Here is a 72,089-nt window from a genome sequence, read left to right as displayed (position 1 = left end):
TGAGATGACTTGGAAGTTTGAAGTGTGTTTAGGGCAATTCAGCACCCTTAGACCAGGTGTCTGCCATATGTCTGAAAACTAAAGAGAGCTATGGCAACAGGATGGAGGGATTTGTGTGGGAAGCAAATATACTTTCTCTGATTGCAGAAGTGACAGAAAGATGGCTACATTCTTACTGACCTGAACTTGAAGAGTTTATTGTCATAATACTAAATATGTTAAATATCATCCATCTAACATTTCTAAGTATCATGTTTGCTATAACGCTGGAAATTGAAGATTTATGTTACTTTATAGATATGTAGCTTACTAATATCTTGCTTGAAACGCATCAAACTGGTTCATATTTAATATGGTTTGCCTTTTCTTTTACCAAAAAATTATTTAATGTAGTGTACCCTCCCTCTTATTGTTGGTGTCTTTATCCTAGAAAGCAGAAAAAATTAAAACAATAAACATTGCATGTTCCAAAGCTTGAGAAATCTTATACAATGATTTATTCATGGTTCCTAATATATAACTTCTGATTTCTTGATAATATACTACTTAGAGAACTGAAACTATTAACTGAAAGACTTAAAACAGTATAAAATTGTAACCAGAAAATTAATTTTATTGGCTTTTTAAAATTTTTGTCTGTGTTGGGTCCTCGTTGCTGCATGCGGGCTTTCTCTAGCTTCTGCAAGCGAGGGCTACTCTTCACTGCGGTGCGGGGATTTCTCATTGCAGTGGCTTCTCTTCTTGCTGAGCATGGGCAGGTTAGCTGTGGCACGTGGGCTCAGTAGTTGTGGCTCGCGGGCTTAGTTGCTCCGCGGCATGTGGGATCTTCCCGAATCAGGGCTCGAACCCGTGGTCCCCTGCATTGGCAGGCGGATCCTTAATCACTGCGCCACCAGGGAAGCCCTTATTGGCTTATTTTATAATTGTTCATATATCAGAAACATTCTTCTCAGTAACAAGAGACAAGGGACTATACATAAAAAATATAGCCATTAAGTAAGAACTCTTAAACTTGAGTTGTGGATATTATTCTCTTGTCATCACCTGTTTAGTTTGTGACCTAGATAAATGCTAGTTGCATTAATGATTTAAAGAAGGAAATAATCTATTCTATTAAATATCTTCCCTGTCCTTGAATACTTGTACAGAACAAGGTAGTTTATAATAACAGTTAAATATCAGATGTATATGATCACTAAATCATTTAGTTTTCATTAATATTAAGATATATCAATTTGTAAATGATAGCAGAGATGCTTAACCCAAGTCTTTAAGAGCTCATTTATTTTTGATCCATTTTTAGGTATAAATTGAAACTTCTAATAATAATAAAAACTGCTTTTGAAAACAAACAAGCAAACAAAACTATCCAAAAGGAAACACAGAGTGAAAAATACCAAAAAATGTAAAGACCATTAATGAACTGTGTGACCATTTCAAATGGCCTAATTGGAGTCCATAAAGGAGGGAGAGGGCAGAAAAAAATATTTGAAAAAAAATAGCAAAAAACTTTCCAAACTTTATGAAAACTATAAACCCACAGATCCCAAAAGCTCAATGAACCCCAATTAGAAGAAACAACACCATAAGGAACACCGTAATGAAAGAGCTCAAAACATGTGGCAAAGAGAAAAACTTAAAAGCAACCAGAGGAAAAAAGGCATTTTGGAGGTTTGGCAGACTGCAGGAGAGGAGTGAACGCCTGTGGTTCTACTAAGTTTGGTAATCTGGAAGAAAATAAGTGAACTGGAGACATTAAGAGGCAATGCTCCCAGAGATAGCCTCATCCACCAGAGGGCAAACAGCAGAAGCAAGAAAAACTACAATCCTGCAACCTGTAGAACAAAAGCCACATTCACAGAAAGATAGACAAGATGAAAAGGCAGAGGGCTATGTACCAGATGAAGGAACAAGATAAAACCCCAGAAAAACAACTAAATAAAGTGGAGATACGCAACCTTCCAGAAAAAGAATTCAGAATAATGATAGTGAAGATGATCCAGGACCTCGGAAAAAGAATGGAGGCAAAGATCGAGAAGATGCAAGAAATGTTTAGCAAAGACCTAGAAGAATTAAAGAACAAACAGAGATGAACAATAAAATGACTGAAATGAAAAATACACTAGAAGGAATCAATAGCAGAATAACTGGGGCAGAAGAACGGATAAGTGACCTGGAAGACAGAATGGTGGAATTCACTGCTGCACAACAGAATAAAGAAAAAAGAATGAAAAGAAATGAAGACAGCCTAGGAGACCTCTGGGACAACATTAAACACAACAACATTCGCATTATAGGGGTCCCAGAAGGAGAAGAGAGAGAGAGAAAGGACCAGAGAAAATATCTGAAGAGATTATAGTCAAAAACTTCCCTAACATGTGAAAGGAAATAGCCACCCAAGTCCAGGAAGCGCAGAGAGTCCCATACAGGATAAACCCAAGGAGAAACATGCCGAAACACATAGTAATCAAATTGGCAAAAATTAAAGACAAATTATTGAAAGCAGCAAGGGAAAAACGACAAATAACATACAAGGGAACTCCCATAAGGTTAACAGCTGATTTCTCAGCAGAAACTCTACAAGCCAGAAGCAAGTGGCATGATATACTTAATGTGATGAAAGGGAAGAACCTCTAACCAAGATTACTCTACCCGGCAAGGATCTCATTCAGATTCAATGGAGAAATCAAAAGCTTCACAGACAAGCAAAAGCTAACAGAATTCAGCACGACCAAACCAGCTCTACAACAAAATTTCTCTAAGTGGGAAACACAAGACAAGAAAAGGACCTACAAAAACAAACCCAAAACAATTAAGAAAATGGTAAAAGGAACATACATATTGATAATTACCTTAAACGTGAATGGACTAAATGCTCCAACCAAAAGATACAGGCTCACTGAATGGATACAAAAACAAGACCCATATATATGCTGTTTACAAGAGACCCACTTCAGACCTAGGGTGGGTCTGAAGACTGAAAGTGAGGGGATGGAAAAAGATATTCCATGCAAATGGAAATCAAAAAAAGCTTGGGTAGCAATACTCAGATCAGATAAAATAGACTTTAAAAAAAAGAATGTTACAAGAGACAAGGAAGGATACTACATAATGATCAAGGGATCAATCCAAGAAGAAGGTATAACAATTATAAATATATATGCACCCAACATAGGAGCACCTTAATACATACGGCAACTGCTAACAGCTATAAAAGAGGAAACCGACAGTAACACAATAATAGTGGGGGACGACGTTAACACCTCACTTACACCAATGGACAGATCACCCAAAAGGAAAATTAATAATGAAACATAAGCTTTAAATGATGCAATAAACCACACAGATTTAATTGATATTTATAGGACAGTCCATCCAAAAACAGCAGATTACACTTTCTTCTCAAGTGCCCACAGAACATTCTCCAGGATAGATCACATCTTGGGTCACAAATCAAGTCTCAGTAAATTTAAGAAAATTGAAATCATATCAAGCATCTTTTCTGACCACAACGCTATGAGATTAGAAATGAATTACAGGTAAAAAACCATAAAAAACACAAACACATGGAGGCTAAACAATACGTTACTAAATAACCAAGATATCACTGAAGAAACCAAAGAGGAAATCAAAAAATACCAAGACAAATGACAATGAAAACACGATGATCCAATACCTGTGGGATGCAGCAAAAGCAGTTCTAAGAAGAAAGTTTATAGCAATACAATCCTATCTCAAGAAACAACAAACATCTCAAATAAACAACCTAACCTTATACCTAACAGAACTAGAGAAAGAAGAACAAACAAAACCCAAAGTTAGTAGAAGGAAAGAAATCATAAAGATCGGAGCAGTAATAAATGAAATAGAAACAAAGAAGACAGTAGCAAAGATCAATAAAACTAAAAGCTGGTTCTTTGAGAAGATAAACAAAATTGATAAACCATTAGCCAAACTCATCAAGAAAAAGAGGGAGAGGACTCAAATTAATAGTTAGAGACGAAAAAGGAGAAGTTACAACAGACCCTGAAGAAATACAAAGCATCCTAAGAGACTACTACAAGCAACTCTATGCCAATAAAATGGACAACCTGGAGGAAACGGACAAGTTCTTAGAAAGGTATAACATTCCAAAACTGAACCAGGAAGAAACATAAAATATGCACAGACCAGTCACCAGGATTGAAATTGAAACTGTGATTAAAAATCTTCCAACAAACAAAAGCCCAGGACCAGATGGCTTCACAGGTGAATTCTATCAAACATTTAGAGAAGAGCTAACACCCATCCTTCTCAAACTCATCCAAAAGTTTGCAGAGGAAGGAACACTCTCAAACTCATTCTATGCGGCCACCATCATCCTGATACCAAAACCAGAGAAAGATACTACAAAAAAAGAAAATTACAGACCAATATCACTGATGAATATGGATTCAAAAATCCTCAACAAAATACTAGCAAACAGAATCCAACAACACATTAAATGGATCAGACACCATTACCAAGTGGGACTTATCCCAGGAATGTAAGGATTCTTTAATATACGTAAATCAATCAATGTGATACACCATATTAACAAATTGAAGAAGAAAAACCATATGATCATCTCAATAGATGCAGAAAAAGCTTTTGATAATATTCAACACCCATTTATGATAAAAACTCTCCAGAAAGTGGGCACAGAGGGAACCTACCTCAACGTAATAAAGGCCATATACAACAAACCAACAGCAAACATCATTATCAGTGGTGAAAAACTGAAAGCATTTCCTCTAAGATCAGGAACAAGACAAGGATGTCCACTCTCACCATATTATTCAACACAGTTTTGGAAGTCCTAGCCACAGCAATTAGGGAAGAAAAAGAAATACAAATTGGAAAAGAAGACATAAAACTGTCACTGTTTGCAGATGACATGATACTATACATAGAAAATCCTAAAGACGCCACCAGAAAACTACTAGAACTAATCAATGAATTTGGTAAAGTTGCAGGATACAAAATTAATGCACAGAAATCTCTGGCATTCCTATACACCAACAACAAAAAATCAGAAACAGAAATTAAGGAAACACTCCCATTTACCATTGCAACAAAAAGAATAAAATACCTAGGAATAAAACTACCTAGGGAGACAAAAGACCTGTATGCAGAAAACTATAAGACACTGCTGAAAGAAATGAAAGATTAGATACCAACAGATGGAGAGATATACCATGTTTTGGATTGGAAGAATCAATATTGTGAAAATGACTATACTACCCAAAGCAATCTACAGATTCAATGCAATGCCTATCAAATTACCAATGGCATTTTTTACAGAACTAGAACAAAAAAATCTTAAAATTCGTATGGAGACACAAAAGAGCCCGAATAGCCAAAGCAGTCTTGTGGGAAAAAAACAGAGCTGGAGGAAGCACACTCCCGGACTTCAGACTATACTACAAAGCTACAGTAATCAAGAGACAGTATGGTACTGGCACAAAATCAGAAATATAGATCAATGGAACAGGATAGAAAGCCCAGAGATAAACCCACGCACCTATGGTCAATTAATCTATGACAAAAGAGGCAAGGATATACAGTGGAGAAAAGACAGTCTCTTCAGTAAGTGGTGCTGGGAAAACTGGACAGATATATGTAAAAGAATGAAATTAGAACACTTCCTAACACCATACACAAAAATAAACTCAAAATGGATTAGAGACCTAAATATAAGACCAGACACTATAAAACTCTTAGAGGAAAACAGAGGAAGAACACACTTTGACATAAATCACAGCAAGATCTTTTTTGATCCACCTCCTAGAGAAATGGAAATTAAAAAAAAAAGAAACAAATGGGACCTAATGAAACTCTAAGCTTTTGCAAAGCAAAGCAAACTACAAACAAGACAAAAAGACAACCCTCAGAATGGGAGAAAATACTTATAAACGAATCAACGGACAAAGGATTAATCTCCAAAATATATAAACAGCTCATGATGCTCAATATTAAAAAAAACCCAATCCAAAAATGGGCAGAAGACCTAAATAGACATGTCTCCAAAGAACACATACAGATGACCACGAAGCACATGAAAAGCTGCTCAGCATCACCAATTATTAGAGAAATGCAAATCAAAACTACAATGAGGTTATCACCTCACACCAGTCAGAATGGGCATCATCAGAAAATCTACCAACAACAAATGCTGGAGAGAGTGTGGAGAAAAGGGAACCCTCTTGCACTGTTGGTGGGAATGTAAATTGATATAGCCACTATGGAGAACAGTATGGAGGTTCCTTAAAAAACTAAAAATAGAATTACCATATGATCCAGCAATCCCACTATTGGGCATATACCCAGAGAAAACCGTAATTCAAAAAGACACATGCACCCCAATGTTCATTGCAGCACTATCTACAATAGCCAGGTCACGGAAGTAACCTAAATGCCCATCAATGGACAAATGGATAGAGAAGATGTCATACATATATACAATGGAATATTACTCAGCAATGAAAAGGAATGAAACTGGGTCATTTGTAGAGATGTGGATGGACCTAGAGACTGTCATACAGAGTGAAGTAAGTCAGAAAGAGAAAAACAAATATCATATAGTAATGCATATGTGTGGAATCTAGAAAAATGGTACAGATGAATCGGTTTGCAAGGCAGAAATAGAGACACAGATGTAGAGAACAAATGTATGGACACCAACGGAGGAAAGCGGCGGTGTGGGTGATGGTGGTGGGATGAATTGGGAGATTAGGATCGACATATATACACTACTATATGAAATAGATAACTTATAAGAACCAAAGGTGAAATAAGTTCAGATGTAAAAAAGCAGAAAGAACTCATCACCAGTAGATCCCCCAGTAAAAGAAATGTTAAATGATGTCCTTCAGAAGAAAAGTGATACCAGATGGAAATCTGGATGTATACAAAGAAATGAAGAGCTTTGGAAGTGATAACTCCATGGGTAAATATGTAAGATTTAAAAAAATCATTTAAATCTCTTTATAAGATATGTGACTTAAAAACAAGAACAGTGTTTTGTGTAGTTTCCAACATATATAAAAACAAAACGAATAAAGATCCAGAGGGGAGAAATGGAAGAACACTACTGTGTGATTCTTATACCGTAAGTGAAATGGTATAATATCACCCAAAGGTAGAATATGACAGGTTAAAGATGTATAACTATAAAATCTAAAACAACAAAACACAGCTATAGTTAATAAACAAAAGTGAGAAAATAAAATCATAACAATGCTCAATTAATATTAACTTTATGTCTAATTTACCACTTTTTCCATTTATGAATCATATTTTTGATTTGATATCTAAGAACTTTTTATCATAAATCCCCATAGATTTTTCCCTGTTTTTTCCTAGAAGTTTTATGTATTACATTTAAGATCATGATAAAATTGGAAACATGAAGCCAATTTAAGAGATAACATTAAGTGTACCAACATTTGCATTGTAAGGGTCCCAGGAGAAGAGAGAGAGAAGGGGATTCAAAATGTATTTAATGAAATTATGGCTGAAAATTTCCCAAACCTGAAGAAGGAAACAGATATCTATACAGGAAGCACAGAGGGTCCCAAACAAGACGAACCCGAACAGACCCACACCAAGACATATCACAGTTAAAATGGCAAAAGTTAAAGATAACTAAAGAGGTCTTGGGACTTCCCTGGTGGTCCAGTGGTTAAGACTCCGGGCTTCCACTGCAGGGGGCATGGGTTGGATCCCTGGTCGGGGAAAATCCTGCATGCTGCATGGCGGAAGTTCTATAGGCAGCAAAAGAAAAACAAAATCATATACAAGGGAATCCCCATAAGGCTATCAGCTGGTTTCTCTGCAGACACTTTGCAGGCCAGTAGGGAGTGGCATGATATGTTCAAAGTGTTGAAAGGGAAAAACCTACAACCTAGGATACTGTACCCAGCAAGATTACCATTTATAAAAGAAAAAGAGATAAAGAACAAGACAAGCAAAAACTAAAAGATTTCATCAATGCTAAACCTACCCTGAAAGAAACATTAAAGGGTCTTCTCTAAGTGGATAAGAAGAATGTATAGGAAAGGGAAAATCCCACTAGGAAAGGCAAATATATAGTAAGGACTGAGAATCAACCACTTAAGCCAGTATGAACATATAAAGACAAAAAATGGTAAAAGCACCTATAACTAAAATAAACAGTTAAGGGATAAGCATGAAGATATAAAACAGGACATCAAAAACACAAAATGTGGGGAGGGGAGTAAAAAAAATGTAGACCTTTTAGAATGTTTTTGAACTTAAATGACTACTGGTTTAAAATTAGTAGATATAGGACTTCCCTGGTGGCGCAGTGGTTAAGAATCCACCTGCCAATGAAGGGGACACAGGTTCGAGCCCTAGTCTGGGAAGATCCCACATGCCGTAGAGCAACTAAGCCTGTGCACCACAACTACTGAGTGTGTGCTACAGAGCCCGCGAGCCACAACTACTGAGCCCACGTGCCACAACTACTGATGCCCGCGCGCCTAGAGCCCATGCTCTGCAACAAGAGAAGCCACCACAATGAGAAGCCCGCGCACCGCAACGAAGAGTAGCCCCCACTCGCCACAACTAGAGAGAGCCCACACAGAGCAACGAAGACCCAACACAGCCAAAAAATAAAATAAAATAAAATAAAAAATTAGTATATATAATTATAGACCAACACATGAACCCCATGGTAACCACAAATAAAAAACCAACAACAGATACACAAAAACTAAAAAGATAGGTACACAAGCAAACTACTAAGGAAAATCATCAAACCACAAGGGAAGAAACAAAAAGAAGAAATGAACAGAGAAGAACTAACAAAAACAACTGGAAGTCAAGTGATAAACTGGCAGTAAGTACACAACTATCAATAATTACTTTAAATGGCAATGGACTAAATGCTCCAATCAAAAGACAGAGGGTGGTTGATTTGATAAAAAAAAACAATACACTTGAATATGTTGCCTACAAGAGACTCACACCATAAACAAAAATTAACACAAAATGTATTAAAGCCTAAATGTAAGACCTGAAACCATAAAACTCCTAGTAGAGAACATAGGCAGAACAGTCTTTGACATAAATTGTAGCAATATTTTTTTAGATCTGTCTCCAAAGGCAAAAGAAATAAAAGCAAATATAAACAAACGGGACCTAATTAAACTTAAAATCTTTTGCAGAGCAAAGGAAACCATCAACTAAAGGAAAAGACGACCTATGGACTGGGAGAAAGTATTTGCAAATGATATGACCGACAAGTGATTAATATCCAAAATATACATAAACAACTCATACAATATCAAAAAAAAAAACAGTAAAAAATGGGCAGAAGACCTGAATAGACATTTTTCCAAAGAAGACATACAGATGGCTAACAGGAACATGAAAAGATGCTCAACATCGCCATTAGAGAAGTGCAAATCAAAACAGTGAGATATCACCTCACACCTGTCAAAATGACTATCATCAATCAGTCTACAAATAACAATTGCTGGTGAGAATGTGAAGAAAAGGGAATCCTTCTACACTGTTGGTGGGAATGTAAAGTGGTACAGCCACAATTGAAAACAGTATGGAGGTTCCTCAGAAGACTAAAAATAGAACTACCATATGATTCAGCAATTCCACTCCTGAGTATATATCCAGAAAAAACGAAAACACTAATTCAAAAAGATACATGCACCCCAGTGTTCACAGCAGCATTATTTACAATGGTCAAAATATGAAAGCAACCCAAGTGTCCATCAACAGACAATTGGATTAAGAAGATGTGGTATATATATACAATGAAATATTACTCAGCCATAAGAATGAAATTCTGACATTTGCAGCAACATGGATGGACCTAGAGATTAGTATGCTTAGTGCAATAAGTCAGAGAAAGACAAATACTTAAATGTAGAGTTAAAAAAGTAGTACAATGAATGTACATAGCAAAACGAAAACAGAAAAAGATAGAGAACAAACTTGTGGTTACCAGTGGGGAGAGGGAATGGAGGACAGGCAAGTTGGAGTATGGGATTAAGAGATACAAACTATTATGTATAAACTACATAAGCGACAAGGGTATATTGTATAGCACAGAGAATTATAGCCATTGTCTTATAATTTTAATGGAGTATAATGTGTAAAAATACTGAATCACTATGCTGTACACCAAAACTAATATAATATTGTAAATCAACTATACTTCAATATACACATAAGAAAATAAAGCTTCCAAGAAAAAAATATTCTTAAGACCTTGTGGTAGGGAAATACTTTTTCAACGAGATACAAAAAAGTTCTAAACATCAAGGAAAAGATTGATAAATTTGACTAAATTAAGAAATTCTGTACATAAAAAGTCATCTATAAGAGTGTAAAAAGTGGGACTTCCCTGGTGGCACAGTGGTTAAGAATCCGCCTGCCAATGCAGGGGATACGGGTCTGAACCCTGGTCCAGGAAGATCCCACATGCCACAAAGCAACTAAGCCCATGCGCCACAACTACTGAGCCTGCGCTCTAGAGCCCGAGAGCCACAACTACTGAGCCCATGTGCCACAACTTCTGCAGCCTGCATGCCTAGAGCCTGTGCTCCACAACAAAGAGAAGCCACCGCAATGAGAAGCCTGCACACAGCAACAAAGAGTAGCCCGGCCCCTGCTCGCCACAACTGGAGAAAGCCTGCGCACAGCAACGAAGACCCAACGCAGCCAAAAAATAAATTTATTTTTTTAAAAGTGTAAAAAGTCAAGCTACAGTGTATCATACAATTGTCTCTCGTCATATGCAGTTATTGAGTACATGAAATGTGACTAATCCAAATTCAGATGGGCTGGAGGTGTAAAATACAGTCTGGGTTTTGAAGACTTCATATAAAATGTAAAATCTCTCTAATAATTTTTATATTGATTTCATGTTGAAACAAAAATACTTTGGCTATGATGGCTGTGATGATTAACTTCATGTGTCAACTTGACCAGGTCACAGTGTACCCAGATATTTGGTCAAACACTATTTCAGGTGTTGTCTCTGAGGGTGTTTTTGGATGAGATTAATATTTGAATTGGTAGACTGAGTAAAGCAGATCGCCCTTCCTAATGTGGGTGGGCCTCATCCAATCATAGGCTTGAATAGAACAAAAAGGCTGACCCTCCCATGAGTGAGTGGGAATTTCCTCCTGCCTGACTGCTGTGGTGAGACATCAGTCTTTTTCTGCCTTTGAACTCCAACTGAAACAGCTCTTCTTATTTCTCCAGTCTGCTGGTTTTTTGGACTGGAACTACACCATTGGCTCTACTGACTGCAGATCATGGGACTTCTCAATCTTCATTACTGTGTGAGCCAGTTCCTTATGATAAACCTCTCCCTCTCTCTCCACACACACACACACACACACACTCACTACTTGTTCTATGTCTCTGGAGAACCTTAATAGATTGGGTTAAATAAAATATATTAAAATTATTTTCACTTGTTTATTTTTGACTTTTTTAAAATGGCTACTAGAAAATTTAAAATTACACGTGGCTCACATTATATTTCTATTGGCCACTGATGATCTAACATATATAAGGAACTTCTGTAAAAAAAGAAACAAATTTATATCCCCCAAGTGCTTTAGATATTGGAATTACCTGATACAGGATACAAAGTTACTAGTGTAAGAAAAATATTTAATTAAAAGAAAGAACCACAAAAATGAGCAAGCAACAGCAGATTATCAAAATGACTAGGCAGATTTATATAAGAAGCAAATAAGACTTTTAGAAATAAAAATATAAACTGTTGAAGTTAAAAGTTTGGTGAATGAATTAAAGAGAAGATTGGGCTCTGAAGACAATTAGTTTATTGGAAAACAGTTCTAAAGAAATTACCAAGAATGCAGCCTTAGGGATGGAAAATATGATGGAGATAGAGGATAAAATAAGAAACTCTACATGTCTGACTTAGTTCCAAGGGGAGAAAAGAGAAAGAATGGAGGAGAGGCAATATTTGAAAAACAAAATAATGGTTGAGGGCTTCCCTGGTGGCGCAGTGGTTAAGAATCTGCCTGCCAATGCAGGGGACATGGGTTTGATCCTTGGTCTAGGAAGATCCCACATGCCGTGGAGCAACTAAGCCCACGTGCCACAACTACTGAGCCTGTGCTCTAGAGCCCACAAGCCACAACTACTGAGCCCATGTGCCACAACTACTGAAGCCCAAGCACCTAGAGCCCATGCTGAACAACAAGAGAAGCCACTGCAGTGAGAAGCCCGCACACTGCAACGAAGAGTAGCCCCGGCTACCCGCAACTAGAGGAATCCCACGCACAGCAACGAAGACCCAACACAGCCAAAAATAAAATAAATAATAAAAATAAATACATTAAAAAAACAGTAAAAAAAAAAGATGTTATGGAACCAGCTTTTAACTTGGAGGAAGGGACAAGAAAACAAAAAAAGAAAAAGAAAATAAAGTGGAGGGAGGGGACATGAGCCAAGGAAATGTAGCTCTAGAGGGAGTGTGGCCCTGTGAACACCTTGATTTCAGCCCAGTAAAGCTGATTTCTGACTTCTGGCCTCTAGAAATGTGAGAGAATTAATTTCTGTTGTTTTAAGCCACTACATTTGTGGTAATTTGTTACAGCAGCCACAGGAACCTAATGCACCTACTATGGCTAGAAACTTCCCTAAGTGTTTGAGATACATCAATGAACAAAACAAAGGTCTCTGCCCTAATGGAGCTTAAACTTTACACTAGCGGAGTAAACAGACAATATGCCGTAAGTATTGTTAACAAGTAAATTGCATAGTATGTAAAAGGTAACAAATGATATGTAAAAAAGGAAAAAGAGCAGGGTGAGTGTGGAATTGGTAGTGTGTGTGGTGGCGTTGGTGGGCAAGTTGAAATTTTAAATAGAATGGCTATGGTAAGCTTCACTGAGAAGGTGGTGTTTGAGCAAAGACTAATGTTTTAATTTGTGGTGTTCATTTTTAAAAGAGGACAAAACTAAAACACTGAACAACAACACTGTGTTAAGTTGGGGGAGAGGTGATCAGTATTAAAGTGTTTTAACATCTTTATATTAATTGGGAGGAAAATTTAGATATTTTTGACTTTGTTAAGCATATATGCTAACATATCAAGGGTAATCAGTAAAAGAAAAGAAATAGAATATATAACTTCCAAATAAGTAGTGGGGAAAATGGAATAAAAAAATAAACAAAACTCAATATATATTTTTTAAAGCTGAGAAAGAAGAAAAAGCAAAGAAAATTAGAAGAGATATAGAGCAACCAGTAAGATGTTAGAAACAAATGCAAATGGATATAATCTTCCAGTTAAAGGACAGAAATTGTCTTCAACTATACCTCAATAAAAAAATAAATGTGTATTATGAAAAAAATGACAGAAACTGTCAGATTAGGGGAAAGATGAGAAAATCCATCTAATATGGAAGAGACACACCTAAAATATAAGAAAAGGCTGTTAAGCAATGAAGAGATATACCAAGCAAATACTAGACAAAAGTCAGGGTAGTTATTTTAAGACAAAATATTAAAACTGACTCAAGAAATAGAAAATCTGAAAAAAACTATTAAAAGATTGAATCAATAATCAAAAAATTCCCCATAAAAGAAAGCCCAGGACCAGATAGCTTCATGAATTCTAGTAAGTATTTAAAGAATTAACACCAATCCTTCTCAACTTAAATCTAGACTAGTTTCATACTGACTTTATGAAACTACTTGATTCTGAGGATTTGGATGAAACAATGTTTCTACTTGTGCTTGATTTTTCTAAAATAGAACATTTAAGAATAAATACTCACCTTGAGGATTCCTGGGAATCATCTGTTACCATACCTTCCCCTCCACATTCCTACAGCATTACTATCAAACCACCACAAAAATTAAAGAGAAACTTAAAAAATAACAAAATTGACAACTGTGAATTCATTAAAGAAATCATTAGGAAGAAGATGTTAAGTTCTGTGGTTTTATAATATTCTTACAATATTTGAATTTTAAAGATCTTCTCCAGAAACTTTTTTTAAATAAAAGTTTTATTGGAGAAAAATAGAACCACCACGTACACAGGGAAAAGAGCACAAAAATTCAACTGATACAGAACTGAAAGTCACAATTATCCAATGTTGTTTGCGATTACTTTTCAATTTCTTAAACAGCTCCCCTCAATTTGTTTAATAGTCTCACCAATTTTTTCAGCTGAAATAGCATCAAGTTTTCAAAAAATTAAGAGCCTCAGGGAAGGGACCAGCTTTCAAGATAACAAAGGTAACACCAAGAGTCTCCTAATGGTACCAATTCTACCTAAAAATTCCTTAAGAGTAATTATCGAGTCTGGTGGAACAGTCTACGTATCTCACAGACCATCAGGGATGAGTTAGAACACTGACTTAGATGGTCCAGTATGGAGAGAGGGCAAAAAAATAGCTGCATTTCCTTGTCAGATAAGCTCAGTTAAGGAAACCAGGGAGGCTCTAAGAAAATACAGGCAGGGCTTCCCTGGTGGCGCAGTGGTTGAGAGTCCGCCTGCCGATGCAGGGGACACGGGTTCGTGCCCCGGTCCGGGAAGATCCCACATGCCGCGGAGCGGCTGGGCCCGTGAGCCATGGCCGCTGAGCCTGCGCGTCCGGAGCCTGTGCTCCGCAACGGGAGAGGCCACAACAGTGAGAGCCCACGTACCGAAAAAAAAAAAAAAAAGAAAGAAAGAAAAGAAAATACAGGCAATGGCTGCTCAAAAATAGTTAGGAAGGCATTCTAAATACCACATACTGTGGACAACAGTGTGTAAGTTTGATGTAGTTATAAAGAAAACAGGCAACTTTAAAAAGAATAGCTGGTCACAGGTCTTTGAGAACTCAAGAAAACAATCAATAGCAAACACAAGAGCCAAAAGTCTCAGTTGAGGGTTAGGACCTAGGTATTCTTCTTAATGGTTCCAAATAGTCAAGGAAATACACTGCTGCAAAAAAGCATTGAAGCAGGCTTCCCTGGTGGCGCAGTGGTTGAGAGTCCGCCTGCCGATGCAGGGGACGCAGGTTCGTGCCCCGGTCCGGGAGGGTCCCGCATGCCGCAGAGTGGCTGGGCCTGTGGGCCATGGCCGCTGAGCCTGCGCGTCCGGAGCCTGTGCTCCGCGACGGGAGAGGCCATGGCGGTGAAAAAGCATTAAAGCAGTTCTGATTTTTTTAAAAATCAAAACAAAATTTCTGCTTTTCCTCCAAGATCAATTCCCTTCAAAGCTTCAAGGAAAAACAAACAAGGAAGCAAAACAGAACCCCAAATCCCAAAACAAAAAACCACTGATGGTAAAAGAGAAGACTTTTACTCACATTATCAATTTGAAAAACAATACTTCTGCTATTTTCTATGTATGAACAATCCTAGGACATTCCCCTGAAAGGTAGGTGTCCAGTGGCTATGAGAACTCTTTATCTTCAAGCAATTTTGAAAGGAATAAGATCAGCATAATACAGAATTTGAAATTCCCAACTAGGGGGTGTATGGGGGAAATGAGGAAGGATCTAGTTCTATCTAGGGCTTTAGGAAGTTAAAATAAGGATGAAAGGAAATGCTTATATGCCAACAAAAAGGAGAGTTGAGGTGCTTCCAAAAAAAAAAACTTTGGTAGAGAAAATAGGAATGCTAAATCCCAGGAAGCCTGTAACAATCTACAATTGGTCCAAGTTAAAGACAAAACTGTCCAAACAACATTAAAGTCTAAAGGAAGTTGAAAACTAGTTTATGAATTTTTGCTCTTGTAAAAAGTTACACAACACGTGGGTTTTGGTCTCTTTTGCGATGTTCATATTATATTCATTTTTAATATGAAGAAAGAGTTGGATTTTTCTCTCCTACCATGTTCTTCTAGTACAACTGACCAGCAATTTTCTATTTCAGCTATTTTTATAAGTACCTGTTAATCAGCACAGTAAACTCAGGGCTGAACCATATACACACATCCCATGGGAACATTTTAGGATGTGTGTATACAAGACTATGTAAGCAACTGTCCCTCTGCTTGAAAACTTGTTTCTAAATAAAATTTTTAAAAACATCCCTTTCAGTGTAACAGAACATTACTTAGTAAAATATCAATAGCTATGACAACTTATTTTTCTCTTCAAGGGAAATCACAAAACAGGTGAACAACCAAGTCCAGGGTGGTTTTTCTATTTGATAAATACATCCAGAACTCTGTACAGTAAATAAAGTTTGCATGCAGTTTAAGTATCTTTAAATGACATTTTAAGCAAATAAACCTTTTGCTTCATAATTAATGGTGTATAAGAACCCCCCTCCTCTTTTTTTTAATATCCATAGGGACCTCTTCCCCAGTTCCAAATAGGAATCATGAAGACCAGGTACTTTCTTAAGAGTTTTCTGCACATCATACTAAATAACATGCAAAGAGTTCAACAACATTCTTCTTAAAGGTAAGTATTACTCTTTAAATGGGCATGTTAACCACTGAAAAGTCACTCAACTATTTCCATTACACTGCTTCATTTGGTCATTGGTAGTATAAAAGAAGTCAAATAATAACAGGTTAGTTTATCCACTGGTTACTGTTTATGACACCAAATGCTCCAAGGCCAACATTTTATGCAATATAATTGTACTGGTTTGGATTTTCTTTATCTCTTTCCATGTAGTCCCGGTCAATTAAGGATTCTATTCTCTTCTTAAGATCAGCAGGCTGTAAGAGAAGGCAAATTTTCAGTGCAAAGCTCATAATCACTAGCTCAAGCCCATTTACCAATACCCCAAAAGAACAGTTTTGGCTCATTGATTTAATGCATTTAATCTCCTTAATATTTTTTAATTTTTATTTTTTAAATCTCCTTGATTTTTTAAAGAGGAAAGTATAATGAAAATAAACCAGGTTAAAAGATGTTTTTACACTATACATACATTGTCACATCTTATATTATTTATTTACCTGTTTATCTATTTATCTACCTATCTATCTATCTATATCTATCTATCTGGCTGTGCTGGGTCTTAGTTGCGGCAGCATGAGGGGTCTTTGTTGCTGAGTGCAGGATCTTTAGTTGTGGCATGTGGGATCTAGTTCCGTCACCAGGGATTGAACCCAGGCCCCCTGCACTGGGAGCGGGGAGTCTTAGCCACTGGACCACCAGGGAAGTCCCCTGTCATACTGTTATACAATACTTTACTTTTCTATTTTAAAGAGGTCTTCTAAGAACCAGCTATTCTCTGCACAAATACAAAAGACTACCATAACTTCACAAAAGGAACACAGTATAGTTTAAGGAAACAGAATGCTATTTAGTTTTGCCAAGATAGTTTGAGAAAATAAGTAGACCCTAAATTTGGACAAAAGCTGGTTCTCAAAGTCAGGTTGCATATTTATAAATTAAATAAAAAATGTACTATGGAAATCACTATTTACAAGAATACTACAACAAATGGTTTGATAAGTGAAGTATCATCTAATTCAGATCTTCGTATTTCAGGTTTAAGGTTTAACTGTTACCTGCTATAAATGATTTGAATTTTTGAATCCTATTTGTTGAAAAATCATTGAGAAAGATTATAGCTTATTCTCATGATTGCATTCTTAGCTCTTGGGTAACAAAATTCCACTGTCTTTTGTATCTAGCCTATAAAGACAATATAATCTTGCTTGCTAACAGTTTTTTAGATTGTGTAAAATGGCTACTTGATCAAGAAAGGTAAAAAGGGAAAGTAGTTTGATGGGGCAGCCAAAATTTCACCAAAGTTTGAATTCCAAGATTTGAAAATCAAAATGACTTTCTCTTAATTATGGTGAAAGACCTAGAATATCAGCACAATATTTATTACAGTGATCCTCTACCTTCCCTAGCTAGCTAGCATTAGTGATCTCTCTGGCTAGAGGTGAAATGATTGTTAAGGCAGAACATGAGGGTGAGTGTGTGGTAATGAGAAGGCAGTATTAGGTTTGGAGGAGAGAGAAAGCCTACCTTATTAGCAGTGACAGCTAATGAACACTTACGTGCCAGGCCCAGTGCTAAGTTTTACATATATTATCTCATTTAAGCTCCACAATAATCCTAAGAGATAAGTACTATTATCATCTCCATTTTACAAAAGAGGAAACAAGCTCAAGAGGTGAAATAACTTACCTAGGCCCAAAGCTCATGAGAACCCTAACAGCCAAGAGTCTATCCAAACTTTACGAAGTGTTTATCATCATAAGAGTTTGGGAATCTTCTAAAACATGAGATACAGTCCAGTACAACACCACATTGTCTAAGGCGCTTTATTACTGGGCATTTATAATGGAACATGTCCATGTGACGACTAATTTGTTTGCCAGAACTATCGCTAAGCTTTAAAAAAGATGCCTAATGATTACTAGTTATCTGTATAGTTTTTAATGGACACTTACACAAGCTAACTAAATAGATTTAACTTAATTAAAATAACCAAATCTGTCAAATAGCTAGGTATTTCAAGGAGAAAAAGGAAACAAAAATAACAAAGAAGCTCAAAAAAATAACGTGAATAAACTTGAAAATTTCAAAGACTCACTTAGCAGCTAAACTTTCAGGTATAGGAGCTTTTATAAATTGTTTTCCCCTTTTGTCACAGATGCCCACATATGCCAACAAAGGTTTTTCTGGAATCATATATATGAGCATAAGAAATGAAAACTTTTGTCCCTCCAAATGGTCTTGAGGTTTTATTCTATGTTTGTAAGACTTGTGTCTGAAAAATCTAATTTTTATATATAATAAACTCAATATTTTTTATATATAAGCAGCTCAATAATAAAATACAGAAGTACCTACCTTTACTGGAAATTTCAACTGGTTGTACACTTCTGAAACAAGGAGATTGTGGCTAAGTGTCTTTCTCATCTTCATAATTCGAACAATTGCGGCATCAATTTGATACTGTCTGTCTTGAAATACTCTTTCTGTGGTGCTTGCTTGTTCCTCAACCTAACAAAAAAGTTTTAAACTTAGGAACTGTACCTGAAATGAAACTTGATTACTTATACAAATTGTACATTTTAGGGACATGACACAGTTAATGCTTTAAATATGCTGAACTATCAAAAGAAACCTTATAAATACTGACAAGGACAGAAAAAACCCTACAAACATAACTCCTATCTGGCCTAATGTCCTGTATCAATGAAGTAACACCAATATTAGTTAATAGAAAAATACCATCTTTGAGCTGCTTTTCTAGAAAGAGAAACAGCTGATGCAGAATTTATCATTTTCTTTTACTCTCTTCTCAAAATCTTAATGTGTCACAAGAGGTTATTGACCAGATTTCTGTACGACATTAGCTTATCTGTAAAAGTGACCGATTCTGACATCTGACTCAAAGTATGATGCTAACCAGCTAAGCTAACCAGCAGTCAAACTTTTTTTTTAACATTTTATTTTATTGTATTTTATTTTTTTGGCTGCCTTGCATTTTCGTTGCTGTGCAGGCTTTCTGTAGTTGTGGCGAACGGGGGCTGCTCTTTGTTGTGGTGTGTGGGCTTCTCATTGCAGTGGCTTCTCGTTGCAGAGCATGGGCTCTAGGAGCGCAGGCTTCAGTAGTTGCGGCTCGCGGGCTCTACAGCACAGGCTCAGTAGTTGTGGTGCGCAGGCTTAGTTGCTCCGCGGCATGTGGGATCTTCCCGGACCAGGGATCGAACCCGTGTCCCCTGCATTGGCAAGCGGATTCTTAACCACTGTGCCACCAGGGAAGTCCCAAATTATTTTTCATTTTTATTTTGTAATATATAAATCAGAAACGCACAGTTTAAAAAAAGTCAGTTAACCAATTCTAATGCTAAAGCAAGAATGTTCCTCTTTAGCACCTAAATTAAAAGAGTAGTTTGGGCTTTTCTTTTTTGTTGCCTCATCACTCGGCATGCGGGATCTTTATTCCCCTGATCGAACCTGTGCCCTCTGCAGTGGAAGCGCAGAGTCTTAACCACTGGATTGCCAGGGAAGTCCCTAGTTTCGGCTTTTTGCAGTTAGTTTCTTTCTGATACAGCACACGTTTTAAAATAACACAGTAATCTAAGGGAATATCACGCCTTTGATGTGAATGTTAACGAGACGGGAACTTGTTTGCGACCCTGACTTCTATCCCTATTATAAAACTTTTTCTCAAGTACTGCATTAAACCTTGTTGGAATTGAAACCAACTGGTTTCAGGAAATGCTGCAGTTGTTGGTTTCCTTAATAAAAATCTCTTACAAATTCAAATGGTAAAAACAAACAAAATATTCACTGTTGATCAAAGAAACACTAACTAAACCTTCCAATTTTTCACCAAGCAAGCTGGCAAAGATTAAAAAAAGAAAATATAATCTTTAGTGCTGGCAAGGGCACAGTAAGACAGGCACTCACATTAGACAGTGTAAATTGGTCCAATCTTTCTAGAACACAAAATGGCATAACGTATTCAGACTCTTAAAATGTTCACACTCTTTAACCCAAAAAATCTACTTCCATGGTAAATTCGTAAGGAAAGGATCAGAGAGATTAAGATTTAGGTACAGAGATGTATCTTGCTGTTTTATTTACAATACTAAGAAGTTATGAATTTAAGTGCCCAACAATGGACATTGGTTGAATAAATTATTATAGCTGTGTAAAAGAATATTGTGTGGCCATGTGCCATTTTATAAAGATGCTTAATGGCATGGAAAAATTCTAAAGACTTGGGGCTTCCCTGGTAGCACAGTGGTTAAGAATCTGCCTGCCAATGCAGGGGACACAGGTTCGAGCCCTGGTCTGGGAAGATCCCACATGCCGCGGAGCAACTAAGCCCACGCGCCACAACTACTGAGCCTGTGCTCTAGAGCCCGCGAGCCACAACTACTGAGCCTGTGTGCTACAACTACTGAATCTCGCATGCCTAGAGCCCGTGCTCCGCAACAAGAGAAGCCACCGCAATGAGAAGTCTGTGCACCGCAACGAAGAGTAGCCCCCATTCACTGCAACTAGAGAATGCCTGCGAGCAGCAACGAAGATCCAATGCAGCCTAAAATAAATAAAATAAATAAATTTTAAAAATTCTAAAGTCTTAATTTAAACACACAAAAAGCAGGATATAAAACTATCAGGCCCAATTGTGTACACCCCCGCCCCCTCAAAATCTGCAAAATCAAATACTGAAATACACTGAGCTAGATATAGGCATAGATAATGTTAATGTTAGTGGTAGTATTCTAGGCTAAAACCTTCTTTATAAATATTTATTATGAACATATATAATTCCAGTACATTAGAATGAGGAGAATGCAAAAGAAATACCGTTTCTTTCATCTGAATTTGATTGATCTTTATCCTGAAAAGTTTGTGCTTGAAATCATCGTTACAAATGAACTTGTCACCATCTTCAATATCTTTACCCTTTGGATTTTTCGCCAGAACTCTAGCTTTGCCACAAGCCAATGACTGCAGTGTTCTTCTTAACTCCCCATCCTCTGAAGAAGAAAGACTGGCTTAGTTATTTGTTACTAACTCATCAACACGCACAGCTACATTCAACCTCAATCTAGCTTCTACCCCACCCGTCTAATAAAACTGTTTCCTTTTTTCCCCAAGATCATGAACAACTTCCTCTTTGTCCTATCCAATGGCTTTTTTCCTGGTCGTCCTCTAAAGGCTTCAGTTATCATTCCGAGTGAATAACCACCACATCTTCAGAAATGACATCTCATTTTCCCCAGTCCTACATTTAAAGGATACCTCCAGCTGGCTCTTTTACTATCATCAATTTTAGTATGTCCAACGTTTTATTCATCATCTTCCCCATAAAACTGTTTTCTTTCCAATTGTTAGTTATGAATCTACCAACCTCCTCTGTTGAGAAACCCTGGAATCATCTTTTAACTCTTCCCTCTCCTGCATCCTCCACATATCTAGTAGTTGCTTCCTTAGAGATGCTTCGTCTCTTCTCATTGGCCTCATTCTAGTCTAAGCTCGTTATCACTTTACGCCTGAATTACCCCATTAGCTTCTGGACTGGAATCTCTTCATCCTTCAAGCTGCCCTACTATCTACTGATTATAGGCAAGCTGCCCAAATAAGTCACTTCCAATATGTCACACACTTGAGATCCTACAATGTATGTTTCACTTGCTAGATCTGTAAGGCTCTCCACAGCTTACCTATCTAACTTTGTATCTCACTACTCCATGCTGCAGTTAAACTTTTTATGACTCCTGCCCACACTGTGCTGATTCCTTCCTCCACGCCTTTTCTCATGGTATTTCCTCTTGCAAAATATGCCTTCTCCCTAACTTAAATCTGAAGGCCCAGCCCAAGTCCTACCTCCTTCATGAAGGCTTTCCCAATTGTGCCAGTCCAGAGTTATCTCTTGCTTCACTGAACTCCTAACACACTCTGTCAGCACCACAGATTGGTACTTATTGGTTGTGAAATTGTCATTTCTCCCTTTCCCCATGGTTGTAAGTGCTGAGGAGGGGGATTATCCCTTTATAGTCCCCCAGAGCTCTTAACCAAGTGGAGTGCACATAGTGGACACCGAAGAATGCATGCTAATCAAACGATTCAACACAAACCTATTCCGGTAGCCTGCTTGATCTCTTCTAAACTGAACTCTTCTCCCTCATTAAACATTAGCAGCACCAGTGTTTGAAAAAGAGAGACCTGGAGTTCCTTTTTACCCTGTTGGAGAAACAACAGTGTTTAGCCATCATTTTTTTAAAAACTGCATGAAAATTAATCAAATAACTAATCTCTTACTGGAAAAGCATTTTTCAATTAGTGGATTTAGAAACTCGGATTAACATTATCCAGAAAGGCCAGTATGTTCAGTGTAGGGTTTAGGTGTGATCCTACCTAAAACAGGAGGAAGGATTGGGTGACCTTTCTACAGGTCTTTTTTTAAGCCTTATAATTAAAACAACAAAGTAATGAAAATGAATAACTCGGTTTTATGTGTCATTACAGATATTTATCATGAGCAACAAGAAATCACTATTTCAATGCATTTTCAACTCTTCTGATTCAGATTAGTCATGAAAAGCTGTAGGATTTTTTTGAAATTGATATAAGAACTGTTCCCCTTAACGCCCACTCTATTCTCTAGCTCCCAGCAACAAGAAAAGAAGTTTCCTGTCAAGAAGTGCCAGCGTGGAGGCTTCCCTGGTGGCGCAGTGGTTGAGAATCCGCCTGCCAATGCCGGAGACACGGGTTCGAGCCCTGATCTGGGAAGATCCCACATGCCGCGGAGCAACTGGCCCCATGTGCCACAACTACTGAGCCTGCGCTCTAGAGCCTGTGCTCCGCCACAAGAGAGGCCACGATAGTGAGTGGCCCCCGCTCGCCGCAACTATAGAGAGCCCTCGCACAGAAACGAAGAGCCAACACAGCCATAGATAAATAAATTAATAAATAAAATTTTAAAAAAAGAAGAGGCAGCATGAATTTTGCATCCACAGGTGGGGAAAGGGTGTGGGAGAAAAGGGTTATTGGTTTTGGTTTTGCAGCAGGGCCCAATCAACAGTGGAAAAGACCACATTCTTATAATATACACAGGGCTGTGACAAGCTATCACTATCTCATGCAAATATTCAGGACAAATTTATAAAACACCTTAAACCTTCAAATTAAGAGGGATGACCTCAATATCAAAGATGAAGGTGAAAACTAAGTTTGGGGAACATCCACTTACCTCTTTAAATTCTGCCTTTAGCACACAGTGTCCTAGGGTTGACTGCCACTGAAGTTTCCTGCCACTATGTTTGCCTAGGTAAAAGGTCTTGAAAATCTCCTGAAGTTTTACCATCTACAATAAATAAAACAAAACTTTATTTAAGCTCTGTATCCAATATCACGTTCACCACTTTTTATGTTTATCTGGTGTAAAAATTTCTGGAAGTTTTAAAGACTATACAGAGCAGGTCCACTGATCACTTTGATGTAAGGTAATAACCACCAAATCTAATGGCATTAATCAGTCTTTACACTGTCTGATCTGTCTGCAACAATTTATCATCCCCTCTTTTGAAACATTCATCTCCAATGTCTTCTGTGTCTCTGCAACATGCTGGTTCCTTTATCTCATCATTGCTTCTTCATTGGATTCCCTCACAGGTACCTCTTCCTACCACCTACCAAATGTGAGCCTTTTTCAAAGTTCTGCCTTAGGCCTGTTCTTCCTGTTTCCACATTCTCCCTCTTAATGAGGGAGATCTGCTCCCTGGGCTTCCATGATTATCTCCATGGAGGACTCTCAGTATCTATCTCTCTAGCCTTAACCCTTTTCTAAGCTTCAGTCCTGGGTTAAGACATTTCCCCAGGAGTTAGGTTGGATTTACTCAAGCATCCATCACTCAGCAGTCCAACCCCCAGGTGATATACGGACAAGAATTTTTGAGAGCTGGGCAGAGTGATGGGTACAATCTGGGGAACTGAAAGAAGAGTCAAGCAAATTGGCCCTGAACTCAGAAACTTGGCATCTTTAGCTATGCTCTAATGATATAAGTACAAGAGTAATATAAATAAAAGAGTAAAGTATTAAAAACAGTTGACATTTGGTGGTGGCGTGCTTACTGACAACAAACTTTTAAAAAACTACATATTTTTCAATGATAAGCAAAATAGAAATGTCATGTATTTCTATGCTTATAACTCAAGTCCTAAACAGCAACTCTTACCTCTGGTGGTAAATGAACTTCCATAGGCACATATGTTGGCCAATAACCCATCGTCAGGATATTCACAGTTAATTCAATATTCCCAGGTACATTCTGGTTCTGCATATACTACAATAAGATCAACACACACACTGAGATCTTAAAAAATAAAAGTGCATACATTTCATGCCATAATAATGACCCATTTAAGAAGTTCCCCATTACAAAACTACATGTGAATACTGACGATCTTTAAAATAAAAGGCAACTATTAAAAGGATTATAAATGAAGCCTATATTAAGTGCACTAGAAAAGTACACTGGGTAACATTTTGCTACAATGGCACACAAAGATCACGTGACTCTGTTAGAGGCATTAACGACTTAAATAAATAATTTCTCACATACGACTGGGCTGTTACAGGATTTCTTCTCCATTCCTTTCCCCATACCACCTGCAGTCCCCATCTCTGGAGACCCCTGTGTGGCTTAGAAAACCTGGCAGCAACCCCCATTCCTCACCCCACCAGCCAGCCCAAGTCTCTGGTTTTTCATCTGCTCCACTGCCTGTTTGCAGGGGGTGGCCTGAAATGGGGAAGGAAGAAGGGGAAAGGGCAAAGCAAATAAACCCTATTCTGTAGCTACTACAGGGCCCATGATCCTACTGACCCTGATCTTTCTCGAGTCTTCCACTCTCATTTCCCACCATAGCAATATAGTGGTAAAGAAGTCATTATTAAAACCCTAGGAGAGGAAAATCTACTTTGCTATCACTATTACCTATAATCTCAAAAATTTAAAACCAGCTTCTACCAACATCTGCAAAACTATGGATCTAGCTTTTCATTCCCAATGTCCCTAAAGGCCTTATACAACCACTCTATCACTTCTCCTCCCTCCCCATCACCAGCTTTGAATATGCAACTCACCAACAGCGATTAGATGCTAGAAGCCCTGTTCTCACTAGCTATAGCTTTTCTTGTCCTTACTTCTGTTCAATACATTTTATTTCTATTTTTGTGTTATCTTGGGTGTATACTGAGAATAAATTTTGAAGTAGGTCAAATATACTTACATTTCATTCGTGATTTTTTTCCTCTACTGTGACTATCATCTAAGTTGCTATGAATTATTTATAACAAATACATGTTTCTATTTATCCTCTTCAGTACAAACCAAAGTAAGGAGATAACTAAATACATTTAAGTTGGAGGAATTAAGTAAGAGTTTAACTCACTTTTACCTGTTTGAACTGAATCATGATGTCTTTAGAAAGTTCCATGTCTTTAAACATTCCTTCAAGTTTGCTGGTGAAAGCAGCTCCACATTCTATTAAAGATGTTTGTACATTTACAGTATTTTAAAGTGGTAAAAACACAGAATTTAGAATTGAAAACATGAAATATAAAACTTACTTTAGCATGAAATATGATCTGTAACTATTCATAAGAACAAAAAATCCTTACCCCAAAGTGTATGCCCCACTAATTCAGAGTCAAATCTTTAATCCTGTAGTAACCTTATCTACTACTTAGGCATAAGATAAATGGGAAACTTTTATACAAATAATAAAAGAACAATGCTTTATTTAAAAAAAAAATCACAACAGCTCTGGATATGTAAATAGGTTGGAAACCTAATGAGCTTACTCAATTTACGTTTTTATCATACGAACATACAATGATTAACAAAAGAGGCAACTGACTGAAAGAGTTTTAAAAACTAAGCTAACATTTTCTCTCAGAAATCAAAGAAGAAAAGGAACAGAAAGAATGACAAACATACCATGTTTAAGTTTGGACAGCATTGATTTTTCAGCATCCACAGATGCACTCTTCCCAACTAACAGGCGCTTGGCTAAATCTTTCTTATAGAAGGCTTCAAAAACATCCTTGCCTATGTTAAATAATAAAACACAACTCTCATAATACTCCAATATAAGGTTTTGACAAAATTGACTCAAAGTGCTTAATAAATCGCACCATTACTCCAAGTTATTTAAATTTATAGATTTTATCCAAGTTTGCTAAATGCAAGAAACATTAGAGGTAGGTTTTTGTGCCAAACCTTTCAAAAGTTCTTTGCTGTAAAGAATTAAGACTGAATTAACTTTTCTTTAGAAAAGCTTTAGTCAACTAGTAGCTTTAGCATCAATATTCTAGAGATTAAAACAAGTAGCAAAATTCAAGGCTCTTAATAGTGGAAAAGTCAAAGCACAAGGCAATTAAGTAACATTCCTCAAGTACCCCAATAAATTAAATGCAAGGAATGTAACAGAATTTTAAATAGCTAACCCCCAAATAAATATACCTTCTAGGTTGGTTATACTCGCTAGTTTCTCTGTTGAGTGCTTTGTTTTAAAAGAAAAATATTAAAACAAAAATACATACCATAGATAAATCTAAATATAATCATAATCTTATCCAACATTTTCTCAAGTTCTTCATCTGTAGCTTCTTTGTTGCCTGCGCGAAGCTTTGAATCTACATACTTAGCTAAAATGGGGGGAAAGTTTGTTGTTTAGTGATCATGTATCCATAAGGTACTGGTCACTATAAATACCAAATAGGAGTATGATACACTGACTTTTTCAATGTTTCACATGTATACATGCATTTTTAGAACAGTCTCCAAAGTCAGGGAGACCAAGTGACTTGTTCAATGTCACAGAGCTAAAAAATACAAGAGTCTCAACTCAAACCCAAGTCTTCTGGCTCCACATCTAATGTACTTTCTACCATACTGATGCTTACTAAAAATGGGATATGCGGGACATGGGTACCCCGGGGGCAGGGGGTGTATACAGCCCTGTGCTGGGGTCATCAAAGCCATTGAAAGACATGGCACATCTTCTGGAGTATTCATTTTACACTGATGGTAGGCAATCTTAAACCCTTTTCTATTAAAACAAACCAGATACATTACAGAGTAGGAGGCAAATTTTGCAAAAATTTTAAGGGTAAGTAGTAAATCAACAAAATTTCATCCTTTTGGGACTTCCCTGGTGGCGCAGTGGTTAAGAATCCACCTGCCAATGCAGGGAACACGGGTTCGATCCCTGGTCCGGGAAGATCCCACACGCCACGGAGCCACTAAGCCCGTGTGCCACAACTACTGAGCCTGCGCTCTAGAGCCCGTGAGCCACAACTACTGAGCCGACGTGCCACAACTACTGAAGCCCGCGCGCCTAGAGCCCATGCTCCACAACAAGAGAAGCCACCACAATGAGAAGCCCGCGCACAACAACGAAGAGTAACCCCCGCTCGCCACAACTAGAGAAAGCCCGCGCGCAGCAACGAAAACCCAACGTAGTCAAAAATTAAAAAAAAAAAAAATTTCATCCTTTTGGCGAAGGACCTTCTCAGCTACCTCCTCCTCGACATTAAGTGGTACCCAGGTGGGAAAAACTGAGAACTGAAGTATACCACACCTTTTACTCTAAATGGGCCCAGATTATTAGGTTTATTTTCATCCTGGACATTCTACCTTTCTCACTGGCAACTGTAATTTTGTGCTACCCTTTCCTGGAGCCCTATGTGTGGGCCTCAAGAAATGGCACCCTGCCTCACCTCTAAATTGCAGGAGGCTTGTAAAACAGCTATCAAGCTTTTTATAAATAAAAGTAAGTAGGGTCTTACAAAGAAAGACCATGTTTGACATGTGGGTTTTGAGATATTCTTTAGCATGAAGGACTCATTCCTTGCATCCAGCTTCTTAGAAACCACCAAGTATGCAACTCCAAATAAATTAGGTGTTAATATACAAAACCTTGTCAAAATTTCAGGTTAACTGGAACTTTATGAGTAAAAGAAGAACATTAAAGAACCGGGAAAAGGGACTAGAGAAATACCTATAAGTTCAGCAGGTTTGTTTGGTCTTTTGTTAATGAATGTTTCAAATGCTTCTTTCATGGCGTTGATAAATTTTTCATTCTTCAGGAAACAGATATCAATTATATGGTCAACCTTATCTTTAAAATCCAGCAATTCTTGAACCATGGTTTTATCCTTTTCAGGATTAATTACAATAGTGCTACCAAATGCCTAAAGAAACAAAAATGACTTTCTATTAGAATTTAATTATCTACAATGAAAACAATCCCCCAAATCATATTTTAAGTAGATACACATACTTTAAAATCTCAAAAAATTAAGATAAACCTGGCTTTGAAGTCAATAAAATAAAAAAATAAAGTTATAAAACATCCAGACTGATGCCATTCATCTATAGTCATAAAATAAGTAATGGCCACTGGCTATGTAATATCATAATGGGGCATTATTGTAGAAGTCTCTAGGGTCTTTTTCCTACTTTTAAAAAAGTCGGGTTGAATTTTTAAAAAACAGCAATCTGCCTTCAGTGTAAGATCAAAGAAAGGAAAGAAATTTGGATCCAAAAAAAGCCCTCTTCCTTTTTCCACATTCACTGCTATAATTATTGGAGCTAGAAATCACATCAGACATCAAGAAGAGAACTGTTTTATTGCTAATTTGCCACACAGCTATCATTCTCAGGTTGACCGTTCCCAAAATGCCCATTACTTAAAAAAAAAAAAGGATCTAACAAATAAGAAATTCTTGCTGATATGTACTCTAGATGTATAGATTATAAGCCATGAGAGAGAAAAAAACAGGTTAATGTTAATACCTTAATGTATTCAATCCATTGCTGCAAGAGAACCTGAACGCCACCTCGAACTCTACTGAAGAGCTGATACAGGAGAGATAAATCTTGAATTCGGTTTTCATCAAGGAGGCTATTTAAACCTGAATTTTCAAACATTTGGTATTAAAAAAGTGAACAAAAATGTCAGATATTTTAATGAAAAATAAGTTATTGTGATACTGGTCTGAACTATGACTAGTCTGTGATTTTAATACAGAGATGTGCTTTGAATTAAACTCAAAGAAACAATCACCTTTCCAAGTGAAAACTAACTATAGGGAACTTTATATAAAAACAAAAATTGTGTAATGGTTTGTACCATTTAGCATAGTAGATGAGATGTATAAACCAACTTATAAAAATTGGTTTACATAAATACACATTATAAATACCTCATATGTGCAATAGCCACATTATATTTGCATTAGTATACACATATATATATTTCAGAGTATTGGATATGGCCTGTGGTATATCAAAAACCATGCATCAATAGGCCAAGTTTAAATGAAGTTCTAAAGTATTTGATTTTCAGAATGAAATAAAAGTGTAACTGCATTAATGTACTAAAATACCTTAAACAAAAGAAAAGATGGCTGGAGAGAAAGGTAAGACTTTTTTGCCTATTTGTAGCATTGTCAAAGTAAAATTCAGGGTATACTCATAGATCACTTAGGATTAATAGAAATGCTTGGTTTTATATGCTAGAAACAAAAACATTTCAGTGCAAAAAGGAATGCATTTCCTTATTACTTCAGTCTTAAAAATTAAATCAAGAATTCCCCAATTCCCACTGTTTCTTTACTGGAGTTGGTAGTCTCCTCTCATCTCACTCCCTGTATCTTTAAGTTAAGGAAACAGGCACCTCCTGAAAGTTTACTGTGATGAATAGGGAAAAGGGGTTGTGCCCCTCCTCAGAAATGCAGCCACACGCTACCAAACTTTTAAAAGGGCAATCTTTAAAAATGTTTCTACTTGTTTGCTGCTACCATTTTAAAAGTAATCTCTTATTTGTAAATTACCAATTACCTTTCTGAAGAATTGCTGTTAAGTGTTCACCTAGAAGTTGTTTTTCCACAGTAGCAATTAATGACTTTCTACAAGGAAAAAAAAAGTTTAGAACTATTGACTTTGACTTTCCTGAAAATTTATAGTCTCTCCTGGGGGGAAAAAAATCAAATAGCTCATTATATGTTAATTTCAATATTCCTATTCCTATGTATAAATTTATTGTGCTCAGAGTTACTCTACTTTATGACTAGAAGGAAAACATTGCATATTTCAGAATTTGTTACATCACAAAACAAATATTTTAAGGGTCTTGCTATGGCTGGCTTTTCCCAAATTTCTCTGCTTTCACTAGGAAAGTAAGGAATTTATCTGTGCTGCTTACAGGAACTCCTTGGTTGGTAATATTTAGGAAAGCACAGAAATACTTTCTCCTAGGAACACCCACTGAATTTTAATCGGCCTGAAGATTTCAAAGATCACATCAGCTTGTAATACTATTTTTTAATTACATCCTAAACACATACAGACAACCAATTATCAAATCCTTGATTAAATCTAATTAAGTAGGGAAAATAGCAACTCGAAGGTTGCATTATGAAAACAATTGTTAAAGACTCAAGATACCTGAAAACAGTTACCAACATGTTTGGGGATGCCCAAAGTGCCTTAAGTGATTCAACAACACAGGTTAAAGCTATTAGGCTGAGCATGTAATACTTACTGGGTGGTCTGATCTAAGTAAGTAATAAGTCTGTCTGCTTCTTCTTCTAGACGTTTGTTAACATGATGAAGATATTCAGGAACCTACAAAGATAGTTTTTTATATTATTGTTTTCCTCCCCATAAATCATTCAGAAAATGTCAACTCCAAAAGATCCTGGAAGCAGCCCTGTCAAATGTGACAGGGTTGAATCATATGTAAAATTATAGGTAGAGTTTATGATCCAGAATTCTGGCCTTTAAGAAGAGAGAAAAGAAAGGAGCACCTAAGTGAGAGAAAAGCAGCATAATGTTGGGAAGATAAATGCAAAGGGAAGCTTATGTTCAATAAAGTAGGGTCTATTGTGAGACACAGTGGATTTATTAATCATGATTTTTAAATACCTCTCTTTCCTGCATTAATTTTTGGCCTTCGGCTGCATAAAGTCGGTTAGTTTCTTCCAAAAATCGTTGTTCAAAAGAATCCTGATAAATCTGGGAAGGGATAACAAAATAAAGGAGTTCAATTATCCAATAAATGTTTATTGAATGCCCTTAATGGGAACAGCACTATGAGTTTGGTTTTTATTTTTTGGCCATGCCTCGCGGCTTGTGGGATCTTAGTTCCCCAACCAGGGATCGAGCCTGGGCCCTCAGCAGTGAGAGCGTGGAGTCCTAACTACTGGACCGCCAAGGAATTTCCCTGAGCTTGCTTTTTAAACATCAAATTAGGGATAGCAATCAGCTCTGTAGTAAGTGAAGTAGTTGACTTACTTGCAAATCAGAGAGCATGCTTAAAAGGCTTCTCAGTAAACTTCTGTCAATTGCTTCACCATTCCTTTCCCTCTCAATCAAAAGAAGAATGCCATCAATTGTCTTATTCTGGACTTTTTGATCACTTATAATATGAGCCCTAAATAACTCCAGTCCCATATCCCTAAAATAAAAAATATATATAATTTAAATTAATTGACGACAATACCACTTCTGGAGAGGCTTAACTTCTCACCACATGTTAGTTAGGGTTCCAGACTTTGAAGCAGCAATTGTAAAAGTATAAAATCCACACATTTAATTTTAAATAACATTATTAGATTAAAGCATACAGGAAACTCATTTTGTCTTTAATGAAAACTGAAGCTAAATTACCATCTTCCTCCATAACTAAGTTTTACTGTATTATTTTCTTTGGTGGATTTCTTCCTTGGTCAAATCAAGAGGCAAAATTAGTTCAAAGCTATAAAATGGTCTTCACTGTACTGGTAATGAAGGCTTAATTGCTCATTTGTCATCTGGCTTCAGTACTCAAAAATCAGTAAACTCTGATAATTGCTGTAGGTAGATGCTAGGCACATGATGGGGGGAAGAGCTCATTATACTCTTCTGTTTTTGTGTATACGTGGAATTTTCCACAATAATGTTAAAAGATAATGAGTGAAATCTTGATCAGCAACAAAATGATGCACACTCAGACAATCCAGAGCAAACTTTAATCCCCTTGGCTAACAAAGAAACTTCTTCATAAGTTATTATATGCCCAGGGAATGTTAGCTATCTCCAATATTAGCATAGGCAAAACATAATTAACAAGGTAAAACTGCTATAAACAGAAGTCTAGAAGCCAAATATGAGTTTTTAGGAGAATATTCACAGTATCACTCTCTTCTATCAGTATAATTAAGATTTGACTATGATTTGTTACAAATCTTTTCATAATTTTTTTCTGGTATCCTTACCAAATGGAGGGTAGCATTGAATTTTGAAGAACGTAAGTCCTATCCAGAAACAAAAAAATGCTCCTGATCATGATCTGCCAATGAAAAAAAGAAATCAAACAACTTTTTATATTTTGTGAAGCTGAAATATTTTATAAAACAAGATTGCAGGGTTTGCTTGTATATATACCAGACTACTAGGATCAAACATGCAGATAAACACATCTACCTGAGAATATGCCCACACCATTTTTATTAAACCATTAATAAACCTTAATTCTTGCTGTAGTTTCCAGAAAAAAAAAAGACACTTAAAATGGTCTATGACTTCTTTGCAATCTGAGAAGCAACTAAAAATAAAAACAGAATAAAGGGGCATACAATTTTTCCTCAGCAACAGTCCTCAGGGTGAAACTGCCTTAAATTGTATACGTGGGATTTTGGGTGGGTGGGATGGATTTTAAGATTTTTAATTTGCAGAATATAAGGTTTAAAATAATACCAGATTAGGGAAAAAGGAAAAGGTTGTGATCTGAATAATCTAAAATGCAGAACCATCAGGCACCTTCACAAGTAACCAAATAGCGAGTGGGATAGCCATCAAGACTGACAGGCAAAATGTAACTTTTTTAATGAGATAAATACTTTTTGCTTAAGTGCTACAAAAATAAAAATGATCGTAAGGTGCAAGTCATTCTAAAATACTGGTTTACCTGTAACTTGCAGTTTTAAAATAGAAAACTCAACCAAAATTAGTTTCAGTCCCCCCATTGCAAAGCTTTTAAAACTAGCATTCCTGTATTTGAAGAAACTTATTTTAACTACAATATTTAGCTGAAATGTAATGCTTTTTCCATCTTACCATCTGTCTGCAATGGTTCTGCCAACATCTATCGATCTTCTTTAGAAAAAGAACACTATCCAATGAATCCGTGAGATATACGTTAAGGATATTTTAAAAGCGCTTAGTACAAGTAATATATGCAACGTAAGAGCACATCTGTCTTAAATACGGAATGCCCTAGGTACTAAATGAAACTAAACAGCACTTAATTATGAAACAAAATACTACTTCTTAAACTGTAAAAACATGTTAGATCCCACTAAAAAAAAAATACCTCCAAAAACAAGTCTTAGTGGGACTTCCCTGGTGGCATAATGGTTAAGAGTGAAGTAAGTCAGAAAGAGAAAGACAAATACAGTATGCTAACACTTACATATGGAATTTAAGGGAAAAAAATGTCATGAAGAACCTAGGGGTAAGACAGGAATAAAGACACAGACCTACTAGAGAATGGACTTGAGGATATGGGGAGGGGGAAGAGTAAGCTGTGACAAAGTGAAAGAGAGGCATGGACATGTATACACTACCAAACGTAAGGTAGATAGCTAGTGGGAAGCAGCCGCCTAGCACAGGAAGATCAGCTTGGTGCTTTGTGACCACCTGGAGGGGTGGGATAGGGAGGGTGGGAGGGAGGGAGACGCAAGAGGGAAGAGATATGGGAACATATGTATATGTATAACTGATTCACTTTGTTACAAAGCAGAAACTAACACACCATTGTAAAGCAATTATACTCCAATAAAGATGTAAAAAAAAAAAAAAAAAGAATCCACCTGCCAATGCAGGGGACACGGGTTCGAACCCTGCTCTGGAAGATCCCACATGCCATGGAGCAACTAAGCCCATGCACCACAACTACTGAGCCTGCGCTCTAGAGCCTGCGTGCCACAACTACTGAAGTGTGCACGCCTAGAGTCCATGCTCCGCAACAAGAGAAGCCACCACAATGAGAAGCCCGAGCACCACAATGAAGAGTAGCCCCCGCTCACCACAACTAGAGAAAGCCCGCACGCAGTAACGAAGACCCAAAGCAGCAAAAAAAAAAAAAAAAAACCTAACCAAACCAAACCAAAAAACTGTCTTTGAAAAAAATGAAACAAACAAACTAACAACAAAAAAAACCAACAAGTCTTAGGGACTTCCCTGGAGGTCCAGTGGTTAAGACTCTGCACTTCCACTGCAGGGGGCACGGGTTCAATCCCTTGTCGGGGAACTAAGATCCTGAAAGCCACTAGGCCAAAACAACAAAAAACAAGTCTTAGACATAACTGAGCATTGTGTTTTCAGTTTATTATTTCCCAATTATCTTTCCTCAAAAAGAGTAAAGACATAAAGACATTTTATTTATTTACATTAATAGCACAATGTAGATTTGGACCCTAATTAGAGATAAAAAGTCAAATTTTGCATCTTCTTACTCCAGAGGCAAGATGAACAAAAAATAAATCTACAAAACACAGGCATTCCATTTCAAGCTGGGTTTAAAAGTGAGGGACAGAGAGGGAGGGATAGATGAAAATACAAGGTTTTTTGTTTTTAAAAGGATATTCTCTGAACTGATGAATTTGTGCTTTGATGTGATCTTCACAAATCTGTCTCAGCTGTTTGTACAAGTTTGCAGAAATCTTGTAAGAACAGAGATTTTCCACAGCCTGCAAAATTAAACACATACTTTCTTACGGAGTGAATGGGGAGGGGAGGGGGGATTTCTTGATTATTTACATCAAATTCCTATTATTTGTTATTTCTACCATGTCGGCTTATTAAAAAGGATTATTCGTCCATTTAAAACACAAGGTAAGGGCTTCCCTGGTGGCACAGTGGTTGAGAGTCCGCCTGCCGATGCAGGGGACACGGGTTCATGCCCCGGTCCGGGAAGATCACACATGCCGCGGAGCGGCTGGGCCCGTGAGCCACGGCCGCTGAGCCTGCACATCCAGAGCCTGTGCTCTGCAACGGGAGAGGCCACAACAGTGAGAGGCCCTCGTACCGCAAATAAACAAATAAATAAAATAAAACACAAGGTAAAATAGCAAAATATCAACATGGGTAGTGAACATTTTTCATAACCAGTGTACTATACCAACCCCCCCACACACAAATTAATACATTTATTGTGGCAGTACAGGTTAAGGATGGAGGGAATCAAGCCAAATTCTCACCTTGTGAAGACCAATTTGTAACAACTGCTACATATAAATTCTGTCTTGTTCTTAAAAATGTTAATTGTTTTCATAAGCAGAATTCCATTTTGAGTTTGAAAATAATTTCACCAATTGTTTATTAGATGGGCTGGGTGGTCCAACCACTACTGAAATAAAATTTGTTTATACTTTCTTTGGTTTTCCTGAACAGAGCAATGCAGAATTTATTGCTAGCAGTATTATAATGAGTATGATATAATTATACACAGGGATTTTTCTCCAACATTGCAGCTTAAGAATATTTAAATAAATAGAGGTTTTAAAATTTGCACAATGGGATAAACATTAATTACTAAAGAAATACTGAATTTTTACTTCATTCTAATAGTTGAATTGGCCTTTTATACTCAGATCCAAAAGGACAAACTTGAGATTTCAGTGAGTTTCTTCTTATGTGCATCAAAAGACTTTCAAATTTAATACAACAGGCATGGTAAAACTCTTTGGATGAACTCTGATATAATCTACAATTTCAACTATTAATGACTTAAGTATAACACCAGGATTTTTTTCTCACCACAACACAAGGCAAAAATTCCATTAAAATTGACTCTAAGGGACCATCCAAGTCCTCTTGGTTGGAGTGGAATTTTATAAATATGTAGCTGGAAGTCATATTCCCAGCATGCACGTCCAGCAAATAAACTAGCAAATGAAAAGAAAGCTTAAAGGAAACCACTTATACCGAAGGAGGAAAGGCACTACACCTTACCAGGAAACAGCAGACCACTTAGATATAGCAGCTAAGGAGGAATAAGAAGGCTAAGTCTCTGCTGGCCACCACTTTCCATGGGGCTTTGGGTCAGGCCACAAATGCCTAAGTGTGTGTTTACGTTTATTTCATGTGCCTGACTGGTTCACATTAGTCCTCTATGGACTCTCTTCCTTCCTCCTTTAGTAGTCTTCTCATTGTACTTTGGTGTTCCTTTTGAGTGACTAATTTTCTCAGCATTTCTCGTTTTCCTGCTTAGATTCTGTCTTTGTGTTTCACCTTCTCCACATTTCCCACCTGCAGTACTTTTCCAAGTCCTCCTTCACCATTCCCTTCTGCTGTGTTACTCTTTCTTCCATATATTAGTTCTCATCGCATCTATTTATCTTCTTACACAAGATACCATATTCCCTTACTACTCAACTAGGTTCCACTTCTTCCAATAAGCTTTCCTTAATTGCCTTGGCTATCAGTGACTCATTTGGCATTATCACCAATCATACCACACTGACTTGTCCCTGAGTCAATATTGTATCTCTTAATGTGTATATCCTGTCCCCCAACTCTCCTTAATGACAGAAAGAGACCATGTGCTCATGTACCTATATGTTCTTTAATACTTTTTGGGCTTTGAACCAGGTGAATATAGTAAATATTCAAAAAACTAATGTAGGGCTTCCCTGGTGGCGCAGTGATTGAGAGTTCGCCTGCCGATGCAGGGGACACGGGTTCGTGCCCCAGTCCGGGAGGATCCCACATGCCGCGGAACAACTGGGCCCGTGAGCCATGGCCACTGAGCCTGCGCGTCCAGAGCCTGTGCTCCGCAACGGGAGAGGCCACAGCAGTGAGAGGCCCGCGTACCTCAAAAAAACCCCAAAAACCAAAAAACAAACAAACAAAAAAAAAAACAAAAAAAAACCCTAATGTACCTATAACTAGCAATGTGTCCTGCACACAGAAGGGGCTTACAGCGTAAGGAGAAAACTGGTCAGAAAACATAATTACAAGATACTGTGTTGGGTGCTATGACGGGGATAAGATAGAGGTGAGGTCCCTAACCCAATCTTTAGGGCAGAGGCAAGTCAGGAAAGGCTTCTGGAGCACAAGTAAAGAGGTGGAGTCCCAAAGACCCAGTGGGAAATAGATAAAGAGCTTATGGGAATAGTGAGAAATAAGAGAATTAAGCTGGTCTTCATATGCATACAGCTTCAGCTGTGTTTAGCTGGAGAATGGTTTAAGATATGAGAAGCAACAACAGAAGGAAAGGGAAAGACAGGAGGATCTAAGGTGAGTTTTGAAGGTCAAGATGGAAGAGAACATCCTGCTTCTCTAATTTAGCCTTGACTGCTTAACATATAGACCAGATCTAGTAATTTCCGTTCCTTAAGAACTTTTCCATCAAGCTCTTCAGGTACCATTTATGGAGAAATCCCGTAAGTGGTATAAAAAAATACAAAGGACTGAATGGTATGGTGCATGGTCTACTATCATTTATGTAAATTAAAAAAAAGGAAGAAAATTAATTAAAAAAACCTCCACACAGGGCTTCCCTGGTGGCGCAGTGGTTGAGAGTCCGCCTGCCAATGCAGGGGACGCGGGTTCGTGCCCTGGTCCGGGGGGATCCCGTGTGCCACGAAGCGGCTGGGCCCGTGGGCCATGGCCACTGGGCCTGTGCATCCGGGGCCTGTGCTCTGCAACGGGAGAGGCCACAACGGTGAGAGGCCCGCGTACCGCAAAAAAAAAACCTCCACACAGTTGTTTTTACACACATGAACCATTTCTGGAATGATACACCCAGTTACGTTTGTCAAGAGGGTTATTAGCTGGGGGAGCAGGGTTGGAAGATGGAGTGGAAGTGAAACTTTACTACATGCTCTGTAATACTTTTGGGGCTTTGAACCAGATGAATATTCTAACTATTCAAAAAACTTAAGTACTTGCCTCCCCCAATAAAACCCTATCTTCCCCACCACCATACTTTTTAGCATGGCATTCAAGGCTCAATAGTACCATTATTTTACTCTCATGTCTGTCTATAATCTTCCATACACCCCGTGATCTAACTACTCTGCTTTGCTCACTTTCAAGCAAGGTTTGTTTGGAGCAATCATGTGTGCCTAAAACAGTGGCTTCCAAAAGTTTTTGACAAGCCACAGTAAGAAATACATTTTATGTCACAATCCATTATACATAAAATTTATGTAATTGAAACAAAGTCTTCATGAAACTGTACTTACCATTACTATGTGTGATATACTCCGATATTTTCTATTTTACCTTTTTTTAAAAATGCTGGTCACAAACTACTAATTTCATGAGCCTACTAGAATATAAGCACCTTAGGGGCAAGGACTAAGTGATCTCTATATGCCCATGGCATTTGTCCAGCTTTGCACACAGTAAGCAGTCACACAGTCACTGATTCAACAAGAATGGGGTGTTTACTAAGTACTCTGTCCTGTTAGGTGCTGGGATAGAAACATGAATAAGTGTTAAATCACTATTGAGGAGCTTGAGGTAAACTTTATTTTATTCCAGACCTTTGAAAAGCACTTTTAGTTTAGACATGTATCATTTTACATTTCACTAAACACTCTGGAAATCCCTAGAAGTTTGATCTGGTATAATTATTACTAATATAACCTTGTTTCACAGGTAACTATTTGTATTAAACATTCTGGATAATTCTATAAGTCTCTTAAATAAAACTATCTTTTTACTTAAGCTCCCAATCACTACTGGTTAAATATGCTGTCTTAAATCCTTTTTGCAGGTAGTTGGATATAAGATAAAAACATTCTAATAAGGTTTTAACTTTTATTCCTCTAAATCCCAGCCCCTTTCCTCCAAAATTCATACATTGCATCAAACACATGTTTGTCTGAAGAAAAAAAAAACTCCTAAGAAAATATAAACGTGTAGCAAATGAAATGCCAAACTATAGTTCCTGAAATTTGCAGAATATAAGATTTAGAAACAGCAAAGGCACAGGAGCTTGCATTTGGTACGAGGAAAAGAGTGGAAATGAGGGTAAGAAGACTAGAATAAAAAAATGAAGAGGATTAAAATAAGGATAAAAATACAAAGAATGCAAAAATAAATGGTAAGGGAGGAAATCTGGAAAATTTTCTGATTTAGCAACAACAGACACTTAAGAAATTAAATTCCCACCAGGGTGCTGAACTTTGGTCACTGGCCTAACAGGTTGGGGCTTATTTTTCAAACCATAATGTTTAAAGAGAGAAAGAAAAGCATACCACAAAACTTTTCAACAACTGATACAACAATAAAACTCAAAATTATGTCTTTTTACATCTAGTAAAAATGCCTAAAATAAGATAATCAAAATATATCAAAAGCTAAGAATTTGCAGAAAGGAAGCCGAACAATGAAACCTAAATTATTTCTCTTTTTACATCTAGTAAAAATGCCTAATATAAGATAATCAAAATATATCAAAAACTAAGAATTTGCAGAAAGGAAGCTGAACAATGAAACCTAAATTATTTCTCTTTTTACATCTAGTAAAAAGAGCTTAAATAAGACAAATTATCAAGGACTAAGAATTTGTAGTTGGGATAAATAGCAGGGATAGTATTAACAATTCAGTAAAAACAGGAGTAACAGTAACGTGACAGACTAAGCTTAAACACATCAAAGGTTAAACTTACAGAACGTAATACCTAGTCATCAACATAGAATATAATAGCTTGTCACTTCTGCTAAGAATCTACTACCTGCTCTCCACTGACTGCTTAAGAAACCCGATTTTACAATGGAAAATAACCTATACTCAGATGGATGCACTATTTGCTTCCAGTCTTGCGGTCATGTACTTGATGAATGAATCATTAATTGAAAGGCTCCATTATTTAAAATTTATTTCACAAAAAGCTAACCAAACAAGAGTTCTCATTATTAATGATGAAATCATTTTCATCGGAATTGAAGAATGGACTAAGCTTACCTTCAAAGATAATAGCTAAAAATTTATACTAAGAATAAATATAACACTCATACAGAAACCAGCCAGCTCCAAAAAAGGTAGCTGATTTAAAAACACTACACAGCTATTCACACAAGGCTGAGAACATGAGGAAAATAATCCCATTACTTAAAATATCACTTAGTAAAAAAGTCACACACCAAAACCAAGATGCCAACTATTAAGATACTACATATAAAAACAAGACACATTCTTGAGCAGTGCAGAGGGACACTGTTCCTAGAGAGTTCTCTTTTTCTATTATTTTTTCACTTTGGCTAATGATGTTTTCTGATGCATATTTGGGATGTAATCTATTTATCAGCCAGCTGTTCTGGCCCAGTGTGGATTTAGAATTTAAAAACATGTGTGGCTTTAGAGATGTATAATAAAACATAATCTTAAAGATACCTTTTTTAAAGACTCAAATACTATTTATCATCATCATCACTGATGACACGGACATACAGCAGGCAGTGTAGTAAGTACGTTTTTGCAGTATTTTATTTACAACTGAACAACCCTGCCATATAGGTAGTCTCCCCATTTTGCAAATGAGGAAACCAAGGCTTAGAGAAGTAACTCACCCAAAGTTATCATGAGTGGCAGATCTCAAATCTAAGGCAGGCTGAACAACTCAAAAGTCAATGCATTTAACCATACTCCTATCTGTAGTCAATCAAAAACAAACAAGCAAACAAACAAAAAAACCCAAACCAAAACAACATGAACCACTGCCTCACTCTTAACAGGATTTCAAGGTTGTGGAGCAAAGATAATTTTTTTTTTTTTTTGCGGTACCGGTACCGGGCCCCTCACCGCCCTCACGGCCGTGGCCCCTCCCGCCTCAGAGCACAGGCTCTGGACGCGCAGGCCCAGTGGCCATGGCCCACGGGCCCAGCTGCTCCGCGGCAACGCGGGATCCTCCAGGACTGGGGCACGAACCCGCGCCCCCGGCAGTGGCAGGCGGACTCCCAACCACTGCACCACCAGGGAAGCCCGGAAAGATAATTTTTAAACTCAGGTACAAGTCACACTTAAATCACTTTTAAAAGACAACGTTTACTTATTGCAAATATACTCAGAACAGCACGTTCTTTTCTAGAAATTAAAAACTTACGAGGTAGTATATGCAATCCACACTAGGGAAGACTTCCATGCTTAAGCCTTAAAGCAAAATGGTTTTTCATTCATAGAAAAAAGTTCTGCATAGACATATGCCAAGTAAGTGTTTACTTCAGGGACGGGGGTGGGGGGTGTGTGCTGAGGAGTTTGGAGAACTTTTGTTTGGTACACTACATACTTCTATATTGTTTCAATTTTAGAAGAGTACTTTTAAATTACATTTCAACCTGTTAAAAATCCAACAAGCACCTGAAATCCAGATGGTATGAAATAATTTTACTCCCTTTATCCTTTTATCCTCTTTTTTGAACTTGAACACCTCAAAATACTCTTTCTGAGAACAATCCCAAGGAGCATTTATAAAATTAAGGTCAAAAACAGCAAAAGAGCTAGAAACAAATGCTTTTGAATTTATTATTACAGAAGGAGGAAAGTATTATGAAAAATGCAAAGAGTGAAAAGTTGTAACACTGACTTTAGGCTAAAGAAATGCAACTGAACAACAGCAGGTAAAGAATTCTGAAGTACAAGAAAGGAAAAACACAAAAAATGTGAGCTATGAGCTCTTGAAACACAAAGGGATTTAACAGAATCAACTTACCAGGAAAAATATTTTTTTAACCCAAAAGCTCTAGAAAAATATTCAAGGTAAAGTAAATAGGGTTCATTAGCAACTACAATCAATATGTTATAAATACGGGGACTTCCCTGTTGGTGCAGCAGTTAAGACTCTGAGCTCCCAATGCAGGGGGCCCAGGTTTGATCCCTGGTCAGGGAACTAGATCCCACACGCATGCTGAAACTAAGAGTTAGCATGCCACAACTAAAGAGCCCGTGAGCCACAACTAGGGAGCTTGCCTGCCGCAACTAAGACCTGGAGCAACCAAATAAGTAAATAAATAAATAAATTTTTTTAAAATGTCAGAAATATGAAATATGTAAAGTAACACATTACTTAAATTAAAGATGCTGTATGCCAGCAAATCCAAAGAAACACCATATACAAGCACGAATGAAAAAAAATTACCTTCTTTTTTAAAATTTATTTATTTATTTTTGGCTGCGTTGGGTCTTCATTGCTGCGTGCGGGCTTCTTCCTAGTTGCAGCGAGTGGGGACTACTCTTCGCTGCAGTGCGTGGGCCTCTCATTGCTGTGGCCTCTTCCGTTGCGTAGCATGGGATCCAGGCATGCGGGCTTCAGTAGTTGTGGCACGGGGTCTCAGTAGTTGTGGTGCATGGGCTTAGCCGCTCTGCAGCATGTGGGATCTTCCTGGACCAGGGCTCAAACCCGTGTCCCCCGGGTTTCCCTGGTGGGGCAGTGGTTGAGAATCTGCCTGCCAATGCAGGGGACATGGGTTCGAGCCCTGGTTTGGGAAGATCCCACATGCCGCGGAGCAACTAGGCCCGTGCGCCACAACTACTGAGCCTGCGCTCCGCAACAAGAGAGGCCACGATAGTGAGAGGCCCGCGCACCACGATGAAGAGTGGCCCCCGCTTGCCACAACTAGAGAAAGCCCTTGCACAGAAACAAAGACCCAACACAGCCAAAAATAAGTAAATAAATAAATTAATTTTTTTAAAAAGTAAGAAGACCCAACTGTCTTTAAAAAAAAACCCGTGTCCCCTGCACTGGCAGGCGGATTCTTAACCACTGCGCCACCAGGGAAGCCCCCCAAAATTACCTTCTTTGATGACAAAGTTTCTTTTCCTAAAGTAAGACTATTTGCTTCAAACACTGCACTACAGAGGTATGTGAAGTGCTGTGGTGTATTAGTGAAAGTGCACTGGACTAAAAACCTGGGCATCTTGGTTTAAGTCCCCTGCTCTGCCAATACACGACTCTAGACTTTGGAGTCCCTGAGACTCCATTTCCTCATCAATAGAATAGGGATGATAACTACTACCTTATCTACTTCACAAAGGGTTTCTATAATGCTTAAATGAGATAATCCTACTTTGTAGGCTGTCACATACACTATACAAAGAAAAGATACTGGACCATATAATCGCTTAAGGCCTTTCCAACTGTAATTCTACTTTTATTACTGTACATCTCAGCAGCCACATGTGCAATATACCAACAGAGCCAAATGAGGTGGGCTTATCCTTAATACCTTAGTACTACTACTGACTACTCCCTGACACTTACATAGCATTATAATGCTTATAATATTACACAGCATCACTACTATGTATTCGGCACCATTCTGTTTGGCATGCATTGACGCATTAAATTTAAACAGCAACAGAAACTAGTGATCTCAATTGACCTATTACAAGTGAAAAAGTCATACTGTGCCTTATGAAAAAGTTTAACTAGTGATAACATCAACTTATATTTCTATCGTAGTGCTTCAAGGTGTTTTTCACAAATATCTTATTTGAGTCTTATAAGCAACGCTGTGAGGTAGATAGAGCAGGAGTTCTTCCCCCATTTACAAAGGAGGAAACAGAAGCTGAGAGAGGTTTAGTACCTTGCCCAAGACCACAAGGGTAATAGAGCCAAAACTAGATCCCTTTGTCTTTTGACTCCTAATCCACTGTTTGTCCATCACCAAACTATCTCTACAACTAAAATGAATAGATGAAAACTACGAATTCTGATAAACTGAACGAACATAATTTCTTACAAAGTACTCATCAATACAAAAACTCAAGCCATTGGATTTTTTTTTAATATGAAACTGCTGACTCTATAATGGAAAGTAACTTCTTGAATTGGTTGTGGCAAAAATACAGTAGGTCAAAGTATCTTGGTAGCAAGAAGTCTAAATCAGGAATTGCCCTTAATTGTATATTTACGTTCAACACTTCAAATACAGATCCATTTGTTAAGCAAAAGAAACAAACCTGAACCTCAGAACAAGTTGCTGAACTACAACCTGCTGATCATTTTTGGGCTAAGGTATGTCTTGTAGACCAGGAGAAAAGACAACATAAAGAACAAGAGAAAGAAATGGCAAAAGTATGCTAACAGCAAAGACGTAGAATAAAGTATATGGAGAATATCTGCATTTCTTGAGGGCTTTCCTATATAGGTAACACCACTTAGCAAGAAGTATCACAACAGAATGACATGTCACCAGAAATCATCTTTGGGATCCAGGCTATAGGATTCTATTATAGGTCAAACTTATTACAGCTAGGTACTCCTAACTGTAAATCCTAATTAGAAGGGTCCAAGATAAGCCCAATTTATACCAATAAGACTGTACCCATAGTTTATGTCAGAACATATGGTCTGATTATAAAACAGAGTGCATATATTAATCAAGAAATTGTAATTAGGGCTTCCCTGGTGGCGCAGTGGTTGAGAGTCCGCCTGCCAATGCAGGGGATGTGGGTTCGTGCCCCGGTTTGGGAGGATCCCACATGCCGCGGAGCGGCTGGGCCCGTGAGCCATGGCCGCTGAGCCTGCGCGTCCGGAGCCTGTGCTCCGCGGCGGGAGAGGCCACAACAGTGAGAGGCCCGCATACCGCAAAAAAAAAAAAAAAAAAAAAAAAAAAAAAAAAAAAAAAAAAAAAAAGAAATTGTAATTAGAAGGGAACCAAAAATCTACATAAGCGCCCATTTCAGAAAGTAAAATCCATATACATTTCACCTCAATTTACGCTAACCAAATCTGGTAATCCAAGTTAATACATACCTGATAGAGTTCTTCTAAATTGTACTTAATCGAAGTACTATTCTGGATAGCTTCCACTGCTTCTTTCAGTTTCTGCCATGTTTCATCTGTGTAGTTTTCTGGTAATTTAGGCTTATCTAGATGATATGTAAAAGGTTGACAATCAGAATAATATGTAGGATATAGTAATGAAAAGATCCACAAAATACTAGTATTACTGCTCTTTAAGGGTAAATTGTTATAAGTATTATATCTAACTATTAAAGTAACCATTATACTTAGGCTTAGTATAAAGAATAAAATTTGAAATGCCAGAATACTGTGTAAGTCATTTTGACTCACCTATTAAAACTGAAGGTGAGGGTTTTTTCCTGCTATTGACTGAATTGCTTCAAAAAATAAAAATTCAAGAATGACAAATAAAAAATTAACAATCCTGATCCTATTCCATCATGTGTAAACCAAAGTCAACATGAATTTTGTACCTGAAACGTAAAATACTGAGTGCCTACTACGTACAAGGTACTTTATAAACATCTTAATTTTCCTAATAATGTCCTAAGGAAAGTATTATTATCCTTATTTGGCAACTGAAGTTGGAAGACTCATTTAGTAAGGCTTGCCCAAGGTCACCATAGCTAGTCAATGGTAAAACTGGGATTCTAACTCAGGTCTGTTTGACCCCCTTATTTATGTAGTATCTACAGGAATGGAGAGAAACATCTTAATTCATGTTTTAATTTAAACTGCATTTATGAGCAGAGTAAAATATTAAAAAATTAAAACATCCAAACAACTCCAGAACCTATGTAGCACTTTCAGAATGGAAAGGTACATCTTAATCCAGGCTTTAAACTTCACTGACCAGCAATGAGGTTTTTTTAAATTAAAACATCCAGATACCTTAATAATGTGTTTTTATTTTGGGAGGGGGAGAAAAAAACCCAAACAAAATCTCTGAAACCGGTATACAATGCAATTAGGGTCATAGCTCATCTCTTTAAAAATCCTTGGCTATTAAATTGATATATTTTAAATAAAACAGTGAACAAATTAGTCAATTACAATTCATATTTACTTCAGAAAAGTCTACTATTAAATAAGAAAGATTACAACACTTGAGAGCCTGGAGGTGGGAGAGGAGTGATAGAAAAAAGAAAAGGTTAAAAATAAACAACACTATACTCTGCTTAAAACAAAATAGAGCATATTACTGATTTCCACACTAATGTTGAAAATACAAGCATGGAGAATCTAATTTTCTCAATACTAATATTTAGCCACAAGGCACTGTTCTGGTAAATATTACTTTAGTTCATTCATTTTACTTGCCCATTTAATAAACATTTTAGCATCCACTACTTGCCAGTTAAGAGTGTCGAAAAAGAGAAACAGAAACACACTCAAGAGATTAAAAAGTAATTCAGCTCAATTACATTTAAAAAAATTGTTGATTTTACATTTGCATCAATGCATTCACAGTACTCTCAAGCACATATCTCAAAAACTTGAAATGAACAAATTTTCCTAAAAGCTGCAGGTCAGTACTTTAGGACCCATTTCAGTGATTAAAAACAAAAAAGATGTAGTAATTGTTCCTATCTTTAGACTAGTGGTACACAGAGTTACTACTGTGTATACACAGTATTTTCACTTCCAAATCCTACCTTTGGAAAGAAATGAAGAGATCATAAATACTTTTCTCCAACTATTGCTTCCACAATGAGTTTCAAGAGTGTAGTATTCAACATTATAAATCTAACTATAAGTCTTCTTTGAACATGAAAAAAATCACTAGTCCTACCTGCATTTCTAGGGACTAGATAACGTGGCCTACTGAAGGATAAAAATAAAAATCCCAGCAGTGCCAAGGTTCACTATGCACCTGAAATAAATAAACCTTTTTAGAATACAAATTTCTCACCTGTAAAATCCGGATCAATCATATCGATTGTCAGTGTTATAAGGCATAACAGATTAGATACAATAGGCTGAGACAGACCTCAAAATACTGCACAGAAACACCTGGTGTCTGCTTCAGCACAAGGATACTAACCACCCCCGGAAAATGAACCCTCCACCCAAAAAGGACCTCCCTCCACCTCATTGATTATGCATAAAACATTAGGCCACCTCTATACTGTTTAATATATTAACAGAAATAGAGCACGTGACCACTCAAGTGTCAAATCCTTAGGTGATTATGGATTTTGGCCTTGGTTACCTTTAAAATTCTTGATCACTAACTTCTTAGCAGAGCCAGGCTTGCTGTTAGCAAAGCTAGAGACGGTGGTAGAAGATTTGGCTAGGCCGTTTGCGTGATGCACCGAAGCCACAGAAGAGATTAATATACTCTTATTTTTAAGTTGCTGCTGCTGAGATGTTGCAGCAGTTGGTGAAGATGAGGAGGAGGAGGAGGAGGATTCCTCAGCCATCTTCGCATCAAACCCTACAAACTCCAGGGTGTCTTCAAAACGCAGCTTCTTCTGTATCGGTACGTGGCTGGGAGCAGCCACTGAAACCCCCAGGCAGGAGAAGGACGAGGTTGAAGGGGATGCCGAATCCCTGGGTTGTAAAGGAGTGGAAGAGGAGGGAGAGGTGGAATCAAAGTCTTCTCTCTCGTTACTACTGTTACTGCCGCTGCTGCTGCTGCTGCTGTTTAACTTTCTCTTCTTGGCAGAGGTGGGCGGAGTGGTGCTGGTATTACCATCAGTGGCAGATCTGACCTCCTGAGCAGCAGCAGCAGCAGCTGAGGGATTGGGGGAAGAAAAACCTGTTGGAAACATGAAAATAGCGGGGTCAACAGGCAGACGAGCATCAAAAACCTACGTTTATATGCCTGAGTGCGTGTAGGAGAGAAGGTGGCAATGCTAGAGGGGGAAGGGAAGAAAGAGAGGAGAAACACAGAGGACGAGAAGGAAAGTGAAGGGGGGGCTCCACCGGGGGAATGGGAGGGTTTGGGAAGGAGGATAGGCTGACACCAGGAGTGAGCAGAACAAGGGGGGAGAGCGAATGAGGAGGCAGACAGGTAAACGGCCGTGCCGTCCCCCTCCCCTGCTTTTCGGTCTCTCTCCCCCCTTTCTGCAGGAGCGACTCAGTAAGTCTGTGAGGCTGCAGCTCCTCCTCCTTTTCTCCCTCTCTCTGGGAGGGGAGATGCCGTGGTTGGGGGGAGGGGGGAGGGGGAGAGAACCGGAGCTTGTTATTGTCAATAGCACAAGAAGCTAAAGATGGCGCCACTTCCGGTCACGCGGCGGCGAGGGAGGGGCGGTGTTAGTCCGCGAGAGTGGGGGGTGGAGAGCAGCACTGCAGGCGGCCGGGGGGCGGGGGAGCTGGCTTGTGGGGAGGCGGCGGGAAAGGGGCCGCTGAGGCGCCCGAGACGCTCGCGCTTGCTCTCCCTCCGCCTCCCTCTCTCGCTCCCCTTCCCAGGCAGCACTCTCCTCCCCCGGCCCACCGGTTACTTCCACCCCCTCCTAAACAGTCCCGCGGGAAGCTTCGCGCCGCAACGCCCTTACCGGAAGTGACTGAGCAGACACTTTTCATAGCGCCCAGATCCCGAAGCCCCCAGGTCCGCAGGACTTGAGTGGGGGTGGGGTGGGGGAGGGAGAAGGGGGGGCAGAGAAGTGGAAAGGGAGGAGGGGGCGGGCCTTCGAGACACCTTCGGAGCTCCTGATTGGAGCTTCCTGAACGCGAGGCGGGCAGGGAGGGGTGGTGGCGGGAGAAGGAGCGGGAAGGAGCCTGAAGGGGAGGGAAGGTGGTGACGGTGAGGGGCGGGGTGAGCTAGCTGGGAAAAAAGAGGGAGGGAGTAAAAGTAAGGGAACGGAGAATGGAAACTTTGAAAGCGATAAAGGAATAAGGAGGGGTTGCAAGGCGAGAGGAGTAACCCGAAATGGAGGAAAATAGAATCATGCCATTATGCCTAATGCTAGGGAGGAATGTCAAGATAGGAAAGGAAAAGAAAAAGAACTTATATAGAAAGAAAAATGAGTTTTTCATTCGGTTGAGCTATAAATTGTTTCTCTTTTATGTCAAGGACACAGCTGACCCAATACTGAGTGTTTTGATACCTTTCTCAGTAATGTAGTTGCAAATCCTTTTACCTTCCTACCAGGAGCATTTTCTAAGATGGCTGGCTAGAGTTAAGGGTGCATTCTTTTTTTTTAAATTAATTTATTTTTTGGCTGCGTTGGGTCTTAATCGACGGTGGCTTCTCTTGTTGCGGAGCACGGGCTCTAGGCACGCGGGCTTCAGTAGTTGTGGCTCACGGGCTCTAGAGCACAGGCTCAGTAGTTGTGGTGCACGGGCTTAGTTGCTTCATGGCATGTGGGATTTTCCCAGACCAGGACTCGAACCAGTGTCCCCTGCATTGGCAGGCGGATTCTTAACCACTGTCCCACCAGGGAAGCCCGAGTTAAGAGTGCATTCTAAGGCCAAGAAACAGGAAGGTAACTAACACTTCTCCCTAACACAATTCCCAGGACCAACCCCAAGCCCCATCAATCATTAACTCAGTAATTTACAGACTAAACAGAGCCACTTCTTTTACCAAATCCTGGTTCATACGTTTTGTCTCAAGACGTTTTAGGACAACAATATTGGCAAAAGTCAATCTTTTCTACCAATATAGTACATGAGTGCAAATTTTAAAATGAAGTAATCCTAAGAACAAACCTCTAAATTTGGTTAAATTAGCAACAATAAACCATGTAAATCCCCTGTTGGGAGTTTTTATTTAACCTGAGGGTATTGGGGGGGAGGAGATGTAGGAGAACACAATGTCAAATAAAACTAAATTTGCCAACCTGTTGATCTTTCTAACTGCGGAAACATTCAAGAAGCATGTACTGAAAGACTCTGTATGCCAGACACTATACCAGGTCCTGCCATCAAGAAGCCAGAGGGAGAAGAGTCTCAAAACTAATTTCTATAACAGTACTATAACCAACGTACAAAGTGCTGCAGCAACAGGTGAAACAAGACATTTGAGAGAATTCTGGAATAGTCAGGAAGAGCTTCACAGAGGAATTGAGGTTTATGCTGGGTCTCAAAGAGGAAGTTTCCAAAAAGACAAGAGGAGAGAGGGTGAAAGCCATCCTGGGCAGTGGAAACAGGGGCAAAGCAGGGAGTTGTGAAAGGGCCTGGCCTGTTTATGGAAAAATGGAAAGTGCAGTGAGGCTGGAAAGTAGTATGTCTGGTTGAAAGTAAGAAAAATGAGGCTCAAGGATGCCTGGAACATGAAGCCAAAAATTTTGGAGTCTACCCTGTAGGGTAGGGTAGATGGTATGGAGACCAAACTGGGCTTTTAAAAGCAGGGTAGTGACAGGATTATGGATGGAGTAAAAGCAGTTTGTATTGTACAGTTTGAGATAGACAAATCAGAACCCTAAGAATAAATCAGTTTTCTTAATTTTGTTTACACAGGTCCACTTTTTATTTTTTATTGTCTTGAAAAGTCCTTGGTTAAAAAGCAAATCCTCCTAGAAAAGACACCAACTTGGGCCACTATCAGCTTTGTGCTGTTTGATGACAACAGGCTGAAAGCAAGGCTCTAATGGAACTAAGGCCCCAGGGCCACAGAGAAGAGAGATAAGAGGCCTCAAAGGGGGAAGATGGACTCCTACCTGTTTCCAATGAACCGTGTTGTTGTTCCTGTCCAAAATGAGACTGTAAACTCTTAAGGCCAGGGAAGATATCTGAAAATATTAAACCCTCTTTTATTCTGTCTCACATTTCACACGGTGCTGAACAACTGTGTAAATTCAGAGTAAATACTTAGTGAATTGAGTATTTCATTGAATGAGAATAAAATAATGCCATGTCTTCATAAGGGAGGATTAACTGGCTACTTTTCAGGACAATGATAAAGGTCATTCTAATTCATGTACTTATATTCCTTAGAAGGGTGTATGGATGGGCCAGCTGATAATGGCCCAAAGTGGTACCCTTTCTAGGAGGATTTGTATTTTAACCAAGGACTTTTCAAGACCAAAAAAAAGAAAAAAAAAAGTAGGCCTTGTTCTAATTCATGTAATTATATTCCTCAGAAGGGTGTATGGAAGTGCTAGCTATTTTAAAAATTACAAAAATTAGTGCCATACAAAGATAAACTTTTATACTAACATACAGGATAGCTGAATCCTGTCAATATTCAACTACGTGGTAGTAATCATAGCTCCCAATCTGACACGGTTATCTAAGCCCTTCAGTCTTCCACATTACATGTTAGCTCTAAAAGCACAGATACTTGACTCTTGAGCTCTAGCTCACTTTGAATGACCCAGTAGTCTAACCTACTAGTTAAGTTTTCCATGAAGTATCCTTAACTGAGTTTCATAGGAAAATATTTTTTCTTTTTTTTCTTAGTGGTTAATAAAAATCTTCCTTTTGAGGACTTCCCTGGTGGTGCAGTGGTTAAGAATCCGCCTACCGATGCAGGGGACACGGGTTCGAGCCCTGGTCCGGGAAGATGCCATATGCCACAGAGCAACTAAGCCTGTGTGCCACAACGACTGAAGCCCGCACGCCCTAGATCCCGTGCTCCACAACAAGAGAAGCCACCACATTGAGAAGGCTGCACCGCAACGAAGAGTAACCCCTGCTCGCCACAACTAGAGAAAGCCCGTGCGCAGCAATAAAGACCCAACTCAGCCAAAAATAAATAACTAAATAAATTTATATAAATAAAATAATTAATTAAAAAAAACTTCCTTTTAACATTTTACAGTCTTAATTTATTTTGTGCCAGGTCAATTCTCACATATTTAGCACATCTTAATATGGATACGTAATTTATGTAATTTTTTTAATTTAACATTTACATTTTGTGGCACAAACCAACTTAGATATTACTATGTGATGTATGAAGACCAGGACTTTGTGTCTTTTTGGAACTTCGGACCAATTTAAAAGGAAGAAAAACCCACATTGCTTTGTAAAACATCTTTTACATCAAGAATCGACTAATTGGGGCTAACTAAAACATAAGCTTATATTCTATATACCCAAATGTTTGCCAACAGACATTAAAGACATTCTCAGCATTAAAATACACTTTTCAAGGTTAACTCAATGAAACCACAATAATCAAGTCGTGCAATGTAGGACACCATACAATTATGGCCATTATCAGACTAAACCCGATTGGGCACTTAACATATTCCATATACAGAATCTTTCATCTGGTGAGTTCAACTCATATCTTAGAAACATTAATAAAACTTAACAATGCTGCCAGATGAGGTACAGTTATTATTGGCCTTCTTTTAATCAAGTAAATAAATAAATCTGTAGCTATTTATAAAGGTAAGTATATGCATAAAGGAAGAGATACAAATAAAGACAGAGGACTATCTAATGTCCATTCCCCTATTTTTATAGGCATCTCTCTAAAAAGGCAGAGTGTAACCAGTTTCCCTTTTTTGATCATGCAGATTCCCCTGGGTGCGTGGTTTGGGGTCTTCTCCAGACATCTCTGAGGAGGGGTTTGTCAGTGAATACTCACTCTGTGAAGCCTTGTTATCCATGGGTGGGATCTTCCTTAAAAACAGGAGATAACTGCTTGCTCAGAAAGATGTTCCCGCAGCAAGCATTAAGAACGCGTCCAGAAAAGACAACTGCTGGGTAAAAGCAGGTTCTCTACCCACTTTTCCGAAGGACCATCTCTGAAGGAGGGAAATACAGAGGAGTCAGACCTAGCAGTGGTGACATAGTAAACATGTCATAATAAGGGTTTTGTTATGCTATCAGTAGCAAAGGACTGATAGGGGATGACCAAGGCCAAAGCTTAAGCAATGATGATCCAGCTACACAATGTGAATTCACCCTTTGTCCATCCTGGAGTTGCTTTATAAAGCAAGGAATTTAATAACAAATGCTGAACCTATGGTGTTCAGTAAAATGTAAATAAATGACACAGATCTCCTGTTTTTAACAAAATCCATTCTATGTAAAGTTATCTCATCAACTGAATATTTACTGACTTGGGTACATCAACCATTAGAGTACTTATCTCCTTATCTCAAGAGATTTTATCTACTGTTATAACCTGTGAACCATCTGGAAAGTAGATTTTTAAGAAGCAACAGTTAGGGGCAGGCAGTTTCCCCTGGGGGTTTGCGAGTGGGGGACGGATCAGTCACAGATTACTTCTTCCTTTGGTGCTGCCAAGCACTTGCTTATTCTGGAGTTGCTGGGCCTATTTTTAACCTTCTGCTCACTTTATCAATGACTCTCACAGCCCTTCCACCCCCACCCTGCTTTAAGGTTTGATCTTCCAATGGCTTCAGCTTTTCTTAAGAGCAGGGCCAATTTAGGTTTAAATCAGAGGTTCCCAACTCTAACTGCACAACAGAATTGCCTGGGGAGTTTTTAAAAAAAACACCTTTGCCCAGGTCTGCACCTAGTCCAACGGAATTAGAATCTCAGTGAGTAGGGCCTCAATTACCAGTTTTTTTAAGAAGCTCTCTGGGTGATTCTACATAACTCCAGGGTTGAGGCCACAACTGTAGGTGAAATAAGTACCACTGTGATTTGAATGAGGCTGATAAGCCTTTGTATTCCTTTTAATGCCTGAAATTTCACAATTATTTATTCATTCCTTTTGATAAAAATAGCCGCCTTCTCTAGGAATCCTTTTTTCAAATGCAAATTAGCCAGGAAGACTTAGTTCCTGACCCTTTTAGGTGAATGCTTCTTGGGAACAAAGGATAATACAAAAGTCCTAAGTGCCTGGAGGTAAACAGAACTATGTGTAGGCACTGCAATGTGGGTAGGGGAAGACAGTTACCATCAAGGGAGGAAAGATTTCTGAGAGTACATTTTGCTGACCTCACAGTATTGCCTGGGGCCAACCCTGCTTTGAGAGGACTGCATATTTAGCATCAAGTCAAATTTGACAGCTTCTCTCAGCTGCCAAAATCATGTTAAAAGAAAATTTTAATTTTTTAAATAAGCAAAACAAAGAGCAGACATTGGGAATGTAGGTTTGGAGCTATCCATAAATGCCCAACTTTTGAATTATCACTCACCATATGGATGTTTCTATTGCCAAATGATCTGTTTTTCCTGATTCTATTAAATGTTCTTTATTCCCACAGATAGCATTATCTCTCTTGCCAATTCATTTGGTCATTCAATAAAAATGTATTGAGCAAACTACTCTGGGCAAGGCATGGTGCTAGATGTCATAAGGGACTACAGATGTCATAAGGGAATACAGAACTAATACGAAATTCCATTTGCAGTTGATTTTACAGTTTTTCAAAGCACTTTCACACACAATCTTATTTTATCCTCATAACCACACTGTGAAATAGGTCAAGTGCCATCCCCATTTTACAGATGAGAAACATGCTCAGGGCAGGAGGTTAAAATGACTTGCCAAAGTCACAAAGCACAGACTTAAACCAAACCCAGCTTTTCTCTAACTCCAAATACAGTACTTCCCATAGTTTATAATTTAGTAAGGAGACATGCCATAAAAATGTTTCAAGTAATAGACAAGTTAGGAAAAAACGTTCAGAGCCCCACTCACCAGGAGGAAAAAATGAGGAATAATGAAACAACTCCTTTATGGAGATGAGCCAAATCACAGTGCCCAAAAGGAGCCCAAGCTTGGATTTAGTTCAGGCCATCATCAAGCACACAGCACACAGCACCAAGCAATGTACCTTCAAAGACAGAGTGGCAGTTTGGTTATAGAAAATCGGTCCATTCCCTGGCTGGACCCTCAGCCAGTGGCTGATCTTCACCAAAGGTTGAATCCAGCTCCTCCTAGCCAAATCCAGGCAAACACTGAACAAACCTTGCCCGAGGACCCATTATGATCCAGTCACTGAGTATACAAAGACAATCCTTGCCCTCAAACAGTTCTCAACTGGCCTAGTGGGCGAGGCATAAAACTACAGGGCAGAGCAGATAAAGGCTGGTAATAGGAACACAGAGGAGAGACACCTGCACAGCCTAGGAAGGTCGGGTGTGGTGGGGTGGAGAAAGGGTAAGGGTGGGGAGTTAAGAATAGCTTCCAGAGAAAGTAAATTTAAATCCGAGAGAGTAAGTGGGAACTAGCCAGGAAAGGGGAGTGGGAAGGATGGGGGGGCACAAAAAGGGAAAATGGGGAGCACAGTTAAATCCTGAAGGTGAGAGAGAATAAGGCATATTCAGGAAATTGCAAGGAGATAGTTCTCAGGAGTAGTTTCAGTCTTAACCAGAAACCCTGGAGTGCTCAGGACAGAAATCAAGGCAGCATCCCAGTCTCAAATCTGGTACAGCAATTCCTAGGCCTCTTAGCACTGAGCCTTACTTCTATACCCTACTTGCTGTTGGAGCTGTGGCTACTGATAATAATTCTTGCTTTGAGCCACACTGGTTCAGGAATTGGACAAGTTGGGCTCATCATTAGATACAGGAACTCAGAATCACAAAGGGCAGGAGGAGAGGGTGATGAGGCATGGGAAATAAGATAATGAGAAAGAAATGAGATGATACAGATGCACGTATGACCACAATATTGGACAATGCTACAGGAATTCAGACGAACTAGAGCAGGGTTTGGGAAATAATGGCCAGTGGACCAAACTCAGCCAGCTGCCTATCTTTATAAAGAACGTTTTATTGGAACACTGCCATACTCATTCATCTACATATTTTCTGTGGCTGCTTTTGTGCTAAAACAACAGAGTTCAGTAGCTGCAACAGACCATATGGCCCGCAGAGCGTAAAATATTTCCTACCTAGCCGTTTACAGAAAAAAAAATTGCTGACCCTTGCTCTTAAATATGCTAAGTGCTAAAAAAAGATACATGGAGAATGTTTAGTGGTGGCACAAAGGACGAAGTGATTCAAAACACACTAAGGATTTTCTGTTCCTAGTCTGCATCACCTTTGACACAGACTTCAAAGAATGGCAAGAGAATATTCTTCGACAGAATGACTAAATGTGGTATATTCACACAAGAAAATACTACACAGCATTGAAAAATAAATTGCAGTTACATGCATAAATCACAGAAATAATGTTACATGAGAAAAGCAAATCACAGAATACATACATACAATTTGGTAATTTTTTGTAAAGCTCAAAGATAAGAAAACTCATGGATATATAATGTGATAAAACTTAAAATATAGAAGGGAAATAATAAACACAAAATCCATGATAGGGGACTGCTTTAGGGGAAGCAAAGGGGGAGAATTTAGGTAGATTCAAAAGCATTGGTAGTGTTCTAGTTCTTAAGCTGATGATGGGTTCTTGGATTTTTGTTTTATTATTATGCTCCATAAATTACATGTCACACATATTCTTATGTATATATTAAAATTATATAATAAAAAAAAGTTTAAGTATAAAGACAGCAAGTGGTGATCAGTTGAACGCTAGAGCATAGCAGTTTGGAGAATGAATACCTGGAAGAGATGGAAAACGACAACTAGGACTGATTTTTGGAACATTTCTCCTGGATTCCCTGAAATTACTCAGGAGCTGGAGGAATCGCCCTCCAACCTGGTGGAAGAATAGACTTCCCATGGTCCACAAGATAGGGGCTTGGAATTGTTATTTGTATACTAATTATACAAATCTGAACTTAATTTGTAGTATCAGGATGGTGAGATCTGGAAATCTACAAGTTACCTGGAAAAGGGAACAATGTGTACAAAGACATGGAAGTATGAGGAAAATCATGGCCCATTTAAGCAAATGCAAGCATGACCATGCTGTGTGACTGATGTGCAATAGGCCTACAGGGAGGATGGCGGGAGACGAAGACAGGCAGGGTTCAGACCATGACGAACTTTGTACGGCATGTTCCAGAGTTTGGATTCACTCCATTAGGTCATGGGTAACCCACTGAAGGGCTTCAAGCAGTGAAGGGAGTAATATGATCAGCTGTACATTTAGAGATGTCCAGGTCTCAACAACCTTTGACTATAAAATGAGGTGACAGCTCCCCCCAATCCCCAAAGGTAACCTCAGTTAACAGTTTGCTAATTAAAGATCTTTTTCTATATAGTTAGCTATATACAGAGTTTTTGCTTTTTTAAAAAAATAGTTCACACTATGTGAATTGTTCTGTGACTTTTATTTCGCTTAATATTATATCATGGACATCTTTCCGTGTCAGTATTCATAGATTTACCTCACCATTTTTATGGGCAGCATAGTACATTTAGCCTTCTGTATCCACCAGTTCTGCATCAGTGGATCCGGAGGGTGGAATGTACTATACCATTTCAGGTAAGGGACTTGAACATCAGGTATTTTGTTATTCCTGCAGGGGGTGGGGGGGACGTGAGGGCAAGGGGGAGGGGGGAAGAGGGGAGGTGGTGGGAGGGGGGAGGGGGGAGGGAGAGGGAGGGGGAGGGGGTGGGGCGAGGGGGTCCTGGAACCAATCCACCGTGGATACCAAGGGACAACTGTATATGGATGTACATATTCCTGTCATTTTTTAAAAATTCTAATTATCACACTTTCTTGTTGTTTCTTTTCCCCCTTCCTTACTTTTGCTGGACTGACTGAATTTCCTTTTTTTTTAACTATTAGTGGCTGGGAAGTTCTATGAACTATTTATATTCTATTAATGGTTACCTTTCGGTTTTGTTTACTTATACAAATGACACACAAACACATTTTTGTAAAAATAAATACAAAAACAATATAGAAGAACACAGGATAAAAAGTGGAAGTGTCCCTTCACTGTTAAGTTTGGTGCACAGCCTTCCTCAGCATTTATGTACATATATATTTATATTTATACAAATAAGCTTTACTGTCTTTTTAAAAAATGGTATCATTACTGTACATGAAGTTCTACAATTTGCTTTTTAAACCTAATATACATTGGAGATCTTTTCATGATAGTACATGGAGATCTATCTAATTCTTTTTTTTTTTTTTTTTTGCGGTACGCGGGCCTCTCACCGTTGTGGCCTCTCCTGTTGCGGAGCACAGGCTCCGGATGCGCAGGCTCAGCGGCCATGGCTCACGGGCCCAGCTGCTCCGCGGCATGTGGGATCTTCCCGGACCGGGGCACGAACCCGTGTCCCCTGTATCAGCAGGTGGACCTCAACCACTGTGCCACCAGGGAAGCCCTATCTAATTCTTTTTAAAGACTGTGTACTATTTGCTAATAAAAACATACCACATTTTATGTAACCATTCCCCTATTTTGGGACGTTTGGTACTTCCAATTTTTTGCTACTACAAACATGCAGCAATGAACATCCTGTAACATATATCTTTGTGCATGTGTAAAAGTATTTCTGAGAAACCATATGATCATCTCAATAGATGCAGAGAAAGGTTTCGACAAAATTCAACAGCAATTTATGATAAAAAAACCTCCAGAAAGTAGGCATAGAGGGAACTTTCCTCAACATAATAAAGGCCATATATGACAAACCTACAGGCAACATCGTACTCAATGGTGAAAAACTGAAACCATTTCCACTAAGATCAGGAACAAGACAAGGTTGCCCACTCTCACCACTCTTATTCAACATAGTTTTGGAAGTTTTAGCCACAGCAATCAGAAGAAAAAGAAATAAAAGGAATCCATATTGGAAAAGAAGAAGTAAAGCTGTCACTGTTTGCAGATGACATGATACTATACATAGAGAATCCTAAAGATGCTACCAGAAAACTACTAGAGCTAATTGATGAATTTGGTAAAGTAGCAGGATACAAAATTAATGCACAGAAATCTCTTGCATTCCTATACACTAATGATGAAAAATCTGAAAGTGAAATTAAGAAAACACTCCCAATTACCACTGCAACAAAAAGAAAAAAATATCTAGGAATAAACCTACCTAAGGAGACAAAAGACCTGTATGCAGAAAATTATAAGACACTGATGAAAGAAATTAAAGATGATACAAATAGATGGAGAGATATACCATGTTCTTGGATTGGAAGAATCAGCTTTGTGAAAATGACTCTACTACCCAAAGCAATCTACAGATTCAATGCAATCCCTATCAAACTACCACTGGCATTTTTCACAGAACTAGAACAAAATACTTCACAATTTTTATGGAAACACAAAAGACCCCGAATAGCCAAAGCAATCTTGAAATTCCCACTGTTGGTGGGAATGTACACTGATACAGGCAATATGGAGAACAGTATGGAGGTTCCGTAAAAGACTAAACATAGAACTACCGTACAACCCAGCAATCCCACTACTGGGTATACACCCTGAGCAAACCATAATTCGAAGAGTCATGTACCGAAATGTTCATTGCAGCTCTATTTACAATAGCGAGGACGTGGAAGCAACCTAAGTGTCCATCAACAGATGAATGGATAAAGAAGATGTGGCACATATATACAATGGAATATTACTCAGCCATAAAAAGAAACGAAATTGAGTTATTTGTAGTGAGGTGGATGGACCTAGAGTCTGTCACACACAGTGAAGTAATTCAGAAAGAGAAAAACAAATACTGTATGTTGACACATATATATGGAATCTAAAAAAAGAAATGGTCATGAAGAACCTAGGGGCAAGACGGGAGTAAAGATGCAGACCTACTAGAGAATGGACTTGAGGTTACGGGGAGGGGGAAGGGTAAGCTGGGACAAAGTGAGAGAGTGGCATGGACATATATACACTACCAAATGAAAAATAGATAGCTAGTGGGAAGCAGCCACATAGCACACGGAGATCAGCTCTGTGCTTTGTGACCAGCTAGAAGCGTGGGATAGGGAGGGTGGGAGGGAGGGAGACGCAAGAGGGAAGAGATATGGGGATATGTGTATATGTATAACTGATTCACTTTGTTATAAATCAGAAGCTAACACACCATTGTAAAGCAATTATATGCCAATAAAGATGTTAAAAAAAAAAGAAGGGGGCTTCCCTGGTGGCGCAGTGGTTGAGAGTCCGTCTGCCAATGCAGGGGACACGGGTTTGTGCTCCAGTCCAGGAGGATCCCACATGCCACGGAGCGGCTGGGCCCGTGAGCCATGGCCGCTGAGCCTGCGCATCTGGAGCCTGTGCTCTGCAACGGGAGAGGCCACAACAGTGAGAGGCCCGCGTACCACAAAAAAAAAAAAAAAAAAAGAAGGTATATTTAAATTTCGATAGACTGCCATATTACCCTTAAGGAATGTTGCACATACACACCCACCTTCAGAATGACCACTGATTGCCCACACCATTAGCAACACTAAATATGATCAAACTTTAAAAAGTTTTTGTCAAAATACTACATGAATTCATTCTCACTATAAGACAACCACAGCAAAGCAAAAGCAGAAGTGCCCACTTGACCACCATCCCCTGATCCCTCTCAGGAAACTGATTTCCACCTTGCTATTAATTTTTTATAATGGTTTCATTCTGCTTGATCTTCTTAGTAATAGCTTAATAATTTACTCAAGCTTCTTAGACATATTCTTTCTTTTCTTTCTTTCTTTCTTTTTGGCTGCGTTGGGTATTCATTGCTGTGCGCAGGCTTTCTCTAGTTGTGGTGAGTGGGGGCTACTCTTCGTTGTGGTGCGCTGGCTTCTCATTGCGGTGGCTTCTCTTGTTGTGGAGCACGGGTTCTAGGCGTGTGGGCTCAGTAGTTGTGGCTTGTGGGCTCTAGAGCACAGGCTCAGTAGTTGTGGTGCACGGGCTTAGTTGCTCCGTGGCATGTGGGATCTTCCCAGACCAGGGTTCGAACCCGTGTCCCTTGCATTGGCAGGCAGATTCTTAACCACTGTGCCACCAGGGAAGCCCAACATATTCTTAACAATTATTTGAACTTTAAGTTTTATTAGTTTATTTACCACCAGTACCTTCTGAGACGGCTCCATTGGCACTCCCATCCCAAGCAAATGACTGTGACATCATCTATCGTTGGGGTCTATGTGAGAAAACAGAGAATTCACTTTTACAGCTGCCCTCTCCCATATCTGGATGGTATTATGGATTCATTGACTGGTTTCCCAACTAATTTTATCCTATTTGTTTCGTACCTTCAAGAAAATCCTCACAGGGCCTCCCTAGTAGCACAGTGGTTAAGAATCCACCTGCCAATGCAGGGGACACGGGTTCGAGCCCTGGTCCGGGAAGATCCCACATGCCACGGAGCAACTAAGCCCGTGCGCCACAACTGAGCCTGTGCTCTAGAGCCTGCGAGCCACAACTACTGAGCCCGCGCACCACAACTACTGAAGCCCACACGCCTAGAGCCCAAGCCCCGCCACCGCAGTGAGAAGCCTGCGCACCGCAATGAAAAGTAGCCCCCGCTCACCGCAACTTGAGAAAGCTGCACGCAGCAACAAAGACCCAATGCAGCCAAAAATAAATAATAAATAAATTTATTAAAAGAAAAAAAGAAAAAAGAAAATCCTCACAATTTCGGCCTACTAATCATACCGTTCCCTGTTATCCCTTACGGTTATGGCTCTAATATTTATTTTTCGTCTTTCATTTAAAGCTAACTTGGAGGGAGAAAAAACACATTTGTTCAGACTAACATCTTAAACTGGAAGTCTGACGTAGCCCATCAAATCCTATTTTGAATTTCGATGGCTTGAGCCCCCGCTGGCTGGAATGCCAAGAACTAGACTCCCCTCCAACTGTCTTGCAGCTATCTTGAGGGTTCTCCAAAGTACGAGTTCACTTGTGATCTGAACCAGGTCTCTAATTATCTTCTATTGTGGCCTCTTCAGCAAGCTACAGACTTGTGGTTGTTGAGGGTCCTCCCGTGGTCACCGCTTTGCCGGAGGCAGTTTTCTCGACAGATAAATTGAGCTCTCACATACTTTCCCCTAAATTCTCCACACCTCAGGTGAATAAAGGCTGTAACTTCTAATATACCTCTTCTAAACGTTTGAGAATAATGAAAGGAAGTACAACATAAAGAATAACTTAAAAACTGTCTAAAGATGTGGCATCGCTCACTGTCTCTCGACCCTAAAGCAGGTCGACGTTCAATAAGTTCCTAAAGGAAATCCTCCCCGTGTTACACAGTCTCAGAGAAGCCGCTTAACTCACCGTCCCACGAGGATCAGCAGGATGGGTTGTTGTTTGTTGTCCTATCTAGTTCAATCTCAAAACCTCAGGGCTCGGGCTTCCCTGGTGGCGCAGTGGTTGAGAGTCCGCCTACCGATACAGGGGACACGGGTTCGTGCCCCGGTCCGGGAGGATCCCACATGCCACGGAGTGGCTGGGTCCGTGAGCCATGGCCGCTGAGCCTGCGCGTCCGGAGCCTGTGTTCCGCAACGGGAGAGGCCACAACGGTGAGAGGCCCCAGGTCTCGGAAGACAATCGTTCGGTAAACACGCTAGCGACAAGTGCCAGACCGCTGAGCTAAGTTCTGCCCACTGAGGTTGGATTTCCTGTGGATTTAACGGTTTTCAACAATGATTAACAGCAGATCTGACCAATCCCTTCAGGGGAAACCCCACTCACCTAACGAAGGCCTAGTTGGTGCCAAAAGCGAAAAAACGAACACTCAAAAAGATATGCTATCAATGGATACATTATCCAAAATCTGGGTTATTCTCTCTTGAATAATACCACCTATGGGACATCAGCAGGTCAGCCAAAGTTGTTCTATTTCAAGACTGGTGCAATTCCTGCACTAACATCACTGAGTGGTAGTGAAAGTTCTGACTCTCCTCGGGGTCTCCTCGGACACAACCCCAGCGCGGAGAGGGAGAGGCGCCAGGCTCCCCACGTGGTCTCCACTCAGTGGGCCAGGGTAGGAGAAGTGGGATTGCCGCCTCGAGGTAGCCTGCCCAGGGTGGCATGGGTGAGGGGCGGGGCACAGTTTTTCCGTGGCGTTTGGCTAGAGTACATCAGTTGTCTAAAATTTTCTGTCTTGCTAGGTTGGTCCTTTCCTCATCCTTTGTCTAGAGAGAGCAGAATTTGGGGGCCCTTATTTGTCTGTGCCGGTTGACATTTCACACATACCTTTTTCCACTACTGTGAATGGGATACTTCTTTTTCCTCTTTCTATTTCTAGTATTGCTAGAATAAAAGAAAGCTATTGGAATATAATAATAGAATGTTAATTGTAAAATCTACGTGGTGGGTATATTGGTGTTCATTGTGAAATTCTTTAAACTTTTCTGTATGTTAAAAATTTTTATATTAAATGTTGGAAAATAAAACAAAATGGAACCACGTTATAATGCTTCAAAAAATGGAAAAATGAAACCTATGGGATTCTGTACATTTATCTTACATCCAGCTTGTATTATTAGTTAGGACTCTTATTTCCAAGTGGCAGAAACCCAGCTTGAATAAGCTGAAGAGGAAAATGGAGTTTATTGGTTTATATAACTGGGAAGGACAGGGCAGATCCCAGACACACCTTGATCCAGAGACTCAAGTCTAGCCAGTACCTAGGCACTCATTTCTTCATCTGTCTTCTCAGCCTCTCTCTTCTCTGTATTGCCTCATTCTCTAAGACTCTTCCACATGGTAGAGACACAGCTATCAACTACTCTGGGGTCTACTTATGGTTTAAGATCTGAAGAAAAGAGAAGGCTACTTCTTTACCTCTGATTTGGAATATTCCAAGGAAGGTATTAGATCTCTGGTCTGGGTCATATGCCTACCTCTTGGAGCTGCCACAGTGTCCAGCAGGGTTTGATATTATGATTAGTCCATCCTGGGTTAGGTGCCCAGCTGTGTGTGCAAAGGGGGAATGGGGCAAAGTACTAACATTGCTCGTCCCACCAGGACTATATTGAAAGGACAGTGAAGGAGTGACAGATCTCCAAAGGAAGAGAAGTGCTATTACCAGAAGCAGGGTGGAAGGAATGCTGGGCAAACCAAAACAACAGATGTCCATTACATAGACTCCTCAGTTTTAATAGTTTTAAAATTGCATTTCTTGGATTCCCAATGCCTATAATCATATCATCTGCAAATAATTATACTTTTTTCTCTTTCCCCCTTTTTAGTTTTATACAGCTTATTTTATTTTCTTGGTTTATTACATTTTCAGAACCTTCAAAATGCTGTAGTGGGGCTTCCCTGGTGGCGCAGTGGTTAAGAATCCGCCTGCCAATGCAGGGGACACGGGTTCGAGCCGCAGCCTGGGAAGATCCCACATGCCGCGTAGCAACTAAGCCCCTGTGCCACAACTACTGAGCCCACGTGCCACAACTACTGAAACCTGCATGCCTAGAGCCCGTGCTCCGCAACAAGAGAAGCCATGACAATGAGAAGCCCGTGCACCGCAACGAAGAGTAGACCCCACTCACCGTAACTAGAGAAAGCCTGCGCACAGCAATGAAGACCCAACACAGCCAAAAATAAAAACAAAATAAATAAATAAATAAAAAACAAAGACAAAAAACGCTGTAGCGGACATCCATGCCTTATTCCTGCAGGGTTGCCACGATAATTACTTCTGGTAGATAAGCGGATGGCCCAGGTCGGGTGAGTGGGGTAGGCTGTGGGAGGAGGCACTGTAGCCTGGTCAGTACAGGCCTTGTCCCTAGTTCCTGAGGACAGCTCTTGGAGTGGCCTAGTGGTGGTTGATGGTCTCTGAGAGTTGTTGCTGGCATTTGCATTAAAGACCTTGCTCTTGGTGCTGAGGGTGGCTCTGTCTCCAGTGAGAAGGGCCTAGTCTCTAAAACCAGAGCTCTGCAATTGTTGGAGGCAGGATCTCTGAGCTGCAATTCAATGTTGGCTCTGCAAGAGCTCAGGGAGGTCAGAGGGCTGTCTCTTGGGACAGTGGCTAGTGGGGAGCAAAGGTTGCTGCCATAGGAGGCCCACTTGAGCAAAGTCTCTGAGCTTGAACCTGACCTCTCAGCCCTGTACATGGAATTGGGAGAAGCCCCAGATGGCAGAGACCTTGTCTCTGGGCATTGTACGTAGCATTGGCAGAGACTACTATTTGCCTATATATGGTTCTGCAGGATATGCCCTGCACAAAGGTGTACCACTGAGGGGGTATGTGTGTTGGGGGTGGGAGAGGATGAAATCTAGCCCATACTCTGCTAGTCCACAAGCCTTGGGCCCTAATGCAGGGATGCCACTGTCAGCAGAGAAAGGCAAGCATTTTTCTAATTGGCCTACCCAAAGGAGTGCCTTTTTCTAATCAACTCACCCAATGGGGGCACTTTTTTGTGTACAATTTTTCTGCTCTGAGGATCATGCCTGCTAGTTGTCACCTTGTCTCTCTCAGAAGCACTGATATTCAGACACCAGATTTCTCAATCCTAATGGACCTTTATTAGAAGTCCTGACTAATCAGAAGCCAGCACTGGAAGATGCCCTTTCCCCTGGCCTCTCAGAGTGAGCACTGGCCACTCTCCTTGCCTCAGTGAAATTGACATAAGAAAATGACTTTGGTCAGATTAGATCAAGATGGCAGCCTAAGTGCTTTGTCCCCATCCTCCCCTCCCCAAACGTCTTAAAACATCAGAATAGCAAAAGGACCAAGAGTGGTATAATTAAAGGAAAGTGTATCATCAGCAGTTCAGAAATTGTGAAGAATCCGTTGAGGATAGAAATCAGATATGATTATATTGATAAGAAAGTAGGAGGAGCCCAGTCCAAAACGTGCAAGAGAAATTTACTGGATTAAATCCAGAGTAAATAAAATCTCAGAATGAATAAATGCAAAGAGCAGGGGAGGCTCTCTGGTCAATTAAAGAATTGTATTCAGAAAAGAAGGATCAGTTGGGCCCCTTTGTGATCAGTCCTACGTCTCCTTCCCCCAACCCAGTCCAAGGTTAAAGCCTAAAATTTCACACTAAAGAAAGTGAGCTATTTGCTTCCAAAAGTTTGCTACTGTGAGTGTAGGATCCTAGAAGAAAACAGAGCAGACCGTGGTGTAATCTGGACTTCCACAAAATATATGGAAAAACAAAAAAAGAGAAGGAACTTTTAACAGGAGAGAAATACACTAAAGTTCTCCACTGCCAGAGTAAAATTGTTTTGGCAATTTGCGGGGAGTAGGGAGAATGGCCTTTCTGTCTCATTCATAGTTACTTACCTTAAAGGGAAGCCTGACGGGTCAGCACACACAACCCACTTACACAAAGTCCTTCTGCTCAGGAGACAGGGCAGTCTGACACACAACTGCAGAGGGAACCCAGGCAAGCTATCTTTGCTAATCAGTGTGTCCCTTATTCACTAATATGCATAGACAACAAAGGATTACCAGAAATAGTTGGAGAAAATCTACAACATAAAAGAGAAGAACCGGGCTTCCCTGGTGGCGCAGTGGTTGAGAGTCCGCCTGCCGATGCAGGGGACACGGGTTCGTGCCCCAGTCCGGGAGGATCCCACATGCCGCGGAGCGGCTGGGCCCGTGAGCCATGGCCGCCGAGCCTGCGCATCCGGAGCCTGTGCTCCGCAACGGGAGAGTCCACAACGGTGAGAGGCCCGCGTACCGCAGGGAAAAAAAAAAAAAAAAGAGAGAAGAACGAGGGTTGCAATTCAACCAACCAAAGATCAAAAATATTCTAAAAAGTTCCAAAAAGCAAAAGTGAATTTACAGAGCTGGCAACTATATACATAGCATTTACATTGTATTTACAATTATTTACAAAGCATTGACATGTATTAGGTATTATCAGTAATCTAGAGATGATTTCAAATATATATGGGAGTTCTTATAATAACTATAAATAGAGTATAACCTTTAAAAAATGTGACTCACTATATTGTACAACTGTAACATATAATATTGTACAACCACCATACTTCAATTTGAGAAAAAGTATACAGGAGTTCATTTATTTTGTTTTGCTTTTTGTTTATTTGTTTTTTATATTCCACATATGATTAAAATCATACAGTATTTGTATTTCTCGGTCTGATTTATTTCACTTAGCATAATACCCTCAGGGTCCATCCACGTTATTGCAAATGGCAAGATTTCATCTTTTTATGGCTGAATAGTACTCCATTGTAACAAAATAAATGAACATACCAAACCAAACAAAAACATAGACACAGATACAGAGAATAAAGTAGTGGTTACCAGAGGAATGTGGGGAGGATGAAATGGGTGAAGGGGATCAACTGTAAGGTTATGGATGGAAACTGAATTTTTGGTGGTGAGCACGTTGTAGGGTATACAGAAGTAGAAATATAATGTTACACACATGAAACTTATATAATATAAACCAATATTACCTCAATAAAAATAAATAAATACACCTGAAAATAAAAAAAATAATAATAAACTATATGGGAGGATGTACATAGGTTATTTGCAAGTACTATGCCTTTTTTTTTTTTTTTTCCGGTACGCGGGCCTCTCACTGCTGTGGCCTCTCCCGTTGCGGAGCACAGGCTCTGGACGCGCAGGCTCAGCGGCCATGGCTCACAGGCCCAGCCGCTCCGCGGCATGTGGGATCCTCCTGGACCGGGACACGAACCCGTGTCCCCTGCATCGGCAGGCGGACTCTCAACCACTGCACCACCAGGGAAGCCTTACTACGCCATTTTATATGAGACTTGAGCATCTGAGGATTTTGGCATCCATGGAGGATCCTGGAACCAATCCTCAGTGGAGACTGAGGGACTACTGTAAATAGAACAATTGTCCCTGAGTGGGGAAAGGGAAGGAGTGAAGTAATACAAGGAACAAAACTCCAATTTTCAGATTCTAATTTTCTGACATATTCAGAACACATTGTAGGTATATTCAGAACCTTTGTGAATTACTCAGGTAGGTATTACAGCAAAATGAAAGAAATGAATCCAAAAAAGAGGACGATGTGGAATATAAGAAATAGTGGTAAGCAAAGAAACAGTAAAACTTTGAGTTGTCCAAATGCTAGCAAAAAACAAACAAACAAAAAACCCCACTATTTGAATCAGACAAAAATAGAATTCAGAGCCAAAAATATTAAAAGAGACAAAAGGGTATTTAATATTGTTAAAAGGTACACTCCGGGCTTCCCTGGTGGCACAGTGGTTGAGGCAATGGGAGAGGCCACAGCAGTGAGGGGCCTGCGTACCGCAACAACAAAAAAAAGGTACACTCCACTAAGAACGTGTGACAATCATGTACCTTTATGCACCTAACAACATGAATTAGTGACAAAGACTGTTAGGATACTAACAGAATACAAATTTACAAATAACCAATCATAGGTGGAGGATCCCCTTTCTTGCTCTCCCTTTCCTCCTTTCCCTCTTCCCTCCTTATCCCCTTTCCTGCTTTCTCCCCTACTTTCCCCCCCAAATATATATTTAGCACCTAATATGTGCCAGGCATTGTATTGGGTACTTTGGGCATAGTAGCAAGCAAAACAGCCTTGGTGCCTGCCACATGAAGCTTTCAGTCTAGTTAGGGAGATAGACATTATTCAAATATTCATTCAAATACATGTAAAATTACAACCGTGATGAGTGCTCTGTAGGAGAGGTACACAGAGGTGTGAGAGGTCAGGGAAGGTTCCCTGAGCAAGTGAAACCTCCCCAGAGATTTGAAGTTAACTGAGTGAAGAGGAAGAAAAAGTATTTCAAGCAGAGGGAAAAGTCTGTGCAAAGGCCCTGTGGTAGGAGGAAGCCCAGTGCATACAAGGGACAAAAGAGCTGGTTCGGCTGTAGACAATCAGCAAGTGGGGAATTTTATAAGATGAGACTAAAGGAGTAAATAGTCAGGGTCTCAGAGGTTATGTTAATTGTGTCCTTATTCTAAGCACAATAAGAATCATTGAAAAGATTAAAAGTGAAAAAGACAATTCTGACTGTAAAAGGTATTGACTGGATAAAAGTCAAAGCAAGGAGCTCAATTAGAAGGCTCTAACTGGGAATTCTCTGGCAGCCCAGTGGTTAGAACTCCAGGCTCTCAATGCCAAGGGCCGGGGTTCAATCCCTCGTTGGGGAAATAAGAACCCACAAGCCACATGGCGTGACAAGAAGGCTCTAACTATATGCCGGAAGATATCTTAGAGGTGGTGCAAGTGGTCAACATTGAGAGAGAAGAAGAGAGTTTCAAGAGATTTAACAGGCAAAATTGATAGGGCTTCAGGGTGGGTTGCACATGAAGATGAGAGAGAGGACATAGCAAAGGTGACTCCTGGTTTCTGGCTTTGCAAAAGGCAAGTGATGGACGATGGTGCCATTCTTGGAGATGGGGAACACTGCAAGAAGACCAGGTTATTGGTTTTGGTTTGTAGGGGGAGGTGGAAGAAAAGACTATGGTTTTGCATATGTTGAATTGGAGGTGTTTTGAGACATGTAAGAGGAGATGTGTAGTGGGCATAAAAATCTTTGTAGTTCAGAGAAAAACTGGGGACTTCAATTTGTGAGATATATGAACAGGGGGTAATTGAAGCCCCAGATATGGATGTGATTACTTAAAGAGAGACTGTAAAGTGAGAAGAAGGGTTGTAACTGAGTTAAATGTTAAGATTCAGTGGTTGAGTAAAGGAAGGTAAGGAGGTAGAGGGTAGAGAGGTATAAGGAAAGCCAGGAGAGTGATGTGTCAGATAAACCAAAGGAAGGGAGTATTTCAAAAAGAGGCAATGGTTCCCTGAAAGAAGAGCTACTGACAGGTCAAATAAATGAGGATGAAAACATGTCAATTACATTTAGCAACACAAAGGTCATTTTTGACCGTTCTAATTATTCTTTTTTTTAAATTAATTATTTTTGGCTGCATTGGGTCTTCGGGCTTCCTCTAGTTGTGGCGAGTGGGGGCTACTCTTCGTTGTGGTGCGCAGGCTTCTTGTTGTGGTGGCTCCTCTTGTTGAGGAGCACAGGCTCTAGGCATGTGGGCTCAGTAGTTGTGGCACATGGGCTTGTGGGCTTTAGAGTGCAGGTTCAGTAGTTGTGGTGCACGGGCTTAGTTGCTCTGCGGCATGTGGGATCTTCCTGGACCAGGGCTCGAACCCACGTCCCCTGCATTGGTAGGCGGATTCTTAACCAGGGAAGTCCCCATTCTAGTTATTCTTTTCTAGTTATTCTTAACACACAATCCCAAAATTTAGTGGCTTAAAACAAAAATGTAATAATAATTATTATTATATCTGATAATTATTTGTGTCAAGAATTTAGACAAGGCACATCAAGCCCATTTTGGCTTCATGATGTCTGGGGCCTCAGCTGGGATGACTTGAATAGCTGAGAACTAGAATATTTGGGGGCAGGCTGGACATCTTTTTCTCCAGACAGCCTCTCTGCATGGCTAGCTTGGGTCTTCTCACAGAAGGATGGACTCAGGGTAGGCAGACACATTACATGGTGCTTCAAGAGTCCAAGAGTAAGTGTTCCAAGAGGCCTAGGTGGAAGCTGCAAGGCTTCGTTTGTCCTAGCCTTATACATTCCAGAATATCACTTCTGCTGCATTCTTTTGGTTAAAGAAGTCACTAAGACAAGCCCAGATTCAAGGAGAGAAGAATTAGACTCCAGAGAGAGAGGTGCTGAAGAATCAAGAGGGAAACAGGATAATTGATAAGGCAAGGTTTCTGAGGAAATGGAAAAGAATGGAATACCAAGGGCAGGTGGAGAAATGGGTCTCAGAAGGAGGGGTAGTTCTTCTATTGTCAGAAGAATGAGAAAAGTTAAATGGAACGGGATGAAGGTAGACAGTTGTAAGTTGTTTGTTTGGTACCAGGCAGATGAAGGCAATCCCATCTTCCTTTCCATTTTTATGTATAAAGTAGGATGTGATGGTTAGGGGAGGGGTGGCAAAAATTTGAGAAAAGTGGAGAAGGTTTGAAATAATTCAGAATAACTTAATAAGAGATAAGATTGGAGTTGCTGGCCAGACTTTCAGGCATATTTGAAGTAAAATATTTCTCTAAGAAATCATCAGATCATGTGAATAAGTAAGGATATACAGAAGATCATAACACTACTCAACAAGGTTGAATATATATATATATATACACATAAATATATATGAGATTACCCTGTCCAAACATAGATTGTGTTTTCTTTGCAAATACCCATAGAACATTTTCCAAAATGACTCATTTATTAGTCTGCAAAAATGCAGAAATCATAGGAGTAACAGTCTCTGATCACAGTGCAATAACATTACAAATTAGCAACAGAAAGAGCCCCCAAAATCAACACACTTAGAATTTTTTTCTGGTTAAAGTCCCTTAGATAACAGCTTTCTTGAGATAGAATTTATATGCCATAAAATTCACCCCTTTAAAGCATACAGTTCAATGATTTTAGTATATTCACAGAGTTGTGCAACCATTTCCACATTCTAATTTTAGAACATTGTCATCACCCCATAAAGAAATCCTGTCCCTTTCCTCAGCTGCCACTTAGGTGTCTAAGGCCGCGTTGGGGTGAGGCCCTCACATCATCGGGCGACTAGAATCGCGCCGGGCAGCCCCTGCCTAGCACTCCCCCGCACCATGGCCTCCGTCTTAGAGCTCGCCTGCATCTACTCCATCCTCATCCTGAACGACGATGAGGTGATGGTCATGGAGGATAAAATCAATGCCCTCATTAAAGCAACTGGTGTAAATGTTGAACCTTTCTGGTCAGGCTTGTTTGCAAAGGCTTTGGCCAGTGTCAACATTGGGAGCCTCATCTGCAATGTGGAACCTCAGCAGCTGGTGGACCAGCACCAGCAGGAAGTCCTGCCCCCTCCACCACTGCTGCCCCAGCTGAGGAAAGTAGAAGTAAAGAAAGAAGAATGTGAAGAGTCTGATGATGACATGGGCTTTGGTCTTTTTGACTAAACCTCTTTAGTAACACGTTCAATAAAGAGCAGAGCTCTTTGCTGACCAAAAAAAAAAAAAAAAGAAATCTTGTATTCATTAGCTGACACATCCTATTCCCACCTTTCCCCATACCCTGGCAACCACTAATCTGCTTTCTGTCTCTATGTATTTGCCTATTCTGGACGTTTCATATAAATGGAACTATACAATGTGTGGTCTTTTGTGACTGGCTTCTTTTACTTAGCCTAAT

The 72,089-nt window shown here is 39.3% G+C and overlaps 1 protein-coding gene and 1 pseudogene across 5 annotated transcripts; one reads left to right on the top strand and one right to left on the bottom strand.

Annotated features, from left to right (window-relative positions):
• Positions 1-16,570: 16,570 nt before the first annotated feature.
• Positions 16,571-52,875, bottom strand: CUL4B (cullin 4B). 5 transcript variants are annotated; one of them, XM_027092348.1, is made up of 21 exons: positions 52,736-52,875; positions 47,462-48,010; positions 45,259-45,374; positions 35,135-35,238; positions 33,605-33,674; positions 32,764-32,837; positions 31,802-31,964; positions 31,433-31,522; positions 31,050-31,132; positions 30,347-30,414; positions 29,300-29,418; positions 28,503-28,695; positions 27,043-27,147; positions 26,438-26,548; positions 25,890-25,981; positions 24,674-24,781; positions 23,689-23,802; positions 22,574-22,679; positions 21,300-21,472; positions 18,822-18,974; positions 16,571-16,720 (listed from the first exon to the last, which is right to left on the bottom strand). In XM_027092348.1, the coding sequence occupies exons 1-21, from the start codon at positions 52,755-52,757 to the stop codon at positions 16,625-16,627; spliced, it is 2,709 nt and encodes a 902-aa protein (XP_026948149.1). In that variant the 5' UTR covers positions 52,758-52,875; the 3' UTR covers positions 16,571-16,624. The 5 variants fall into 5 exon arrangements, with proteins under 5 accessions (XP_026948149.1, XP_026948152.1, XP_026948153.1 ...); XM_027092351.1 differs by lacking the exon at positions 52,736-52,875 and adding an exon at positions 48,750-48,876; XM_027092352.1 differs by lacking the exon at positions 52,736-52,875 and adding an exon at positions 48,750-48,876 and having other exon boundaries at positions 25,896-25,981.
• An 18,198-nt stretch (positions 52,876-71,073) lies between these two features.
• On the top strand, positions 71,074-71,901 carry LOC113612462 (60S acidic ribosomal protein P1 pseudogene; annotated as a pseudogene).
• The last annotated feature ends 188 nt before the right edge of the window (positions 71,902-72,089 follow it).

Source organism: Aethalodelphis obliquidens, unplaced genomic scaffold, assembly GCF_003676395.1.
Source record: "Aethalodelphis obliquidens isolate GAN/ISIS:26980383/991018 unplaced genomic scaffold, ASM367639v1 scaffold77, whole genome shotgun sequence".
In the NCBI taxonomy this organism is placed as follows: domain Eukaryota; kingdom Metazoa; phylum Chordata; class Mammalia; order Artiodactyla; family Delphinidae; genus Aethalodelphis; species Aethalodelphis obliquidens.
The sequence above is the reverse complement of the archived record's forward strand: the minus strand, read 5'-3'. Positions and strand labels throughout refer to the sequence as shown.

Bases quoted from the DNA above. Each gene is read 5' to 3' on its own strand.
- CUL4B (XM_027092351.1), bottom strand. From the start codon at position 48,777: ATGAAAAGTGTCTGCTCAGTCACTTCCG. The intron at 32,838-33,604 runs GTAAGATGGAAA...TTTCATTGGCAG, and splicing joins AGAACCATTGCAGACAGATG to ATCATGATCAGGAGCATTTT. The intron at 16,721-18,821 runs GTAGGTACTTCT...CTTCTCTTACAG, and splicing joins AGTTGAAATTTCCAGTAAAG to CCTGCTGATCTTAAGAAGAG.